The sequence below is a fragment of the Aedes albopictus genome, chromosome 1 (genome assembly GCF_035046485.1).
Source record: "Aedes albopictus strain Foshan chromosome 1, AalbF5, whole genome shotgun sequence".
In the NCBI taxonomy this organism is placed as follows: domain Eukaryota; kingdom Metazoa; phylum Arthropoda; class Insecta; order Diptera; family Culicidae; genus Aedes; species Aedes albopictus.
This window is the reverse complement of record NC_085136.1, coordinates 165,728,649-165,800,737: the sequence shown is the minus strand read 5'-3', so window position 1 is coordinate 165,800,737 and position 72,089 is coordinate 165,728,649. Positions and strand designations below refer to the sequence as shown.

At 40.9% G+C, this 72,089-nt stretch overlaps 2 protein-coding genes across 3 annotated transcripts; one reads left to right on the top strand and one right to left on the bottom strand.

Moving 5' to 3' along the window:
- Positions 1–16,377: 16,377 nt before the first annotated feature.
- Positions 16,378–44,154, bottom strand: LOC109431491 (phosphatidylinositide phosphatase SAC2). 2 transcript variants are annotated; one of them, XM_062845745.1, is made up of 10 exons: positions 43,652–44,154; positions 42,017–42,955; positions 41,218–41,410; positions 40,832–41,159; positions 40,697–40,767; positions 34,530–34,757; positions 33,851–34,090; positions 21,026–22,093; positions 20,821–20,962; positions 16,378–18,926 (listed from the first exon to the last, which is right to left on the bottom strand). In XM_062845745.1, exons 1-10 carry the CDS (start codon positions 43,746–43,748, stop codon positions 18,819–18,821), a joined length of 3,414 nt encoding a protein of 1,137 aa, XP_062701729.1. In that variant the 5' UTR covers positions 43,749–44,154; the 3' UTR covers positions 16,378–18,818. The 2 variants fall into 2 exon arrangements, with proteins under 2 accessions (XP_062701729.1, XP_062701728.1); XM_062845744.1 differs by lacking the exon at positions 34,530–34,757 and having other exon boundaries at positions 43,652–43,946; positions 44,007–44,154.
- An 8,374-nt stretch (positions 44,155–52,528) lies between these two features.
- LOC109431465 (bromodomain adjacent to zinc finger domain protein 1A) lies at positions 52,529–71,356 on the top strand. The gene is made up of 5 exons (XM_062845743.1): positions 52,529–53,167; positions 65,616–65,933; positions 66,023–67,439; positions 67,504–70,157; positions 70,762–71,356. The coding sequence occupies exons 1-5, from the start codon at positions 53,055–53,057 to the stop codon at positions 70,961–70,963; spliced, it is 4,704 nt and encodes a 1,567-aa protein (XP_062701727.1). The 5' UTR covers positions 52,529–53,054; the 3' UTR covers positions 70,964–71,356.
- Positions 71,357–72,089: the final 733 nt, after the last annotated feature.

The following is a 72,089-nucleotide window of genomic DNA, read 5'->3' as shown; positions in this document are numbered from 1 at the left end:
GAGCAGTGAGATGGATTGGCAAAAAATAGATAAGCCAAAAAGATGAGGCAAAAAAATAGATAAGCCGAAGAAAAGTGATGAAGAGTATTGAGATAGATTGGCTTATCTATTTTTTGCCAATCCATCTCACTGCTCTTCTTTATTTATTATCGGCTCATCTATTTTTTTTGCCTCATCTTTTTGGCTTATCTTTTTTTTTGCCAGTGGATCTCGTTACTCTTTTCTTGTTTTCCGTTCATCGTTCTTTACATTTCCCATACCCTTTTTTTTGCTTTTTTTTTACCAAGCAGCGACTCGCCTTCCGTTCATCTGTTTTTCGGTTCCACATTTCCAAGCATCTTTCCTCGCTCAAACTCAAACCTATTCACCGGAGCCTCCATCCTGCCAACAGTTCACCATTCCTTTCTTCTGAATCCTGCACTACAACTTTTTACAACTCCACATTAGCCAAACTTTCACTCTGAACACCGATACAAATTACTCCTTTTCTTATTTGCCTGCTCACAATTGCCACTAAATTGGACAATCTGTAGGAAATCGCCTACCGGCTGCACCATTGTCGTAACGAAGGATGATTTCAAAAACACATCCGATTCATATTAAGTCCAAATCCAACCAAGATCCGATCCATATCTAATCCAGGTCCAATCCAAATCGGATTCAAATCCAATCCCAAATCCTTCAAAATCCAGTAAAAATTCAATTCCATATCTAATCAAATTTAAATTCAATCCAGATGTCATCCAAAAAAAAATCCAAATCCAGATTCAATCAAATATTAACCCAATCCAAATCTAATCAAAATCCAATCTAAGTTTAGCCCAAATCCAAATCTAATCAAAATTCAATCCGAATCCAACCAAAATTCAATTCAAAAGCAATCCAAATCCAATCCGTATTCAATCTATATCTAATTCAAATCCAAATCTGATTCAACTCCAATCCGAAATCAATCCAAATCAAATCAAAATAAGCTCGATTTCCTGCCACAATGTGTCTGAGTTTCTTTGCTGGTGTCGTTATCGGCGGTCACCAGTGAGCCCAAGTACACGAATCATTCAACCGCCTCGATTTCATCACCGTCGATAAAAATTCTGGATGGCAGGCGCGGTGATTTCTCCCTGGTGCCCTTTTCCTTCAAGTGCTATGTCTTTGACATATTAATGACTAATCCGATTCGACTGGCTTCATTCTTTAGTCGGATGTACGTTTCCGTTATCGTATCAAATTTGCGTGCTGTAATGTCAATATCATCAGCAAAACCAAACAGCTGAACGGACTTGCCACTCGTGTTTATCCCCGCTCTCCTTAATACACCTTCTAGAATCTAGGGCAATGTTAAACAGCAAGCACGAAAGACCATCACCTTGCCGTAGCCCTCTGCGAGATTCGGAAGGGACTAGACAGTGACCCTGATACTCAAACTACGCACATCACGCGAGCCATCGTCGCCTTTGTCGTAACGAAGGATGATTTCAAAAACACATCCGATCGGTACAACTTTGGCTACTAGAATGTCTTTCATCTGTATTCCTTCCAACACGCGAACCTCTTTGACTATACCACTACATTCACAGTCCGTGCCTCGATCTTGACTCGTTCCATTGTCTCGTTTAAGCTCGAAGCGAGCTTTCGTTAAGTTTTGCGTGTTTCTCACGTTTCCACGCTGATTCGCTAGGGATGTCCAATTCAGCACGCTATTTTCAATACACACATAATTAAATCACAATGTTTAATTTACAATTCTAACTGCATCCACCACACAGAGATCGCAGAACTCCGCGCATACTGTTTAAGAGCTAGAAGGAGGATGCAAAGGGCTCGTACCGATGAGGATAGAATTGAACGAAGTGAGGCCTACAGAGCGGCTAAACTGGCACTGAATAAAGAGATTAAGACTCGTAAGCGGGCGTGCTTCGAAAATCTCTGCCAGGCAGCCAACACGACCCCATGGGGTGATACCTACAGAGTAGTCATGGCCAAAACGAAGGGCGCGTCAGCACCCCCAGAACGCTCCCCAGAGATGCTGCAGAAGATCGTGGAAACGCTGTTCCCGCGCCACGATACAAGACCATGGGCCCCCGTTCCCTATAGCCAAACCGGCCATATCGTACTTAAACTACAGAGTAAATGGCGTGCCGAACAACAGCTAGTTGAGTTGCCCCCCCTTCCCCATTAAGGAGTTTGAGTTCAACGGGTAGTCTAAGTACTAGCCAGGACCCGAGCCTCCAGGGGAGAGTGAACAACTTAAGGCGGTAGCTGGTGGAACGCTTACTATTAGAGTCCCCCCCTTCTCGAAGTCATCCCTAACGGGCGTACCGCGAAGGTAAGGAAGAGAGAGAATGAGTTTTTAGTGGGTCGATCCCCACATCACCCGAGGAAACACCTCTTGGGTATGCGTTGCAGATTTTCTCATTCTATAAAATAAAGCAAAGCATGAAAAATATTATTTGTTTATCAACGTGCTATTTATAAAACCTCAAAGCACTTCGAAAAAATGAACTGCAAACATTCTACTATAACAATGCCTGCATATTGTCACATAATCATAAATAATCGTTTTCGATAAAGCACTGAACACATTTGAAGCACCAAAAAAATGATAATAAAGGCAGATAACGTTCCCATTACATAAAATACCAGTTACATGGTTGTTAAGCGCACCAAATTGCACCAAATGCGCTCATTATTAACCTCCGATCGAACAAAATATGTTCACGCAGCATCAATGCAATCAGGGCCTCCTCGCTTTCACATAGGGGTCCTTCCGGGTTTGCCCTCTTTTGGAAAGGGTGTCGACGAAGTGATGTCTCTATTATTTGCGCGCACCAGAACCGACTGGCACTACCTATTTTTGTGAGTGCAGATACGCAGAATTTATAACGCAATTAAAGCGGTAAATAGCTGTTAAATTGGTAGGAATTATGTGCAGATGTGTCCCGCACTAACGGCCGGCTACGAAAGTGTGCTAGCTAGCTGACATGCAAGGGGGTTGCAATGGTTGCAATGAGCCATATAGTGAAACTAATTCAATTATAGTATGGTGTTTCTTTCTGATCCGCGGCGCATTGGGTCGACCGGTTGGCCATCTGAATTTGTTAGATTCGGAAATCAAACCGTACTGGACCACTGCAGTATGCATTAGTAATAGCACGCTATTTGCGATGTGCGGTCATTTTAAATTCAAGTAATTATGGCACAATTAGGGTGTCATATGAGCAGCCGCCAACTTGCGAACCATTAGACCACATTAGCTATAAATGGATGTGTGTGAGAGTAGAGATGAACCAGCCACGGGCTGAAAATCTCTTTAATAAAGATAATAAAAAAAAAAAAAAAATGTGTGTGAGTGGGGTATTTATTAGTTCAGTTGGTAAATGTCACGCAATGTTGGTGTTTGTTGCTGGATTCATTGCGACATTTTCAGCGTCTGGGCCAATAGTATGGGACAAACATCAAATTCTCGCTCCAGTCAACTTTTTCGATTCCATTTAGGTCCCATATGAACTGTGCAAAATTTCAGCGCAATCGGTGAAACTATAATTTAGCGCAAGCGGTTCAAAGTTTTCATAGGATTTACTATGGGAAAAGTTACACTTTTACAAAAAAAATCCCAGAGGTCGCCCTTTGTCCCATTAATTCAAATCGATTAATGCTCCTTGTAGAAAAATCATTTTTGAAACATTCCTTCGAAGACCGCAAAACGATTGGATGCTTGTGGAAAAAGTTATTGATTTATTACCGATTAGTGATCCAACGAACGGCTTTTTGTTTTGTTTTTTTTTTAGCAGCACAGCTGCTGCTTTGGATGCTGCTGTTTCTGGGGGTGGTGATGCCTCCCGCCACCCCATGCAACAACGGCAGCAGCAGTGCTGCTGATAAAACAAAGCAAAAAGCCGTTCGTTGGATCACTAATCTATATATATAAAAATGCTAAAAATGAGTTTAAAGTCCCTTTGAGGCAACAAAACTCACGAACGGGTGAACAGATCAGGGTGACTTATGCAGGGTTAGATTCGTATTCATGGTGGCTGTGTTTATAAGTAATAAAAATTACGAAAATAAACTGGAAAAGTAAGAAAATTTACAAATTACAGATTTTTCATGAGCTGCGAAGGGAATCAACACGATCTAAATGAAACCAATCTAGAGTGCGGTGCTATTTTGAGCTTAACAGTTGTCAAACCTTCACAAGACGGCAAGACAAGGTTTGCCGGGCCAGCTAGTCGATAATAAATCAATAACTTTTTCCACAAGCATCCAATCGTTTTGCGGTCTTCGAAGAAAAGTTTCATAAATGTTATTTCTACAGGAAGCGTTGATCGATTTGAATTAAGGAGACAAAGGGCGACCTCTGGGATTTTTTGTTTGAAAGAGTAACTTTTCCCATAGTAAATACTATACAAAATTTGAACCGCTTGCGCTAAATTATAGTTTCTCCGATTGCGCTGAAATTTTGTACAGTTCATATGGGACCTAAATGGGATCTAAAAAGTCGACTGGAGCGAGGATTTATTTTTTCCATACAAGCGTGTCCCATACTAATGTGCATGAGGATTGCCAGCGCGTACCTTACCGTGTCTCACGACATAGAAGGAAATAGAGTGCTTCGAAAATCCCCGCACAACAGGCAAACGCAGGACTGCCAGGATGGCCTCCATGGTCAAATGGCAGCGCAAGTGGGACAGTTCCACCAAAGGAAGGTGGACCCATAGGTTGATTCCGAGGGTAGATACGTAGATAGTTGGATTAACAGGCACCAAGGGAAAGTAACAATCCACCTGACCCAGGTCCTTTCAGGCCATGGCTGCTTGGCCATGGCGACAGTATCTACACCCTTCTAAGGGGTCATACACAAATTACGTCACGCTTTTTGGGGGGGATGGGGGTGGGATTAGGAGTGGTTGCAGAGCGTGACAACCCTTACAAAGAACATTGAGGTCCCATACAGAAATGTAACATAGGGGGAGGGGGGTTGAAAAAGTTCGATTTTTACGTGACATAGTTTGTGTATCACAGATGTTAGGCTAGGCGCACCCGACAGCGTAGTGTACGTTCAGCGAGCTTGTCTGGGTCATATTGACCCCAACATCCAACTAGGGTTAAATTATGCCTTAACAAATGTTTGTAATGTTATTTCTTCACTGAGAAACTTTATAGTAAACCTACGTATTTTTCAACACCATGCTCCGGCTTCCACAACCTATCAGCAATCAATCAAGCACAAGATTGATTCGTTTGGCTTATTTGAAAATAATTTATTTGCCTCCACAGTGCTTCCATTCGGTATCAGCTCTTAACTCCAAATGATAGCAGAAAATTTGTTTACTTTGGATCGCATTCACCAACAGTCGTTGGTCGTTAGCCTCGTCAGCACGCGGGATTGACTTTCCGCAGAGGATACCGAATGGTATCATCGTTTCATCATTTACAACACATGTGTCCGCATCAACTTTACCTCTCCTCACCACGTTTGCCAAGATATGGAGTGGCGACTGTCGATCGATCTGTGAAAATCTTACCAACATTCTTTGGGGTTTAATTTTGCGGAGTTTAGGGATAGCAAAAAGTTTTTCCTTCGCCCTTCCAACCAACGGTTTAATTCACATGGCTATATCGGCTTGTTTATTTATTCATTCAGATGTCTCTCCGCAGCACTTGGCGGAAGAATATCCGAACTAGACACAGCTGAATGGAGAAAGAAAACACTCAACAGATTGTGTCATCGCATAAATCGAGTGTGACATGCTTTACTTCTTGAGAGGTTGACCCCCAGCAAACTTTCCGAAATACTTGTATGCTGACTAGTTGTTATACCCACCTACCTAGAACTGCCCATCCAAGTGAGGTTTGAATGAACGCTATAAAGAAAGTGGGCAAACTTTTGATATGTCATCGGGGACAGTTTTGCTTACAATTTAAAAGAGTTGGAAGTTCCCGGTGGGTTTGCCGGCCAACGATGAACGTTGGTCACTGTTTCATGGAGTGGGTGAACTTTTCAAAATATTTCAACAAAATCGAAGGTTTTCAATACTATTGTTTTCACTTCTTCGCCAGATGTCGAAATGGATCACTAAAATGACTAAAACGGCCGCTATGAAATGAGAAAAAAAAACGCCACCGTAGGTAGCCTTGTGTGTTTGACATAACTCGACTGCTGTCACAATGTTAATGTCCATATATGGTGGCGCCTTTGTTTATATGCGGTGAACGAAAGAAAAGTTTGTTTCATTGATCCATTGCTTTCGGTCCCAATCTTTGAACATATCACAATACAATTAGGAACTTGTCCGATTGCACTGTACAACAGTAAATTAACTTAAACTTAAACCAAAATAGTGGATTAAAATTTATATCGTGTATTTCCCTCTAGGATCATGGAAGAACGCAGTAAGCGTTGCCAAGGGCGTTGCCGCGAGCAGACGGGTTTTCAGTTTCTCACATTTTTTTCGCGTTTGTCGACTTTTTATCGTAATACTAGGGTATCGGGATGATTCGTTGGCATAGTCCCCTCGTTCGGCTAATCTTAACGTAAACCAAAAATTCAAATAAACACGCATAACTGGAGATCGGAAAAGCTATGTGACAAACAACTGCAATTCTTCAATACACCAACAAAGCTAGCCATGAAAATGACAATTCTCAGGTCATTTTGACAGACCACACACATGCACGAAAAAGACGGATCATATATTCTACTTTATCGATCATGTTGCCGTCCTTTTCATGCTCATGTTAAATCTGTCAAAATGACCTCAGAATTGTCAGTCATTTTGAGGTTAGGTTCGTTGGTGTAATAAAGAATACCCCGGACAGACATGTGATACGAGTGTGATGCACGTACAACGGTACTCTTTTTTATAGAATGAGAAAATCTGCAACAGATACCCAAGAGGTGGTTCCTCGGGTGATGTGGGGATCGACAAACTAAAAACTCATTCTCTCTCTTCCTTACCTTCGCGGTACGCCCGTTAGGGATGACTTCGAGAAGGGGGAGACCGTACATGAGTACACTCTAATAGTAAGCGTTCCACCAGCTAAGTTGTACACTCTCCCCTGGAGGCTCGGGTCCTGGATAGTACTTAGACTACCCATTGAACTCAAGCTCCTGGATGGGGAAGGGGGGCTAACTCAACAAGCTGTTGTTCGGCTCGCTATTTACTCTGTAGTTCAAGTACGATTCGAGAAACCGTGGAAGTAACGGAGTCCCACTTGTCCGCCCCCATACACATCCTTTCAACAATGTTGTCAGGCGTGATATCTCTACCGCATACCTCCTGCATACTCGACCTTTGCTCCACGAAACGTGGACATTCGAAGAGCACATGCTCCGCGGTCTCGTCGCAGTCTGCACACTCCGGACATGCGGGGGAGCCTGCGTGTCCGAATCTGCAGATACCACCTAAAGCACCCATGGCCTGACAGAAATAGAGTCAAGTGAAAATTCATCTCGCTATGGAGCCTGCTCGTCCACATGGACACGCTCGGTATGAGCCCATCTACCCTTGCTGGAGAAATCCCATTCGCTCTGCCACTTCAGCATAGAAGAGGTTCTGGCGATACGCCTCGCGCCTCTCATGCCGCGTCACTCGAAGCATTCTTCATCCTCTGCCACCACTAAAGCTATGGGCATCATGCCCGCTAGCACACATACCGGGTCCTTTGAGACCGTGCGGTATGCGCTCACCACCCTAAGGCACATCAGCCTGTGGGTACTCTCAAGTCGCTTCACGTTTCGATTAACCACGAGCGCCTTCGACCATGCAGCGGCGCCATACCGTAGTATGGAGACCGCTACTGCCGCGAGCAACTTACGCTTACTCGAGACTATTGCCGAGCTATTTGACATTATCTTTGACAATGCCATTATCGTACAACGGTACTCACTGTCAAGCAAGGTTGTAACCATTCAATTGCAAAGATTTACATTCATTTGCTATTATCTCAGTTCGAAAGCATGCTATCGAAAAACAATGTATGGATGAATTTAACCTTGTAGTTTTATCTGAATAACATTGGGGTCGCACACGCATTCCAAAGTCGTGAGCGAGCCGTGAAGGCAACTTTCCACAGCGTGAATGAAATTTACATTCACCGCGTGGAGAGTTGCCTTCCCAAGTAACCAAGCTGTTTAAGCTATAAGTATTGCATATATAAAGCGCATATATTGGCATGCATTTCCCTACATTAACCATTAAAGTTGAATTAAAGTGGCAAGTGGCGCCACTATAGAGGTAATCACGTTCAAATATATGCGTGCCGTTTTAGTAGATGTCAAGAGTAGATGTAGTTGTGAAACTGCGAGGAAAATATTTGCACTCTTGCCCCGGACGCCAGTTTTATCATTATTTACCCGTTTTACCCAATTCGATTGGGTAATATTTGCATATGCAATCTGAATAGCCTTTCAATCGGCGTGCACTTTTGTGTGAGGAAAAATTTGCGCTAGTGTTCGTGTGTTGAAATAATGTCACTTATCTCTATTGTTGACTTACGATTATACTGATATAATCGTAATTCAACAGTAGTGGGGTCACTTCCCGCTTTATTTCAACTTTAATGATTTTTATAGAGTAATGCATGTCAATATATGTGCGTTATTTATACAATACGTACAGCTTCAACAGCTTGGTTACTTGGGTTCACAGCTCGCTCACGACTTTGGTATATGTTTGCGACCCCAATGTTATTCGGCAAACTTTCAGATAAAACTACAAGGTTAAATTCATCCATACATTGTTTTTCGATAGCATGATTCTGAACTGAGATAATAGCAAATGAATGTAAATCTTTGCAAATGAATGGTCGCAACCTTGCTGTCAAGAAAATTTTAACAAGACTGACTTGAACTGAGAGAATTTTCAGTATGACACTCATTTCAAGCGCAATTGTACAGTGAGTCTTGTATCACATGTGTGTCATAAGTATAAGTGTATATTCCTCCGGATAAAGCATCCGATGCACAACTTATCGACCGCCATATATCCTGCATGGAATCCGTGATGTCATCTTCCAAACATGATGCAGCGGCAGTATTTGGTGACTACAATCGTCCACGAATTCGCTGGATACGACACGTGGATCACAAATGTTCCGTGGACGTCGCGTGTTTATCTCTAGCACAGTCCAACGTAACATTGCTTGACGGAATGAGCTCAAACAATATGTGGTAACTAAATGACTTGAAAAATCAGTACGGCAACGTCTTGGATCTACTATTTGTCAGTGAAGAGTTGGTGAACGGTTCCACTACTGTATTGAAGAAGTTGACGATCCCCTCGTTTCAATCGATCCCAATCACAAACCTTTTCTGTTTTGCGTCGAAAACTGTGGTCCAACGATGGATGCATTCGAGGACGACTTCGATTTCAATGCATTAGACTTCAGAAAAGCAGATTTCAGTGGACTAAGTGAACACCTGACACTGATTAATTGGTCTATTGTGACTAGTTGCACTACTCTAGATAGAGCTATTGAGAAATTCACGGACATCCTCCAGAACGCATTTGCGATGTTAGTGCCACAACGTCGTTCCCCGAAAAAGCCAGCTTCCCAACTAACAATCGCCAGCCGCAAACAAGCATGCATGCTGAATTGTTGCTTTATAATAGTAATTATAGCTGAACTCAAACCATGCTGTACACATTACTGTACAAATGCTATTTCAGTTGAAAAAGTAGCCAATGTTCAACTTTTCGTATTGGTAATAACAATGATAATTTGAAACACTTTTCAAACGTTTAATAAGATTTTTATTCGACTTGCAGTAATTCCTATACAACATAGTTTAACAAGACTTTTTTCTGCTTCTTGTTAAATTCATGTACAAATTAGGACATGTATTTGTATAATGTGTTTTTCTCAAGTCAAATAAGCGCTTTCGTATCATCATACTTCGACTCAGAGTACGAGATAAAAAACACGTGTTTTTTACTGATCAACAGCTGAATTAATCTGTTGTTCAGTCGTTAACCATAACGTTGTGCTAATTCACCACTGCTGAATAGGAGTCGAAGTCTGATCATTATTAAACCACGGGAAGTTTATGTTTTGATTTGAGCACTGCATTTCATCATCTCTAGGATGGCGCAGATAGGAAGGCATGCGACTGGCAATCGACGAGTCTCGAGTTCGAATCTGGATTCAGGTAAATTTATATGTAGTTATTATTTCACAATATTTGTTCACAGCATTAATGCTGTCAAGTTCCAATCATAAACTCTCGTGGAAATTAAAATTTTTTACATCTATATATATAAAAATGCAGTGGCATACGTGGGACCGCGCCTAAGTTTTGTTCTGTTAGTTTTCACTCAAGGAAGGTTTATGAGCCAAAAAAACATGGAAAAATTGAGAGTTTTTGAAAATCGATCTTCCATACATTTTGTGACCGGGAACTTGGTCTTGGATAGAAACTTGAAACGTCAAAAAACGCAGTAGGCAAGACAAAGTTTGCCGGGTACAGCTAGTTTTTTATATTTTCAATCATTTTTGCTAAAGCTGAATAACAGTTTTACTATATAGTTGTAAAACGATTTAACAACAAACAGTTCAGTTGGTACACAACACTATGCTTTATAGTTTCTCCAAATCCCGAACAAAGGTTGTGCTTGAAAATTATCCAAATGTTATTCAGCATCGTGCTGAATTAATTCGTCGTAAAGGTGCTTGTAAAATGAGTGATTGTTAGTTGGGTTGATCGAACGCCGAACTGAGACTTTTGAAGCGGAGGTGCAACGCAGCCAATAGAGTATACCGTAAACACCGCACACCGATGAACAAGTTGTCATTCAAGTTCACCAGCCATCGTTACCGTAGTCTGAACTGTAGACTATATCGACAACACGCCTCCTCTACAGAACGTAATCTGAAGCAAAATCCCAAAAGCTTCTGGAACTTCGTGAGATCTAAACGCGAAAAGTCGGGTTTACCGTCGTCAATGTATCTAGACAACCAACGTGCTAATAGCCTGCCCGAAAAATGTGAACTGTTCGCCTCTTTCTTCAGTTCCGTGTTTGCCAATAATCGCGGAAATGCTGATACTGCATTGGAATTGACGCCAGCTGATTGCGTGGATGTTACCTTCGTTGTGTCACCTGATTCCTTGCGCAAAGCAGTAAAAAAGCTGAAGTCGTCTTATCAGCCTGGACCTGACGGAATCGCCGCATGTATCCTGAAGAAATGCAGTCAGCAATTGCTGGAGCCTCTCGCTTATCTGTTCAATTTTTCATTAAGAGCTTCAACTTTTCCTACGCGTTGGAAAGCATCGTTTATGTTTCCGGCGCATAAAAAGGACAGCAAAAACGATGTACGGTGTTATCGTGGTATTACATCGCTCTGCGCGTGTTCAAAGGTATTTGAGATAATTGTGTCGGAACACCTGTTTAGCCGGACGAAGCTGATGATCTGAAGCTGTTCATCCTAGTATGTAAATAGTATTGATGATTGTCGCAAACTCCAGACTGTGCTTGATAAGTTTGCAGCGTGGTGCAGTGCTAATAAGATGCAACTAAGCATCCCCAAATGTTTTGTCGTTAGTTTCCACCGCAAAATGAGTCATGTGCCGTTTGATTACACCATTGACGGGGAATTGTTAAACAGAACCGAATCAATTCGTGATCTTGGCGTGACACTAGATTCAGCTCTATCATTCAGGAATCACCATGAAGAAGTTATCGACAGAGCACGCCGTCAATTAAGGTTTGTGTGCAAACTGAGCAAAGAGTTTAGAGACCCGTATACGCTCAAATCGTTGTATGTTAGTATCGTTCGACCTATTCTCGAAACCTCTTCGATTGTATGGGATCCATATTACAACACTGTCGCCTCCCGGATAGAATCCGTTCAAAAGCGGTTCATCAGGTTCGCGTTACGGAACTTGCCGTGGAATGACCCTTTAAATCTGCCACCGTATGGGAGCCGCTGTAAATTGATAGGACTAGAAACTTTGAAGCAGAGAAGAAAACGGGCTGAGGCTATGTTCTTAGCTTAGCTTAGCTTAGCTTAGCTGACTGCATATATCTATGGTTGCTACTCCGTGATTGAAGAAAACGGGCTGAGGCTATGTTCGTAGCAAAACTTCTATCGGCGGAGATTGACGCGCCCAACTTGCTTCAGATGATCAACTTCAACGTTCCTGGATATGCTCTTCGCCGCCCCGAATTCCTCCGATTGCCTTTCAGACGCCGTGATTATGCATCCCAAGAGCCGGTACGATCAATGATAGAGTGCTTCAACGAAGTAGTACACTTGTTTGATTTTATTATTACGACTATGAGGTTTAAGGCTAACACGTGTTATATTCAATTAGTTTTATATTTTCATTCATTAAGACACCACTGTCGGATGAAATGCTCAATAATAAATAAATAAATAACATTTCGTTTCAATTTTAGCACTTTAGAGCATTAATATGTAATGAAAATGTCGCTTTGCTTAGCTTTTGTAGACGCCATGATTATCCGGCTTAGTGGGTAGGATGTTTCAGGTTATTTGGACAGACCGTTACGCGCATATATTTTGGACACTTCCATTTGATTTTGCTGTAAATGTCCAAAATATATATGCGTAACGGTCTGTCCAAAGTACCTGAATTCCCCTAGTCTATACACATGATCATAAATGGCATGATTCTGGGACATTTCGAATTAACTTTTCGATAACTGAACATTTGATGAAAAGGTCAAAGGCGCTGAGTATTGACACATTCTACCGTGACGTTACAACGTTTTGACGCCTTCTTGGTCAGATTTTTCACTATAACTCGTAAATTCGACCATAAACCCTCAAATATTATTGCATATTCGGATTTCTTGTAAAATTTCTAATAAAGTATGATCTGTTGAACAGTTAGTTTTCATTGGAAAAGTATGTTAAAAATGGGAATGAGTAGCGTGACATTACAACGTTGTAACGTCACGCTACTAATTCTCATTTGCTTTGTCAGCCAAAGCAAAATCAAGAAATTGACATTTGTAAGAAGCTACGGTCACTCTTACCGTAGTCGGTTGACCGAGGACCGACCCGTCGAGAGTCCGACTGCACACTAATTGTCAGACCAATAATTGATTGGGAGACGGTGCCCGAAGCTCTTGACAATTAAAAATAATTTCCTCTCCCGCTTTGACACACATGTGCACTACAGTGTATTTGGTAGATCTTCATCTAATCCCATCCGAAAGAGGTTTGTTTTGTGAAAATAAGATAACCATGTGCGACTATGGAATCGACTTCAGTTCTAGGCCTACTGGCGATGGAGATAGTCGAGTGACTCCGTAGCTTGAAGGAATGGAAGCGCCCGTCTAGCGCATTGGGAGTCGTGAGTTCGAGTCTCACCGGAGTACGTGGATTTCTTTTCATATTTCAAATCTCAATTTGTTCATCGAGCACATGTTCTGTTGTGCACATGGATGTCAAAGCATTTTCAACAGTGTAATTTCCCACATGGCTTGGTCAGCCAAAGCAAAATCAAGAAATTGACAATTGTTAAGTTAACTTAAGTTTTTACAACATATATTGCACATTTCTTGTTCTAATTATGCTAACCTTGCCAAGTGACTCGATTTTATCTTAGGGAGCATCCATTAAGTACGTCACGCGAAAAATGGGAATTATCAACCCCCCTCCCCCCTTCGTACGGGTTTTTCCTATACTTAATACATTGCTTGCCACACATTTTACAACCCCCCCCCCTCCCCCCTCCAAGCGTGACGTACTTCATGGATGCCCCCTTAAGTACAAAACATAAACACATGTTTTTTTGACAACTTGCTTCGATGGGAATAGAACCTACGAATCCCTGTTCGCTAGATGAGCGATTCTGGAGATCTGAGCCTATCAAAATTGTTTTTCTTTATATTTTGTATTTTCTTTTTATTTTTGTGAATTTTATTCTTATGCTATTAAATGTTTAGAGGTACGATAAAATGGCATAAATTTTTATCGATTGTCATTCTGAGTCATGTCTAAGATTCCCACATACTCTACCAAATTTTAGCGAGCCCAAATGCATCGTAAATGGTGGAACCCAATTGATGCTGGCTGCAAAGAAATCCTTATGAAGGATGAATAGGGATGGCATCTACGTACTTGCGAGGGATGAGAACTATTACATCACTGTCTGCAAGGTAAGGTATCAAGGCAGGTATTTAAAATTGCCGTTAATGTTTTGATTCTAATATTATCATTTATATAGTAATGTATATTTTTTTTCTTTTTTAATTGTTTACTGACACCAACACTAATAAAACATCACAAGAATAAAAAACGACAGTCCTAAACATTGAACAATACCGAAATACGTCAAATGGAATACATAAGAAAATAACTGAGCCTTAAAATCGATTTGGGTTTATTGACACCCTCACGAATTCTGAAAAGAGTGTCCCACCACTGAACCAGCAAAAAAAACACTTCACGACTACTGTATGCTAGCACTTGTCCCAAGATAGCAATCTTGTTTGAAAGGGATTTGACATAAAAAAAGAGGGAAGCGCAATCCCCAACCGGTCAAAATCTAAGAAGGCAAATAAGCTTATAATATCCGGAAAAGTGGATAAGGATTGCCTGGAGCTAAATTGAAGGGTAATTTATTTTCCGCTTCTTTACGGAGCAATTTACTCTTCGTACAGTAACTGTAGTTTTTTTTTTAAGGAAGATACCTTTTATCTACAAGCTAACTAACCACCTATAAAAACGGCTATGGCCCCGAGAGGACAGGGTCAAATATTTGACAAGGAATGAACTGAAGAGCTGCTTGAAACTAATGAAAAATCGATCGAGTTAACCCAGAAATGTGGGCAATGATTCCACTCGCTAGAATTCCACTGGGAATCCGCAAGGATTCCTCTGGGAATCCACTAGGATTCCACTGGGAATCCGCTAGGATTCCACTGGGAATCCGCTAGGATTCCACTGGGAATCCGCTAGGATTCCACTGGGAATCCGCTAGGATTCCACTGGGAATCCGCTAGGATTCCACTGGGAATCCGCTAGGATTCCACTGGGAATCCGCTAGGATTCCACTGGGAATCCGCTAGGATTCCACTGGGAATCCGCTAGGATTCCACTGGGAATCCGCTAGGATTCCACTGGGAATCCGCTAGCATTCCACTGGGAATCCGCTAGGATTCCACTGGGAATCCGCCAGGATTCCACTGGGAATCCGCCAGGATTCCACTGAGAATCCGCCAGGATTCCACTGGGAATCCGCCAGGATTCCACTGAGAATCCGCCAGGATTCCACTGGGAATCCGCCAGGATTCCACTGGGAATCCGCCAGGATTCCACTGGGAATCCGCCAGGATTCCACTGGGAATCCGCCAGGATTCCACTGGGAATCCGCCAGGATTCCACTGGGAATCCGCCAGGATTCCACTGGGAATCCGCCAGGATTCCACTGGGAATCCGCTAGGATTCAACTGGGAATCCGCTAGGATTTCACTCGCTAGGATTCCACTGGGAATCCGCTAGGAGTCGCTGCGAATCCGCTAGGATTCCACTGGGAATACGCTAGGATCCGCTGATATTCCGCTGGGATTCCGCTAGCAGTCCACTAGGAAACCGCTGGGAATCCGCTAGCAAACCGCTGATAATCCGCTAGGACTCAGCTGAGAATCCCCTAGGATACTGTTAGGATTCCACTGGGAATCCGCTAGGATTACGATGGCAATCCGCTGGGATTCTGCTAACAATACGCTAGGATTCCGCTGGGAATCCGCTGGCAATTTAATAGGAAATCACTGGGAATCTGCTAATTAACGACTGGGAATCCGCTAGGACTCAGCTGAGAATCCGCTAATAGTCCGCTGGGATACCACTATAGGATTCCGCTGGAAATCCGCTAGGAGTTCGCTGGGAATATGCTAGGAGTCCGCTAGGATACTGCTAGGAGTCCGCTGGGAATCTACTAGTAATCCGCTGGGAAACCACTATAGGATTCCACTGAAAATCCGCTAGGAGTTCGCTGGGAATTCGCCGGGATTCCGCTGGAAATCCGCTGGGATTCCGCTAGCAATTTGCTAGGATTCCGCTGGGAATCCGCTGGCAATCCGCTAGTAAACCGCTGGGAATCCGCTAGGACTCAGCTGAGAATCCGCTAGGAGTCCGCTGGGAAACCACTATAGGATTCCGCTGGAAATTTGGAAATCCGCTAGGAATCCGTTAGCCAGGAGTTAGCTGGGAATCTGCTAGGAGTCCGCTGGGAATTCGCTATAAAGATTACAGCAACAAATTGTGACGATTTCACTCGAAGTCTGTCTCTTTGCAGTTTCCCTGCGGCTTCCAAAAAGAAAACCCAGGAAAAGGTTCACTTTGATTTATTCAAAGAATCCCCACCATGGCTTTCGGATTGCTTCAGACTATATAAAAACACCATACTTTCCGCAGCTACTATTTGGATATTGCTTTTGGGTTTTGTTGCATGCTCAATTGGTTACATAATGGTATAAGTTTGTTTTTCCCTAAAGCGCGAACGATATAATTTACTAGATGTTTTGTTTTCGGGCATGGTGTGTGCTATCGAAAAGAGATATTTATGCCAACCAACGGATTATTCTTTCGCTATGTTCCCCACTTAAGGTAGCCTTACACAAAAATATCAACAACCTACATATCTATTATTACAAATAGCCTTTGCAGCATGGCAAAAGGAACAACTATCGCAACCGGTCGCTTTCTTACTCGTAGGCCTGTGATACTTGGATAAAGTTGGCGAAATGTATGTCCCTGGAACTCCCTACTGCTACTGTTTGTATGTTTGTGCCAAATTCTCTATGTAAAAGCGGATAACTCACAATATTTACTGTATATGATGGTTTTAAAATGTGATCCATAATCACATTTCTTCTGTTTCTAGTATTAAGTTTAATTATTGTTATACTTGTGTAGTTCTGTATAATAATGCGTTTGATAATTGACTTTGGTAAATACTTCCTTCCAGCAAAGCCTTGTCAAATGTGGTCTAACTTAATATACAGTTAATGATAATCAACTTGTCAATAGCTAAAAAGTAGCATTAATCTTAAAAGGCGAGATGCGAACAAGAATTGAGCGATATAAACTGTTATAACAAACAAACAAACAAAATTGATTAACTATGTAGTTTTTGCAGTTCAAGAACAAAGCACGTCACTCAGCAGTATCGAAACATTTCGCACAACTGATTTGCTTGTTGCTATTTAAGGACAAACGTCTTGAAATCCCACTTCAACAGTGCATCATTCAAACGCACAAATCTTAAGAAGCAAGCTTCACACAACAGTTAATTTCATTATTCTGTTCTTGCTCACTTGTAATAAGCTTAAAATAAAAAGATCAGGAGCGCTGGTTTTGTTTACGAAGAGATTTGTGCCCTCGAAATCGTGAGTAGGTGCCAAAGTCGGCCATTGTGGCGGCCATTTTGGGATTCTAACAAGTCGTCCTTAAAGCACTTCTGTTCTGATCGTGAATACGAATACGAATACGAATAACAAAAGAACCTCACAGGGAAAAAGGTAGGTAAGTTAATTTTTTGGCCTAAACGTCATTTGGCATAATCGAAATGCACCCTTCTTTATTTTGCCAAGTGTTCATTATGCCAAATTACCGTTATACCAAATGACACAGACCCTGTCAAAAGCCGATATATGTGGGACTTTCATATTGTAGTTTTATCCCAAAGTTTGTCGAATAAGATAAAGGTCGCACAAGTATACCAAAATCGTGAAAAAACTGTGAAGGCAACTCTCCACGGCGTGAGTGAAGTTTATACTCACCTAGAGTAGCCTCCACAGCTCTTTCACGACTTTGGTATGCATGTGTGAAATACTTTATTCGGCAAAATTTTAGACTTAGCATTCTTCTGAACTGAGATAGTGGCAAGTGAGTATTCCCAACACTGCAAATATGTTATGCAATGAAAAAGTTCGTGGCTGCTAGAATCATCTGAAGGAGAGCATTAATGAAATGTTCAGAATTTGTTGTTACCATTCCCAGTCGAGCGCAATCTCAAACGAGTTCCCTGATAAGCCTCACAAAACTTAAATTCGTACAAACTTAATCACGAACTAATAACATCACCAGAAATGGTAAAATTAAAAAGGGTCGAAATTTTGCGTGACATATTTTGTGCGTTACCCATATAGTCTAATAATTACTGCACAGAACTTCAAACATACTCTACACCAGAGCAAGTCTGAATAAAACACTCTGAAGTCAATTCAAAAACATATAGAATAACAGCAAGAAGCATAATTTGCCACAATGACACAAGCTATAATCGGACAAATCGTTGCCATGTTAAATGTTAAATATCAGAGTAAGCTTCTTAAAAGATATTAGAACGATTCACTGCTAAACTGAAGCACGCTACAATCCGAAATAGACTAATAGGAATGGTCCAATTTTTTTCGTAGTATAGGATAAACATTTAGCCTAACAGTACAAGTAGTATAGATCTTTGGTCTAAATATTCGTAAGTTGTTACAATGAAAGCCTGCATTGGATAAGTATCGTAACGTCTGCAAAATACTGTAGCGAATACTATCGAACTCATATGTAAATAAACTGTTTTTTTTTTTTGAGTTAATTGTCCGGAAATGAACCGGAGATTTCCGCCTAATACACATGGTGAATAACACGCTAAACTTACCCAAAGCACATTGATCGCGAGTTTTGAACGAAAATAGCGGCTAAAACAGTCTCCTATCCTCAAACATGCTGAGTAAGCTCCACGAAAGTGCAATCGATGCTAAATTGCTAAAAATCAATCGGTCTACGCGCAACCGAATAACTTCCTAAATAATGTTTATATGCACGGAAATTGCTAGATCCTGTGTGTTTTACAGCGCTATCAACTTGCTACGGCACTGGGCTTTATCCCATTTCTCCTCCAGTTTACGTATTTCGGCCGTTGGTGTTTCGAGATTTCGTGCTGGTAGCACTGGTGTCTGTAAAGGTAAAGTGAATAACAGTTGAAAGAGCTAATCAATGCTGGATCTGTTTGTAGTGTCTTGCATGAAGCTACGTAACCCGAAGTAAAGTGAAACTTTTTGTCAAAATTCATTGCCACGAAAGGAATCATGTGTGAGGTGATTGAAAGGTGGAAGAGGCACTACAAGGAACACTTAAATGACGTGGAAACTCTTCCTAGGACTCATCCCCCATGATTCGTTTGCTTTTTTCGCGATTCTTTCCAAAATTCTTCTCGAGCTCCACAGTTTTCCTACAGGAATTCCTCTCAAAATTTCTCCCAGAAGAACCCCCCAAGGAAATTCTTTTGAAATTTTACTCGATATTTCTTTGATTCATTCTTAATTATACCTTGTGTTCCTTCCAGCAAATCTCTGGGAATCCGCTAGACTACAAATCCGCTTGGATTCCACTGCAAATTTGCTAGGATTCCGCTGAGTATTCACTAGGATTCCGCTGAGAATTTATTCGGATTTATCTGAGAATCCGCTAGGATTCCACTGAGAATCGGAGAAGATTCCGATGGAAATCCGCTGAGATTCCGCTGGGAATCTACTAGGATTCCGTTAGAATTCCGCTTGTAATTCAGTAAGATTCCGCTGGAAATCCGCTAGAATTTCGGTGGAAATACGCCGGAAACACGCTAAGGTTTCTCAGAGAACCCACAGGCACACACAAACAGACGTCTTACCACAGACAAACAGACGTAACAATTCGAACATTGTTCAATTCAAATCATAGTCACGGAAACATATACGCCCAATGTTAAAAGGACTATGTTTGGCCGACCACCAACTAGGTGGCGGTAGTGAGCAAACGTCAAACTCGAACAAAAACTATGCGAGCGCCACGGTTGGGCAGTTGGCCAACTATCAAATTTTGGAAAAGACCGTTAAATCGGTGTACGATGGAAATTATCAGAGTGTTACGTCTGTTTGTCTGTGGTCTTACTCTACTCTCTTTCCATCGTTTCCCTTTTTAACGGATTATTCAAATATTCTGTAGTTCGCAAATCGCTCGCTCACAGCGCTCGCATCGTTTTTGCTCCTGTTTGACGTTTACTCACTACCGCCATCTACTCAGTTGGTTTGCGTACCACAGCGTAATTAGCATTGGGCGATTATGTTTACGTGACGATGATTTTTATCGCATTTTGTTCCAAGTGATACGTCTGTTTGTCTGTGCCACAGGATTAGGTTGTGAAATCGCTGAGAATTTGCAGGGAATCTGGTAGTATTTCGCTGAGAAACCGTTGGGATTCCGTCGGGAATCTGGAAATCTGCTAATCCACAAGGATTTCCCTGGGATTTGGCTAAGTATTCACTATAGGACTAATATTCAAGGAATCCGCTGAGAATTCACTTGAATTACCAACCTGTAGAAATCTCGAGAGGAACTCTAAATAAGAATTCAGAAGAAAACCTCAATGAAAAATCATTGAGGAAGCTTCTGGAGAAATCCTAAAAAAAATTATGAGAGAAACCTTGAGAGACAAAGGAAAAATCGTAGAAGAAACTTACAGAAATTTCAGGGAGAAAATTTGGTAGGAAAATTGGAAGAAATCAAAAGGGAAACATTTAAAAGAAGTCTTGAAAGTAACACCGGGAGGAATCCTCCAAGCAATTTCCAAAAACCCTGGAAACTTCTGTAAACATCCCAGGAAAAAAAAACTCCGAGTAAAATTCCGGAAAGAGCTCTGGAATCCTAGGGTAAGCTTCAGCCATGTCTTATTTATATAAAGTTTGCAAAGCCACAATTTAAAAATTATCATATTTAGGTGAGTTTTTATCAACATGATATTTTGCTTTTTGTTATCTATATCTTGAAAGTATGTAACATTTATTTTCGTAAAAAAGACTAGTTCATACATACCTTAACGGAAATCTTCCTCGGATCAAAGTTTGCACTCAAACTTTGCAGTCCCTTACCAATGTTCGATAACGGACTCGTCAACTTCTTCAGCTGTTTGAAAGCATTCTCACTTTGATTTCCCGCTAAATTTAACGTGAGATCCCTAAAAAGCACATAAAACGTCAATTCAGCACCATCTCTCTCATGCTACAACTCCAAAACATACTTTCCCGGTCTTCCTTCGAGGTTCACTTTTTCCACAGCTTCCGTACCGCCTCCATCAACTCGAATCTCCGGCGTGGGACTACGGCCTCGGATCGGCGAAGCACACTCGAGCATTCCGGCCGGCATATTTATATGATCGGTAACGGACGAAATCGACATGGTGGACACATCGGACGACATCTTTGCAAAATTGTCCTTGTCGGCCAGCATGCTAGCCGGATTTTCATCACCGCCGACAGACCCAGGACCACCCATAACGATTCCCACCGACGGTAGAAAAACGTTTTCGTTGTACAGCGGATTCTCCTGCACCAATTCTCCCTCGTCTGGTTCATAGATGCTCGTGTCGGCCTCATCTGACTCCGAGCTAGAACCTTCGGATTTCTTCAGACTGGAACTTCGTGATCCCACCGTGAATCTGCTACGCTCGGCTTCATCCGCTATCTGTCCTGCATGTATGTATGGCACCGGATTTGCCGCCTTCGCCTTCTTACCTGCAGACGAGCGACCTATTTTCGCGGGATTCAAGCTTTGACCAATTTTTGAAAACTGACCCGCAACGTTACTTAACGCCTTCGAGCCCATCTGAACCAGTTGTGATTCGGAGAGGTTCCTCGGAATGCCCGGAGGAACCGAGAGGAGTGTCCTGCTTTTTCTCCGCTGTAAGCTCCCCCCGCATTGGAGAGGAACATTACCTCGTCCCCGATTTTCCAGTGCAATCCGGAATAGGTCGACAATCGCCGTAAGAGATTCTGTAATTTCCTCCGTTTTCTTAATGACTACGGCTACGTTATTGAAGAATCGAATATTGGGAGAACGGAACATGTGGAAGTACCCGTCCACGCCATCGACAGCGTAGTTCAAGCGAATACACAGATGAGCCGGCGCCGGGCCTTGGAACATTTTATTGTGCTGGAAGAGGCCGAGTTCGATCAGGGTAATGCTGTCCAGCGACACGTTTTCGAAGCGAACTATCTTATCTAAATGGGAATCGTACTCTGCGACGATGTAGCAATCGTCCGTTAATATGAGAATAGTGTCGACTTCCGTTTCGTTGGGATCGCCAGTGCTGGATGGGAATAAGAACATGATACGATTTGTATACAATTCCTCCGTGCGTATCATTAATGATCAAAATATTTTAATATACCTACATGAACAAAGCTACATTGCGTTTAAATTAAAGCGACAGTGTACTATACCTATTGAATATTTGTGTTAGACCAGCGAAAAATTCATGCAAAAACATAACTAATTTTAGTGAAAATATCCCGTTCCATCTCGAAATCTTATAAATTCTGTAGTTATATCTACACTATGTTGTAACCTGCAGAAAAAAAAGCTATTCGAGGTTATTGAAACAAGGCGGACCCACGGGTCATGTATAAACTTAAGGACAAACGTCTTGAAATCCCACTTCAACAGTGCACCAGAACTTCAGACGCACAAATCTCAAAAATCAAGCTTCAAACAACAGTAGGGATATTACGGGCATAATGGACACCCTAAGCAAATGAGTATGTTAGGCCTGTATAACAGACAAAAACTTAACATATTATCAGTTGGCTTACAACTTTAACTTGTTTCCTATGTATTTCAATCATTTACAGCTGGTAGAATGTCATTATTGTGAAGAAATAATGAATTGAAAACCGTGTGTTTTTTGGGGCTGGCAGGAAAGGTACGGGGCGAAATGGACACCCATCGGGGCATAATGGACGCCCCTGCATATTTTCTGCTGTATCGAGAGAATATTGACTAGTTAAGTAATTTGCCAACAGAGATCAATACCACAGATATAATACTCCATCTAAGACGAGTTTACAAAACTTCAAAGTTAATTAAATAAATTTTAGGCTAAAATAATCGGATTGATTTTTTTCAAACTCTTTAAAATGCCTAACAATATGCAACGCGCGTACATCCATTCATAGTTGCCAGTGTTCATTTCGCCCCGAAGAGACTACAACATTTAAATTGCTATTTTCAGTGGGTTCTGATCAAAAATATAATACTTCATCCATTGCTAAATATACGTATACATGTAGATATTGTGTTCGGGGATTTCGGAGGTTGGGACTCACTTGCACACGCGGTATTGGTTTTAACGTTTTATTCTTACACGCTATACTTACAACTGTTCGCTCGAAGAGCAATAGATAAAAAGGCCTTCACAATGCCGTGGCTTGGTTTTATACTCTTTCAATAGGGTTGCCTGATTCAACACAGGGCGGAAAAGAGTGACCGCTCAGTTACTTATCTAGATCATAGATAACTGTGGTACTATATCTAGATACATAACAACTTTCCCCTTTTTGAATTATGACTACTTCTTTTCATAATCTTCAAATCTTTCTGGCACCTTTCGTGTTCTAACTGATCTTCTGAGGAAAATTGAATCATTTGATCCACTTCGATTTCGTCTAACATCGATTTGAACCTTCCTGGGAGGCGATTCACCTACTGATTCGCTACGCCTACGCTTAGTAGTTATTGATCCTGGTAATCGTACAGGTATCTTAGAAATATTAGTTTTTACAATTGAACTTGGATATCTTATCTGATGTACATGTACATTTTTGACACTTTCATTCTCCACCAACTTAATTTTGTACAAAAACTTACCGATTCTCTCTAAAATGATAGCTGGAATCCACCTAACTAACTCTTTAAAATGGTTTCGGTACATAACCTTTTCCCCTTTTTTAAATTGTTGGTTCTAGTCAGTGCTGAAAAATTCATTTCGTCATATCGAAATTCAATCACCTACGGCTCATTTTAGAAGCTGAACCTGAGAATATGGTATATGAAAAACTTGTGCGGGTAGACCAGTTCTGCAAGAAAGTCACGGAAAAACCGCTATTTTTCGAATATTAAAGGTAAATGTCACGGACTTCCTTCGAAAAGTGCAAATGATATTCACGGTGAATATCATTTGGCATTTTTCAAAGGTAGTCCGTGACATTTACCTTAAATATTCCAAAAATAGCGGTTTTTCCGTGACTTTCTTGCAGAACTGGTCTATCCGCACAAGTTTTTCATATACCATACTCTCAAGTTCAGCTTCTTAAATGAGCTGTAGGTGGTTGAAATTAGATATGATGAAATGAAATTTTCAGCACTGGTTGGAGTTACAATTGAGGGGCCCAGATGCAAAGGGGTGTAAGTGACCATTTTGTCGATTTTGAGCTGAACATATCAAAAAATTCTTCAGATTTCAAGCTTTCAGGAACTTTTTTAAGATTGTTGATACGATGTTTAGAAAAATTAAAATAAATCGAAGAAAATTGGGTTGATTTTGAAACCCTACATTTTGTATGGAATGAAAAGTTAATGAAAAACTTCAAGCCTCATTTACTCGAAAGTAGGTTTTTGGCACTTACACCCCTTTGCTTCTAACCCCCTCAATTTTCGTTTTTTACAATCTTCTTCTTTTCATCAAATACAATTTTTGAACTTTTAGTCTCATCAAAAGTTACTGTCTTACGACTAATCCCGTTTCCCAACGTCTCACGCGTAACTATAACGGCGCTTTTAGAAGAGTGTAAGCAGATTTTGGACAGAGTGTTAGAGAGATTGAGTAGATTTAACGTGAAGATTAATACCGAAAAGAGCAAATTCTTTGTGACGTCAGTAGATTACCTGGGTCATACCGTTAGCCAAGACGGAATTCGTCCTAATCAGTCCAAAGTAACTGCAATAGTGAATATGCCAGCTCCGAAGAATATCCAAGAATTACAGTCGTATCTGGGTCTGTTGAATTACTATTCCAAGTTCATTCCGAACATTTCTTCAGAGTTGAGAGTTCTGTACAGATTACTTTGTAAAGATGTAGCGTTCAATTGGGATGGAGATGGTGTTGTTGTGAGTTCTCCGACACTTTTAACTGCTGATACGCACCTCGTAGGTCGATCACGCAAAAGAAGTTACAATTTGCTAGTTTGACAAAAATGTCGTCGATTCTTGGTAACGGGTAATGTTCCGATCGCAAATGAGGGTTTATGGTCACCTTGTAGTCAATGCACAGTCTCAAGCTGCCATTGGACTTGGGTACAACAACTATGGGAGAAGCCCACCTACTGAACGCGACTTTCTTCAGGATATTCTCCTCACACAATCTGTTCAACTCAGCTTCAATAGCCGGTCGTTGCTGATAAGGGGGTGAATAAGCAACGTGAAAAATCGGAGTTACATTATCTTCCATGATAATCTCCGCTTCAAAATCGCGAATTGGAGTGTTATCGTTGCAAATCACATTGGGGTATTTCAATCGAATCGAATCTGAGAGAGTATTTTCAACACGGTTCATACTCACGATACTTTCCTTGAACTTACCCAACTAACAATTGCAAGTCACAAACAAGCAAGCTTGCTGAAGTGTTGCTTAATAATGGTAATGATAGCTGAACTAAAATTATGCTCTACACATTACTGTTTAAATGATTTTTCAATTGAGAAGATAGTCAATGTTCGACTTTCCTCATCGGTATCAACAATGATAAATTAAAACACTTTTCAAAAGTTTATCAGGAAATTTATTCGACAAGCATTGATTTCTTAACAAAATAGTTTAACAAAACATTTGTCTGCATCTTATTAAGCTGATGTATCGATAAGCATATGCTCCTGAACAATGTGCTTTTCACTTGTCATATAAACGCCTTCAGCCCGTCATAGTTTGACTCGGAACTTTGTTCGGATTATGGAATAAATCATGGCTAAAACTGTTTAGACAACCAAGTTATCAATGAACCAATATGATATTTTTTTATCTTCCGCAGCAGTTCGATTGTACGAGACGGTTGGATCGATGCATTTGACATTTCAGTGCTGTCGTGTTTACTGAATATTGTTCCCACAGTCACCTAGATAACCAAACAGCATTCAGAAATCGACACATTTCAAGTATCCCCAAACATCCTTATGCACTATTTATTGAACATAATATCAAGATTCCATGACAAAAGCATAAATAAAAAAAAAACTCAACGGATCTTCGACTGAGCATGAGTAGATTACCTGAACAGATGCTGTGAATGCACCATGTCCAAGACCATACCGCACCACATATTGTCATACATTTTTGAAGATCGATATTTATTAATAAAAAAAAAATATTCATATCGCAATTAGTTCGTCTGGAAACAATATCTTCAATAAGGACCAACACTTTTTGGTCGCATTCGATACAAGTTTTCTCACCGTGCGATAAACATACTGACAGCGAAATCAGAATGGAAAACACGTGTTTTGAGTTGAACAGCTGTTGAAGTATAAGGCGTTGTTCAGTTGATTACCACGTGCTATGCTAATTCACCACTGCTGAACACAAGTTCAGGAGTGATCATTATTGAGTCATGGGAAGATTATGTTTTGCTTTGGGTGCTGCATCTCACCATCTCTAGGATGGCGCAGATAGGAAGGTAATGCGGCTGGCAATCGACAGGTCTCGAGTTCTAATCCGGGTTTAGGTAATTTTATATGTAATTCTTATTTCATAATAGGTGTTCTCAACATGAGAGCAAATAATTACTCTCGTGAGAGTTCAACATTTTTGCATTTTATTTATTTTCAGTCATTTTTGCCAAAGCTTAATAACAACTTTCTTGTACATTTGTATAACGCTTTGAACAACAAAAAAATAAGTTGGTGCACAACATGATGCTTTATAACTTCTCCAAATTTGTGTGAACAAAACCCGAACATAGGTTGTACGTGAAAATAATTCGAATGCTATTCAACATTATGCTGAATTAATTCGACATAATGGTGCCTGTTAAATGAGTGATTGTTAGTTGGGTACTCCTCCATCCTGGCCAGAGGACGTCAATCCACGGGCGCCCCAGAAGAGGTCTGAAGCCCTTGTTGCTTTCGATCACCACCAGCGCGAGTCTCTCGCTCGGACCACGCTGACTTCTGGACACATCTGCACTAAATCCTCCGATCATCTTGATATTTTGTCCCGTCACAGTTGAAAAATCATCGTTTACACTGAACAACAATCGGTTCGAGAACCACTTTCGATACAAACTGTCACTGATCACTGTTGCACATGCCCCACTGTCTATTTCAAATTCTACCGGGCGGTTGTCCACAAATAACGTTTCCGTCGCTTCTTTGCTACGCACTAATAGAGCATCGTTCTTCACCGAATTCAGCTGCATCCGAAGGTTAGCGATTTCTGCCGCCAAATCTTCATCAGCACCAACCGTTCCTACGGTTTGGTTCTTCCTCGAATCCTGGCTACCACTACGATTCTGCCTTGCACTTCTCGAATAACACACATTTGCTCCATGACCTTGCTTACCACACGCGAAACACTTCCAGTTTCTTGCTGGACACTTCCCCGATTCATGATCTCTACCGCATTTTTCACATACTTTGCGCCGGCCATATTGATTCTTCTGACCGCCATTGCTGTTTCCAAACTTCGAACGACTTTTGCTACGACCCCGATTTTGCGCACCGAACACGTGTTTCCGCACTTTATTATCTTTCTCGGCTAATTCCCAGTTTAGCGCTTCATCCACTGCCTTGTCGAAGGTTAGATTTTTCTGCTTGAGCAGGTGAGTGCGAAGCCTGCTGTCATAGATTCCGAACACGAACCGATCTCGGAGCGCTTCCGTCAAAAAATCACCGAATTCACATTTTTCCGCGAGATCTTTCAATTCGACCACGTATTCCGACACTATTTGTTGACCCGCTTTTTGATCTGCTTGATGGAACCTGTACCGCTCTGATACTTTATTCACATCCGGCCGGAAATGTTTCTTCAGCGCTGCCACTAACTCCGCGTATGTTTTGGTACTTGGATTCACCGGTTGCAATAATTTCTTGAGGATGGCGTACGTGTCCATTCCAAGATGCGTCAAAAGGAACGCCACTTTTCTATTTTCCGGAATGTCGTGCAGAAGAAAATGCTGAAGCATTCTTTCTTCATAGACTTCAAAGTCATCACCCGCGACGTAGTTTTCAAACGAACCGAAATTCATCGTGACCTTCGCGTTACCGGACGATCCACCCATCACGTGTTTGGGCTGTTCTTCTTCGGCCATCATGGCGAGCTGCACTGAACAAACGATATGAAAAAAAAATCATTACGCGACACGTGCTCTTCAAAACTGGATACGCTTTTGTATCGACTCTCCCCGGCTGCTGATTCAATTGATCACGCGCACTGGACAAACGGTAGCACTTAACCTCATTCCGTTACTATATGAGCCACGCGGTCTTCACTGTTCAGTGTTCAGGTACACTTTTGATCGTCTCGTCACTGCTTTTTTCCACTTAACCTCGTCGCCAACTTTTATTGTGTTCGGGGATTTCGGAGGTTGGGACTCACTTACACACGCGGTATTGGTTTTAACGTTTCATTCTTACACGCTATACTTACAACTGTTCGCTCGAAGAGCAATAGATAAAAAAGGCCTTCACAATGCCGAGGCTTGGTTTTATACTCTTTCAATAGCGTTGTCTGATTCAACACAGGGCGGAAATGAGTGACCGCTCAGTTACTTATCTAGATCATAGATAACTGTGGTACTATATCTAGATACATAACAGTAAATAAGCTAACAATTTACTTGTTTGTATGGTGGACACACTCAATCACTCGTAATACCTTATTTGCTGCTGCTTTGAAAATATAAGAAATCCACCATATGAAAAACATACTTCAATTTTAATGATATGTTAATTATTTTGAAAGAATATAAATGGTACTTTTGAAAAATAGAACAATGACTTGTTCCTTTACACTCATGCATTGAAAGTTTTACATAAAAGTCAACGGTTTCGGCAAGAACAGAGGTGTCCATTTCACCCCGGGTGTCCGTTATGCCTTTAATCCCCCTACATTTTATTATTCTGCTCTTGCTCACTTTTACATAACAAGCTTAAAACAAGAAGAGATTTGTGTGTGTGTGTGTGTGTGTGTATACAATCCATCGCCCACTGACCGGCAGTGCTTTTATGGAAGAAAAACGTCTGCGTCTATTGTTGATATATGCTGATATATATAGACGCAAATATTTTTAGTCCTGGAGATGGAAGGTGATAGCTCTACTGCACATCTAACGACCCATTTCGAGGTATGCCTTGACTCGCACGTGCATCCTGAGGTCGTCTTCTGTAACAGTAAGCCCCGCATTAATGAATCCAGGTATCAAATGGATATCTGCAATTCATTAACACTTCCTGAATCAAAAATTTGCATTTTTGTTTCTGGCACGTATTTAATGTAGTAAATTGCATATATATGAATAAAGTGGTGCAAGGAAAGGTCTCACCGAATTTCGCATAATTTGCCAGTACACTCAATTTTTCAGCAACGATGGATCCAGCAATTCCAAGGCTTGATCAGCGGTATCGGGACTCATAGGCACATTCGGAATATACAAACGGTATTGATTTTACTACACAAGAAACGACGTGGAGAGAACAATCGAGCTGGCTTTACAGTAATACGTGCATAAAACTTAATTTTTCACACGCGGAACAGATCGGGCGGTGTAGACCCGGCCATAGTAGCGGAATTGTCGAATCAAATTCTCCGGATGGCATAGCACCACATAATTCGACCAAAACCCCAATGAACCCCAATGCACAAAACTGATTTAACTAAACTTCACAAACTCAAAAGCAGCGGAACATTTTTCACTCAAATCACTTCACCAAATGTTTTTCAAAATGTTTTCAGCAATGCAAAACCTCACCGGCCATTTGAACTTTTCTTCGGCCGAATTGAATTCAATTTCACGAAGAAGCGAAAAAAAAACGTGACACAAAGCAACGATGCAGCGACCCGCGCGCACGACCTGCTGCGATCAACTCTCGTGAATTCGGTCCTGAAGCTGCATGCCAAACTGAGCCGAAATTCAAATTTTCATCAATTTTGGTGCCCGGGAACCTATTTAAAAATCAATTTGAAATTTGTATGGGAGCGATTTGTCGAGTCACCCCTCGTCAACAAGAAGAGATTTGTGCTTTCAAAATCGTGAGAAGATGCCGAAGTCGGCCATTGTGGCGGCCATTTTTGGATTCTAACAAGTCTGTCCTTAAGGTGGCCGAAGGGAGTTCATATTACTTCGATGAATAAAAATCCAGAGGGGCGTAAGGTTTGAGCTTGAGCGGCCAGCCCGTAGTTCCCACTTCAATATCACTGGATCAGCTACTCTTACATAAGACATTAATGAAATATATATTAACTGCTTAGTTGTAAGCTGAGACGAGACTCGCGAAGAGGAAAAAAAGCAACGTCAAGTGCAGCCCAACTGAGCTGTCAGTTGTAGCCCGTTTGATTACGTTACCTAAAACGAGGAAAGTATTGCTATCCGAGATAAATTCTGAAGCCAAAATTCACTCCGAGCAGCATTTTCTTCTCCTGTACTGTCAAAAATAAATTGAAAACAAAATATTCCAATGATTACTTTGCTTGGCGATTGTTGGCGATGCAAAATTTCACCTCAACATGATTTTGTGCGTGAATGGGATTCAGTCACACTGCATGTGAGGTGATGTGGTCACGTACGTGTTTGAACCACCTGCCCAAAACATAATGTCAACACAGATAGGAAGAAGAAAAAATAACAAAGTGGAGAAAAAGAAGACCGTCTTCGCGAGTCTCGTCTCAGGTTGTAAGCGATTTTCTATTTCAAGGTGAGAATAGCACCGGCAGCCACAAACCGAGTATTGTGGCGTACTATTGTTGATTATGTCTTGTCTTAAGGACAGACTTGTTAGAATCCCAAAATGGCCGCCACAATGGCCGACATTGGCACCTACTCACGATTTCAAAAGCACAGATCTCTTCGCAAACAAAGCCAGCGCACCTGAGCTTCTTATTTTAAGCTTATTACAAGTGAGCAAGAACAGAATAATAAAATGCACTGTTGTTTGAAGCTTACTTCTTGAGATTTGTGCGTCTGAAGTTCTGATGCACTGCTGAAGCGGGATTTCAATACGTTTGTCCTTAAATGCAGTGTACGCAGAATATGCCACCGCATGCGAAAAATAGGCAACAAAGAAGGCACGGCTACAACGCTTTGTTTTTTCGTTAGCAAATAGTGACAAAATCGCTCCCGAGTTTGTTCACAACAAAAACGGTAGGAATAATTGTCTCTTTCTATTCACATCGTGATTTTAACATTGTCGCCTTTTATGGCCCCAAAAAACTGTTCAAAATTTGGACTCGATTGGATGTGTCCCCGCATTCCGCATTGCATTTGAAATTTGTATTGTTGATTTGCCGGCTACTTGTATTTCACCCGTCACTTAACTAGCCGTTCCAAAGTAGTCGTTTTCATATTAAATTCAATTTAATTGCCAAAACATATGGCATTCATGTTCAACAATAGTAGCTAGCGGCAACGAGGACTCGCGTATTCAATGAAAATGGTTAAGCTCATTTTTAAGTCCCTCTTTTTATAAAACGGCTACATAAGTAATCGGTAGAATACAAGTAGCCGGTAAATTCACAATATGGAGTTTTATATAGGAGTAATTCTTGCTGAGACCGGCCCACTATTTACACATTGTCTTCAAAAATGTTTAAGGTAAGTCTCTGAAAGTCTTCGCCAAAAAAGTAAGGAAAATGCATTTGGGCACTCAAATTGATGGACCCCCCGTTAAATAGAGCCACAACAATTTTTGCGGACCCCTCGATTTTGGTCAAATGTTGACACATTTAAACTGTTATAACTCGAAAGTTTCTCCAGAAACCACCTCAAAGCGAAATTTTATTGAAAAGAGGAAAGATAGAGGTACTTTTTACAGTTATAAAAAAGTTGGGTCGGCCATATTGATTTCGGCCGCCATATTGAATTTATATACAAAAACTGTATTTTCACCATGTTGACAACCACCGATTTTCAAAATTTTTGCGTTAATCGGTCCATCCTGGACCCAGTACTATGGAACGCGGCGTAAGATGGCATATTCAGGCTCAAACTTCCACCGGGTGTAAAGCTAAGCTGGTCGACTTTGCCGATGATATTACCCTCATGGTATACGGTAAATCAATAAAAAAAGGGCAAGCTCACTTTTTTGCATTTTAATTAGACAGTCGGATTCCCTCAGCCATGCCAGTTCAGAATTGACTTGATGACTGCAGCGGCCCCGGCGACCGCCGGCGGTGCGCGTTGCGGCAAGACGGTGTCCGTGTCCACGTCTTTAAGGATTCTCGGTTATCTCAGAGAGCTACTTCCAGTATAGGGTGCTAAGCTAATCTATGACACCGCGAGGGTACCTAAGGGCTCCATCCTGGGCCCGGTACTTTGGAACGCGGCGTATGGTGGCATATTCAGGCTCAAACTTCCACCGGGTATAAAGCTGGTCGGCTTTGTCGATGATACTACCCTCGTGGTATACGGCAAGTCAATAGAGGAAATGGAACTGACAGCAACGCACGCAATTGGCATAGTGTAGGACTGGATGAGGTCGGAACAGTTGGTACTCGCGCACCACAATACGGAAGTGGTGATGGTAAACAACTTCAAGTCTGAACAACAGGCAGTGGTCATCACAGGCGGGTGTATGATCAACTCTAAGCGCACACTGAAGCAATTGGGGATTGACGATAAGCTGAAATTCGGAAGTCACGTAGAATATGCCTGCAAAAGGGCAAGCATGGCGATAGGCATTGTCAAAGATAATGTCAAATAGCTCGGCAATAGTCTCGAGTAAGCGTAAGCTGTTCGCGGCAATAACGGTCGCCATATGACGGTATGGCACCACTGCATGGTTGAATGCGCTAGAGGTCAATCGAAACGTGAAGTGCCTGGAGTTTGATATGCCTTTTAGGGTGGTCAGCGCATACCACATAGCGCAAGACACAAAACTCAAGAGTATTCCCAACTAACATTTTCAGCGCTATAAGCTTCAGTCATTTGCTTTCTGTTGTGTAGCTGTAGTTGTGAAGCTGTAATAAAGAAACTGTTGGTTTACCAACACATCATATTTATTTCAAAATCTCGTAATGTCAATCAATTTAATGAAGGGCATTTAAACCAAAAACACAATCATTAAACATTAAACCACCATCGTTAGAAAGACGTCAACACATATAATAAAATAAAATACTAAACAGTGAAGCATTCGCAACGGTATCGTATATTTTTATTCGCAATTCAAAATAAGTATAAGCAATACTGATAGCATATATTCTAAAAAATAAACTGATAGCACCTCATATTAATAACTACTGCAAGATATTCGAAATAGTATCTAAAACTAGGAAATCTGTGTACAATGAATTAAAAGCAAAAATCTCAGAGGATACAATGGTCATTTGTAGGCATAACGGCAACTATTAAACTAAAGCACGGCAAACGGTGTAAACTGGAATTTTACAAACAGGGAGGGTCCTATTCACATCCAACTTAACAAAAGCAGGTAAATACAATCTACACACGGGAGAGTTACTTTTCCTCTACACTACTGGAAAATCAAGAGAAACAGAATAAAAATAAGAGGGATTCGAAACGTGCATTTATACCACTGTCCATGGTTAGCTTAGCGCCGTGAGAAGCAATGGTGAATGTTTCACATATAACTATTTACAATTAAATTGACTGTTAGCTGTAAGTACTGAATACACCTTAATATCAAAATATTACATTTGCCAAAGTTAGCGTTTTTATTCTACAGCAATTATCATCAAGAGCACCAAGTTCCAATTCTAAAATTTACGGAGCAAGAGAACTATGTGAACTAATCATTCCAAACGGTTCGATCGAAAACGTTAGTTATAACGTGGTGGCACGCCAGCTATACTACCATGGACAGACTATCAAGATCAACCATACTTAAAAAAAACTTAAACACTCACCTCGGATCGGCATCGATGAGACCCCAAGCACCCACTGGCAGTTGTGTTGTGCCCAACAGCAGCCGCCGGCAATCTTCCACGAGCAAACGGGCATGTTCGGCACCCTCCAAGGCGTCCGTTTCATCAACCACGCCCGCTTGACCGCCAAGGGCGTTGACCGATTCGGCCGATACACTGTTTCCGAGCATCATGTCTATGGTGGCCTGTCGGTACGTATCTTTGAAGCGCGCCAAGTAGTAACTGTAATGAACAGGGATTTTTTTAAAAAGATGCCCATACAACTGTTACTGTAATAGGGCCGTTCAAAAACCACGTGGTCTGGAACGGGTCTGTGTCATTTGGCATAAAGTCATTTGGCATAAGGCCGTTTGGCATAAGGTCACTTGGCATAAAGACACTTGGCATAACGGTCATTTGGCATAATGGACACTTGGCATAATAAAGAAGGGTGCATTTCGATTATGCCAAATGTCCATTATGCCAAATGACCGTTATGCCAAATGTCTTTATGCCAAGTGACCTTATGCCAAACGACCTTATGCCAAATGACTTTATGCCAAATGTCCCGCTCCCGTCTGGAACATTATATAATGTTCAAAAAGCGATCTCAAAACCAACAAATTATAATTACGTAGTTCACGAACGGACCCTGAACATCTGATCTGATAAGAGGAACAACCTGGCACCGTAGAGAACTTCTTCGAGCAGAATATGCTCCGCACCTATCACCCCGTGGTTGTAGTATTCCAGTGGGGCGCCACGTGACGGTACAATCGCGTTTGTTGCAACACCGAGCAATGCTTCGCAGACGTCATCTTCCACCAGCGGTTCGAAGGCGTCTAGATTGCCTTGCATCAAATCGATGCAACTTTGCCGAAACGAATCCGCAAAATGTTGGATGAAGTAGCTGTCGGCGCGAAAGGCAATGAAAAAGTGTCATGTGTTTTTGTTGTTGCGGTTAGCAATAAATGTAGAAAAGGAGCAAAAATATAGCAATACTTTAGTAAACAAATCTACGTTAAATTTTACAGGCGAGAACGAGGAATTGCGAAAAATTCGACACCAACATTTTAACCCTCATATGGATACCTGGGATCCATTGGACTCCAGGGATACTTTGAAGTTGTCGCTAACAAGTTTAAATTGACATATCGGTCCCATTTTTGCAGTACCTTCAAACTACACCGCGGTGAAATATTACCAATAGTTTCATAGCGTACTCTCTCTCTTCTTGGCGTAACGTCCTCACTGGGACAAAGCCTGCTTCTCAGCTTAGTGTTCTATGAGCACTTCCACAGTTATTAACTGAGAGCTTCCTCTGCCAATGACCATTTTGCATGTGTATATCGTGTGGCAGGCACGAAGATACTCTATGCCCAAGGAAGTCAAGGAAATTTCCTTTACGAAAAGATCCTGGACCGACCGGGAATCGAACCCGTCACCCTCAGCATGGTCATGCTGAATACCCGTGCGTTTACCGCCTCGGCTATATGGGCCCTTATCATAGCGTACTATGAAAGTTGATCCAGGCGATTTTGTACCCCTGGGGTCCATTGGAACCCACGGCACAAATGATTGCATCTTTTGATCATGACTTCCCAGAATAATGCTGTCTTCCACAAAATTGTTCTGCAGACCAAGGGCAATCTTATGATAAACTAATTGAATCAAAATTAGTCCAGTAGATGGCGCTAGTGTGTATTCAAATTACGGATTAAAATCTTAAATATCTTGATATTCTAAATGCATAGAATGTTCGTGTCAGTGGTTATACCTACATCAAAATCAATTTGATGATAAAAATTACCGTCTACCCCCGTTGGTTTGACAACATGTAATCTGAACACCTTTTAACCCTTCAGGACGCACGCTGTTGTAAAAAGTACAACACTACAAACGCTTTTGGAACGGGGTGAAACGGAACACAAAATCAAAACAAAACAACAAATAAGGTTGCCAGCTGTGTATTTTCCGACGCCCACAGAATTTCTAAAAGTTCAAATTAAAAATGAACCCCGTTGGTGTCGTTCAAACCAACGGGGGTAGACTGCTAATGGTTTTCTGCAAGCAGGTGCTAATAGATACATATTCGCTCAGCATCCTAGATACCCTGAGCGACAAACGTCCTCAAAAAAGTAAGCATCTTTTGAAGTGAATGTCTTGATGCAATATAATGACAAACAATATCAATACTTCCTATTTGATGGATAATTTACATCGAAATTGACTCACAAGGTGGCGAAAGTATAGCTTCAAAGATTACTTATGGATAAGACTTTCGAACCACAATTCAAAAATGTAATATACATTTGTTAGGTATACTCTCGGGTATACTTGATATCTCGATCGAGAGAAAATATTCAAAGTTGATAACTTCAGCAGATTTATTCATATGAATGTAATTTTCCAATTTCAATAACCTCTGATTTGAAATTATCTTACTAGACGGCGCTCCTGCACAATCAATTTATTTCACCGATATTTCAGCCCAACGAAAAGATATAATATTGGTTTTTTCTGTAAAAAGGTTCGTCTGACTAAGCTGACTAAGCTGATGTAGTTATTAGTGATTAGTGGTACTCCTCCCGGGTGGCAATGGGGTATGTTTTACTCTTAATTTTGGCCCAGTGAAAACATACAAAGCCAGCATCTTTGAAAAAATCGCACAAATTGTTGAGAATCGACCCCTTTTGAGCCGCAGGACATGTATGTCTACCCATCTTTAGAAGTGCGATTTACCCTATTGTTTAGAGCGTCTTGTCCGCTTGCTAAGTACGTTTCATGCTATTGATTGGGAGCATTTTGGATGCTCTCTAGCGCCACCTAGCGGTAATTTCCTGTACTAAATTGTTTATCACTAGATAGGCCTTGGCATACCTAACTAATATCTTTGCTGAAAATATCACGCTTTTGAAAAGTAAGGATCACGAGAAATACGAGAATATATGTTGGGGTCCAAGGGACCCCAGGGTCCCAAAACGGACATTTTTCTCTCTCTGTTCGGGACAGAGACTGAGACCAATATTTGATTTATTGTGGTTAAAACGAACATTCATTTAAGGTATCCATTTGAGGGTTAAGGTATTGAGCAAAACCAATAGGGTAAACTTCCTCCGGGATCTAAAAAAATGGGCTGTTTTTTAGATTGCTTTTTTGTTGATAACTCAAAAAGTCAAAAACCAGTGGAGATATCGCAATTCTAGACACATGTTTATATATTTTTTTGTCGAAAAAAATTTCATATTTTTTAGTCTCATACGATTTTTGACAACTTTACTGCCCCCACTCGCATAACTGTCCCATATGCATAGGAATCCCAGCAAAGATGGGACTGTTATGCGAGTGGGGGCAGTTTAGGTCCCTTAAGGGACCACTTAGCTTTGAGATACGGACTTCAAATTATGACACGATCATTTCTGATCTAGAACGATCATTTTCCAACAACGAACTTCGAACATTTCCTTTTTTATGCAAAATAAGGGACGGCCTATTCGCTATGCTCCTGAAGAGGGGTGCACTTCGACTCATGGTACGCCCGATACTCGGACGAATTGTTCGACATGGATGCCAAGAAGCTTGACGATTCCGCAAAAGTCCGACTCCTTATGAGGAAATTCAACCCAGCGGCACACGAGCGATACACGGGCTCATACTTCCGAAGCAAACAAACGAGTTCACGTTCAGTGAAACCGTCGAGAAGTTGAAGTCGCTTTTCGGATCATCGGCGGTATCAGTGTCTGCAAACCGTCAAGGACTACACGGAGGACATCGTATCGTAGCGTACTCGTGTAAGGTGAACCGTGCCCGTGTGGACTTTAAACTTGCCGACTTGTCCGAGGAGCAATTCAAAAGACTCATCTTTGTCTGCGGCCTCAAGTCAGCGAAGGATTCCGATATTCGAATGCCGCTGATCACCAAGCTGACGAATCGTTCGTTATCACCCTAACGCAGATTGTGGAGGACTGCAGAAGCTTCGTGAACCTCAAGAACGACAACGTACTGGTGGAAAAACAATCTCCGTCAAGTGTGAAGTGCAAAACAAGAAAACTTCCAAGCCGAAGCACCAACCAGTGGTGCGGATCAGCCTCGTTCTCCATGCTGGTCGTGTGGAGGCATGCACTTTCACAAGGACTGCCAGTTTCACGAACATACGTGTCGTGAAAGGACATTGCGCATAGCAGCCGGCAAGGGTAAGAAGCCTGCGTGGAACCGAAAGTCATCGAAAGTCGTCTCCGTGAACTCCTATTACGAAAAAATAATGGAGCGCTACAAATGCATATTGAAATAGAACATATTGTGGTAGAACCTTACAAATGCGTAATAAACAAGGACATCACAAGTGGACATATACAACATAGAACAGATATTTTGCCTTTGTTACCCTATTGGATAACAATTTCTAATGATAAGATGACGAGGTTTCATAAATGTTCTTAATCCATCTGTCAATCCTGTAATCGTATTTTCTCTGGCAGGTTGCCTTTTATTCACAGCATGAGTTGCTTTCATAGCTTGAGTTTGGTCTAGGAATTTCTAATCCTAAGGGGGCATTCCGATTTGTTTACATCTCCAGTACTAAATCGCTGCCCAAAATGGCCTGAATGTTGGTAATCGAAATAAGATTGCGGGCCTTTATTCTGCCAGAGCCCTATAAATGTGCATTAATACTAGGGGAATATTTACAAATTAATATACAACATTTGACACAAAAATAAAACGTGTAATTCTCGGTTAGCCTTGGAAGAAAGTATGCGGAGGTGCGTATTAACAACGTTCCCGTCCGCATCCAAATTAATTCAGCGTCGGACATCAGCATTGTGGACGCAATGTGGAAGCAAATAGGAAAACCGGAAGCATCTCCACCGTTGTGCTAAGCAGTGACAGCTTCTGGAGAACCACTCAACACCGCGTCCGAATTCTGGTGTGACATGATTATCAACTGTCCCAAAATGAGGTTTGTGTCGTGTTATTCTTCTTCTTCTTCTTCTTTATGGCTCGACGTCCCCACTGGGACTTGGCCTGCCTCGCTTCAACTTAGTGTTCATTGAGCACTTCCCCAGTTATTAATTGAAGGGCTTTCTTTGCCTGGCATTACATGAATTTGTATATTGTGAGGCAAGTACAAGGATACACTATGTCCAGGGAGTCGAGAAAATTTTCCCGACTGGAACGGGAATCGAACCATCCGTCTCCGGATTGGCGATCCATAGCCTTAACCACTAGGCTAACTGGAGACCCCGTGTCATGGTACCGGAAATCAATCTATCAATGCTAGGATCCGATTGGGTGGACTAGTTTGGCCTTTGGGATGTGCCAATCAACTTTTTCTGCAACCAAGTCAGCAGTCTGACGTCATCCGACGTAGCGCCACTCCAGGCGAAATTGGGTTCTTTAGGGGTATCTAGATTATTGCATAATCGGAATCTCCGTCCAAAAATTAGTCGAAATCCAAAATTTCATCATTTTAGGTGCCCGGGAACTATTTTTTAAATTCATTTTAAGTTTGTATGGGGATTTTTTTTGTTCGGGGCGAACTGTCACTTTATCGATTGAACTGTCATTCTATCCACGGAAATTAAAACTGTTTCGTTTATTTAACCATCAAAACAAAGGAATCGGAACGCAATAAAATCACGTTATACTCAGAAAAATGAGCTCTTTCGATTAGGCTAAAGAAAAAGGGAATATTTAATTCACTAAACAACCCAATTCCCGGAAGTTCTCACCAACAAAATGGGTCTTTGCTGCAAAACGAAGGTCAATCTTCAGCTGCGAGTGCAATTCTAATTATGAATTGCAATTCAGCAGTTATGAAACTGGAAACGGATATGTTGTTTCTACCTTTTTCAACAATTATTGCTAGAAAGAGAAGCCGATGTTTAAAGAAAGGAAACATATACGATTTGAGTACCACCAGTTTCAACGCCAAAAACTATTTGTGCCTATATTCTAAAGAAGGAAAAATCCATGCTGAGGGCTACGGGTTCAATTCCCGGTCGGTCCAGGAACTTTTCTAAAAGGAAATTTCTTTGACTTGCTTTGTTATATCTTCGTACCTGCCAAATGATACACATGCAACATGGTCATTGACATCGAAAGCTCTCAGTTAATAACTGTGTAAGAGCCGGTTTCTTCACCTCGGCTTAACCGGTAAGCCAGGCTTATCCATACAGCTAAACCTGGCTTAACGCTTAAGCCAGGGTGAAGAAATCGTCCCTAAGTGCTCATAGAACACTAAGCTGAGTAGACACAGTTTTGTCCCAGTGGGGACGTAACGACAAAAATAAGATCCAATGACCATTCGGCCTAGTGATCATTTGGCCTAATGGCCTGACACCAGTATGGAAGGTGCCGTCAAAGAAGAAATTCAGGGTCTCCACAGTCTGGGGGTCTTGAAGCCAGTAGATTTTTCGGACTGGGCTGCATCTATAATGGTCGTCCGGAAGCCCAACGGAAGAGTACGGATCTGCGCCGATTTCTCAATGGGTTTGAACGAAGTCTTTGAGTCCAATCAATACCCGCTGCCGTTACCTGAAGATGTCGGGATGTCGGTAATTCAGCCATATCGACCTTTCCGATGCCTATCTTCAGATAGAGATGAACGAAAGCAGCCAAAATCATAATTTTTATTATGTTTTTTTAAGTAAGTTGAAAATGATGATCATTCACAACGTTAACTCAAAAGTGATGAAAAGTCAAATGGGACTGATATGCGAGTGGGAACAGTATATTCTGATAAAAGCGCGAATCAAGAGTCAGAATTTGGTCCACACTGTTCTATCACAGATTGATTCATGATAAGTTAATCCTCTTATCAACTACTAACAACAGTTTTGAATTACTTACCGATTTGCAGAGTTCATTCCATCTTTCATTATGCCACTAATTTTACGTTCCCCAGTGCGCGTGTAATCACCCTAAATCAGACACGATGAGATTAATATTATTCAATATAAAGCGTAAGCACCACAACTATCATACCTTCAAAGCGTTGGTTCCGGCGTACTGTCTACTAATAACGTCGCCATTGTTTGCCCACAGGATCATAAATGGCACTTTCAGCTGTTCCGGAAGCTGAGAGTAGGGTGGCGCCAGGCCAAGCTTAACCAACTGAGACTCTAGCACGGCTTTCCCGAGGGCCGTTTGCACTACGTTGGTCCGATCCAGACAATCCATGCAGTTGACCCGAAAGACGCTTTTCTGGTTGCAAATCGAACCGTTACTGTCCCTCCAATGAAAACCCATCGAACCAGCCTCGGGAGCCAACGCTTCGATCAACGAGGAAACGTTCTCAAAGCGCATTCCACGACTGTAAGTCGGATTAAATTGTAACATTCAAAGGCCAAAACAATAATTCGAATGCTTACCAATATTCGTGGAAATCGAACGTTACGTATGTGAGCTTATCCGAGTTGTACCGCACCACGTGGTTGGCATATGCATCTCCAACCACTTTTTCCTTGCCGCTTTGCTCCACCAAGTTGATAATACAAACGGACTGATAAGTTTGCAACTCCTTATCGAAATGCTTTTCGAATGCCAAATGGGTTTCGTTTTCATCTGAAATGCAAACAATCACACTATAACCATCAACAAGAAGCTTAATTTTTAACAGAATTCGTGGATTTCTCTTCTTGTGGAAATTATTTAGTTTCAAGAGATGTTTATAGGACAGATCGGTGAAGTACTAGATTTGTAGTAATGAGCTGAATTTTAGTATGGTGAGAAGGTTAATTCTCCGTTTCTGCAAAGAAATAGTGCAAAAAGCGTGGGTATTATGATTCCTTGCCTAATTTGATGCTGTTTGAGCAAAACTTTGGGCAACAGTGTTGTTGTTTCCTCAATGTCTTGCAATATAAACAACATAGTTATCCAAAGTTTTGCTCAAACAGCATCAAATTAGGCAAGGAATCATAATACCCACGCTTTTTGCACCATTTCATTGCAGAAATGGACAATTGACCTTCTCACCATACTAAAATTCAGCTCATTACTACAAATCTAGTACTACACCGAACGTGCCCCATTGAGCCAGAACAATGGAGTTGTTAACTCATCTGTCCTCATCTATCCATGGGTGGCCTATCCTGTATGAGTTCTGTTACTAAATGAATGCAGCTTCTCAAGAAGACATCACGTCTTTCAGCTAAATCAAGTGTCACTTACCTCGATCCAGTCTTGGTGGAGGCCTGTACTTGTATCCCGGTTGGCTCCAGTAGATCGGAACGGAGCCCCGAACTTGCGTAAATGATATTTGGTGTTGCCGCAGGGAGAGCACCTGCTCGGTTTCCACATAATTAGCACAATAACCATCCTCGTCGACGCCTCGACGCTTATACCGAGTACCCGCTCGGTATCGTGATCTTCGAGACACCAGCGCCAGGGTGAAGCACTCGTTTCCGATGACGCACTGTTCGACCTGAACGAATCCCTGAATGATCGGTAGCACCCAGTTGTCGTCGTTCAGCTTGATGATATCCTTCAGCATGTTCAGATTCCAGTAGAACCGATCATCCGGAGGTTCGCCTCTTCGTTGCAGATTATTGGTAATATCACAGTCTAAGCTATAGTAGAAGCTATCACTTTCGTCAAAAATCCGATGCAACTCGTCCATAACGCGCTTCTCGATTCGAACCGGATCCTTGACGACCATTCCGACAGTGGACTTTACCTGGCTTGATGCGATGGCAGCGGCCTTTTCTGTCGTATTCTTTATGGTGCTTCCCGCACTCTTGACCGCTCCCCAAGTTTTATTGACCAAGGCGGAACTTTCAAACAATCGATTCCGTGACGAAGCCCCAGCAACATTCTGGCCGGATCCCGCCTGTGCCGATTGTCCACCGGAAATACTGCTGATTGTTTTTACGGTAGTAGTCGTGCTGTGCTTGGAACACGGAAGCAGAATGCTGTCCGGCTCTTCTGGTCCCAAAATGCAAATACTTTTAATTTTGTACACCAAATGCGGGGCATACAGAACTCCCACGGGGACAGCCTCTTTGATGATGATTAAATGCGGCTCGAGAACGCCTTGCAGCGCAATGGTTCCAACGATGCCATGCGTAATACCAATACACTCGATGTCGTCCACCGAGGACAGATCCCAACCTAGAATGAGATTTAAGAAAAATCAATGAATTATCACAGGGGAAAAATTGTTGAAGTAGTTATTTATGCAACGAGATGCAGAAGAATTCAACAGCACGAGTCGTACAAAGAGGATGAGTGTGAAGAAAGAAAAAAAAACTAGATGCGCCAAATGATGGCGAAGATCTCCGAGTTGTGTTGGGACTTGTTATTCGATCAACAACTACTCCGAAGACTGTGCGAAGGCTTTTGCTAGAAAATCTTTTAGAAGCCATTTATCGCTATCGAAATTTATTATCGTCTTTGAAAGAAGGTATATCTAGATTGAGTTTAAATAAGGGCGAAAGTAACATGAGAGAGTTCTCTTCATCGACTTTCTCTTCTGCAAATTAAAGTGACAAGATGCAAATTCAATCGAACTTTTTTACACTTAGACGCTAGATTGCATCGCAACCTAGCGATTTATGACCAAAAAGTGCAACCATACTTGCATCTTGTCACTTTAATTTGAAGAAGAGAGAGTCGATGAAGAGAACTCTCTGTTACTTTCGCCCTTATTTAAACTCAATCTAGATATATAGGACTACATTCATCCGCTTAATAATTCACGAAGGTCGACTCCTTAAAATGTAGCCCCCCTATGTACGTGATTGGTGCTCCGCATGCATTGGCATCGATTTGTAAACAAAGAAAAAAAAAACCCTCATCAACACTCACCACATTTGATTTGAAATTCTGATGTTGCTCGATTCCACCAGAGGCTTTTTTCCTTGCGAACAAAGATGTAGTAATTCTCCGTTTGGAATATCTCCATTGTCCTTGGCTATTTATTTATTGCGATTCGATTAGAGTAATAATTCTGCAAAGTGATCCACTAACTCGCTCCGTCCGGATGCGAACGATGATTTCCCGGAAGAAATCAATACAGTGTTACTTGTTTATGTGAGTCATTCTTGTTCTTCCTCCAGATGTACGCCCAATTTTTCGCGTTTTGATTTTCGCTCCGTTTCGTCTGAAATCACCGGAATAACACTGGTAATCCACCAAAAACAGTTAGATAATCACTTATTACACTGGAATAACTGGAATTTGGAGCAAATGCAGCAGGATTGAATAGTTTAAATTAATTTTTCTACTGCACTAATGAGAAATTCCATTTCTTCATCTGCAACTTGCGAAACTGATTGCGCTGATGACTGTTGTTGAAGAAAATCAACGAAAATGACAGTTTGCAAAGGAGCACTGTAAAAAATATACTGTCATTTTTTCATCAATGTTTTAGCCAAGGTTTTTATATAAAAGCTCTGCTTATTACAGAGGGATGACGAAAGGCCAGAATTATCAACCCAGCATTCGATTCAACATGGCGTCCAATGTTTTTGTTTTGATTGCTTATTGCTTTTTTTGCACCGTATTCGACCCCCTGCAGAAATTTTTTGTCACACCACAATATGTTCCCACCAGTTTCAGCATACATTGGTTCGTTTCGCTGCTAGAAATTTTAAGCGTCTGTTACACTTTTTTGGTGGTGCATGGAATAATCGGTTTGTTTACTTGCTACTTTCTTTGGTGTTTGACGTCCCTAATAGAAAAATATGATACAACCAAGGATACAACGTGCTTCACACAGAAAAAAAGCATGGTAAAATCAAAAATATTTCAGGTAAACTCAAATAAATTGTCAATTTGTTCTGGCAACAAAAATAAAACATGCATCTTCTGACAGGTTATGTTAGAAACAAATGTAAATTTTATTGTTTTTTTGTGGCAGGTCGGCCCTACAGAAATATTTGTTTTCCAATTAAATTACAAAGTCATTTCCTGCTCTAGCAAAACCCACTTCCCGCGTGGCACTTTCAATGCCAGCATCATGTAGATAACATACGCTCCCGAAATAATGGGATTTCGTGGAAACTTTTGGTGAAACTTGCCTTTTTGCAAGAGGAAATCTTGTTTGGTGCTGCAGCTGGAACTTGAGAGTTTTGTTTATGTTCTCGACGGCGGAACGGGGGTCTCTTCAATGGGTATTGTAAAAATCAATATTTAATTGGGTTTTTAAATTAAGAAAAATGAATCGATTTTTTTTTTATACGAAAGAGCACTTTTTTCTGAGCCGCTATGATTTCTTGTAGATTTTTAGAACTCTATTTTGGTACCTAAAATCAATTTCGAAGAGATTTTTTGAAATCACCTTTTGACAGCTTGGTTACTGTTTGACAGCTTCACCCAGTACAAAATGCGACGAGGGGTGATTCGACAAATCGCTCCCATACAAACTTCAAATTGATTTTTAAATAGGTTCCCGGGCACCAAAATCAATGAAAATTTGGATTTCGGCTCAGTTTCGCATGCAGATTCAGAATATGGAATTATCTCAACACCGCCAAAGAAGCCAATTGAGATAGTTTTAAAAATTAATATTTTAGTTTAAAAAATTTTATTAGTTTACCGAATAAACATGAATATTTTTGTTTGAAACGAACGAAATTTGTCTCCGTGTTAACAACCCTTTCGGGCTATCATCTTGATCATACATGGAATGATACAATAATTCACCTAATCGCCAGTGTATAATACATTTTTATTAGGGGTGTGAACAAATATTTTAGACGATTGAACATTTGCATGGTAATCTATTAAGCAATGCAAGATGCAATAATTCAGTAATAAATTTTGAAAACGACGTATAATCATTGGTGTAGCATTGATTATACGTCGTTTTCAAAATTTGTTACTGAATTCATGGAATAAATACGCTGGAAACATCAACACTGCTTCCCTACTAACAAAAGTAGCTGTAAATATAACAGCTTATGGAGCAAACGCTTTTGAAAGAAAGCTCCCTTAAACCACAGACAATGTAAGGTTAGGCTTTCTGCCCTTACCTGCTATAGCCCGGCAGGGCGGCCTAAAGCAGGGTACCTCCACTAAATTCTGGATTTCGGATGGAATTTAATGATAAAATAAATAATTGTGCAATTTTAATTACTTATATTCTAATCTGACCTTTTACCCCGTTTTCCCCTTTTGCACTTCGGGTTCGGTCGACTTCGTTGGGGCCCTTGCTGCAGTGGTGGTGGTCGGCACGATGGTCGTCGGCTTCTGCTCCACACGGTTTGTGCGGAGCTTCCTCCTTCTTCTTTCTTCTTCTCTTGCACTTTTCTTCTGGGCACTTTTAGACCGCAAAGCGGTCGTCCTTTGCGTTTAGCTAGGGGGAAGAGCGGGCTCCTTTGTCGGATCCCCCCTAGCGACGGTGGCGATAAAACGCCGGGCAAGTTACTCGCCGTAACTAGCCCTGGTAGTAACCGCAGTTAATACCCAGGAAAACACGCCCCTTTGTGAATTCCTGCTTCGTCCTTCTTGACTATTAACTGTAGGGGCGAGAAACTCAATTGACTGAGCCCCCACAGTAAGGACGGAAGGTGTTTGGACCTTTGACGATACCGCAATGGCGGTGGTCCACACCTTGAGCACTTTCACAAGCACTTCACAGTTCCCGAACCGCGGGCCGGCACTTTTCCCTTTGGGAACTATTGAAATGCGCACTCCCGACGTGGCTGGGAACAACCATCCAGCAGAAAATAAAACGACACGGGGATTTAATTGCACTTTTTTCCGGACCAATTGATGCGGGAATCAAAATTGTGTCCGTCGCGCTTCGCGGTTCGTAACTTTCTCTTTTTGGCTCGGCTCGACCAAAACAAAATAGCCACCACACACCGCAAACAATTGTTCTGCTGCTGTTGCTGCTGCTGCTTTTTGTGTCCCATGTGGCGGGGAGCTTGGGGGTCAAATGCCTCACCGATACAATATATGCGATTTGATTTCCCTACATTCTAATTAAACAAATATCAAATAAAAATTTATAAAAACAAACAAATTAAAATATCGCAAAACACAGTGGTGTTCACAAATGTAGCACAAAATTGTAACCGCGGGTTACAACAAACAGACGTAACACTCTGATATTTCACATCGTACACCGATTTAACGGTCTTTTTTAAAATTTGATAGTTGGCCAACTGCCCAACCGTGGCGCTCGCATCGTTTTTGTTCGAGTTTGACGTTTGCTCACTACCGCCACCTAGTTGGTGGTCGGCCAAACATAGGCCTTTTAGCATTAAGCGAATATGTTTTCGTGACTATGATTTGAATCGAAAAATGTTCGAAGTGTTACGTCTGGTCTGTGCTTAAACTCTTATGCAGCAAAAATGTTAGTTGGGTTCGCAGCTACATATAATATCGTGCAAAGTGATAAAGAAAGAGAAACAATAATCAAAAACAACGATTTCGTTTGCAATGTGTAATTTCCAAAATAAGCACTAGCAACACACGAGCCACACATTCGAAAATCAGGAGCAAGTTAGGGTAAAGCGACCAGAAAGTGGGTACCAAAAAGCGCGGTACCAAAAACGATGATGGGTAGAGCGGCGATGTGCCGAGTTTGACAGCTGTGTCACCGTGTTATACCCCGGACAGACATGTGATACGAGTGTGATTCCTGTACAACGGTACGCAGTGTCAAGAAAATTTTAGCAAGACTGACTTGAACTGAGAGAATTTTCACTATGGCACTCATTTCAAGCGCAATTGGGTTGTTTAGTGAATAAAATATTGCCATTTTCTTTAGCCTAATCGAAAGAGCTCATTTTTCTGAATATAAGGTGATTTTATTGCGTTCCAATTCCTTTGCTTTGATCGTTAAATAAACAAAACAGTTTTAATTTCCGTGGATAGAATGACAGTTCAATCGATAAAGTGACAGTTCGCCCCGAACAAAAAAAAATTCTCTAACAAACTTTAAATGCATTTTAAAAATAGTTCCCGGGCACCAAAAATGATGAAATTTTGGATTTCGACTAATTGTTAGACGGAGATTCCGATTATGCAATAATCTGAACACCCCTAAAGAACCCAATTGTACAGTGATTCTTGTATTGCGCGCAAACCCCAAAATTTTATTCCCACCTTTGGGTTTCCGCGCCGAAGACCCAGCGCCAGATTCGGCGACAAAGAAAACTGACAGCAGTCGCCGGACAGTTGGCAATCCTGATATTTGACGGCGGCCGCTCGGTAGTCATGGGAGTGGATTGTTGTCACGCAAATAGATCTTTTCGCTGAAAATGCATGTGTATTGAGTTATTGTTGACAGATTTTCTGCAGTGTTAGTGTGAAATTCAGCGATTTTCTGTATCGCGTAAGCCTTCGCTGGAAGAAAACGTCATGTTGTTCAGCGAAGCAAGGAAAATTTTCAGTGAAAAAAGCAATATCACATGTGTGTCATAAGTATTACGGTGTTGATAAATTTCATATTCTACGAATTCGCACCTCAAACTGGGCTGGAACCCAAATTTTCATGAATTTTAGCCCTGAAATTTATTTAAAATCAATTTGAAGTTTTGTATGGGAGCAATTTGATGATTTCGTCGGATTTTGAGCTGGGTGGAACTGTCAAAAGGTGATAGAAAAATCTCTTTGAAATTGATTTTAAGTATCAAAATAATGTTCTAAAATTCTGAAAAAAAAAATCATAGTGGTTCAAAATGTTGATTTCTTGAAATCCACTTAGGGTTCATTCACAAATGTCATAACGCCAAAATTGGCCTTTTTTGACACCCACCCACCCCTTCGTAACATTGTTTATAAGGGAAGAAAATTTTTTTGTTCGAGCTGTAACCACAGAGAACAGACATTTAAGCTCGAACAAAAATACGTCGAAATCGTGTGTAATACCCCAGACAGACATGTGATACGAGTGTGATTCCTGTACAACGGTACGCAGTGTCAAGAAAATTTTAGCAAGACTGACTTGAACTGAGAGAATTTTCAGTATGGCACTCATTTCAAGCGCAATTGTACAGTGATTTTTGTATCACATGTGTGTCATAAGTATAAAGCATTTAAGTGTACCTCAACGCCACCAACGGAGACTGCCCCACATACATATAAAGTCGATTTGACCCCACGATGGCAGTGTTCATCATAAAAATACACTAGCCCACAAAGCGACACGAGCGCCAAACGGCCAAAAACGGCGAGCACTGGAAACAAATTTGACAACACAACAATGTAAGCGATGGGACGCTAGCGCCGCGCAACGGGAGCATAACCACATACTCTGATATGACCGTTACAAAGTTTTACACAAGGCAGAAAGCAAAGATAGACGTCTGTTCTCTGTGCTGTAACACCATGAAGTAACCTTGGAAGTAACCCACCCACCCCCTCCAGCGTTATGACATTTGTGAACAAGCCCTTATCCATGAACGGCAATGGCAATGGCGGGCACAATTAACCGGTTTGGATTTTGAGATCTCAGTAAATACACTGAAAGACGGCTTGCGGTAATGATCAACATAGATGCGACATACACGCTAACCTGAAACTACCCATCGATCGGGTCGATTTTACCCGGATTTTTATGGTATTAGCAGCTGTCAAAATCCGGGTAATCGATCTCACATCAGAAGAGTAAAGTTTACCCTGATTGTGGGTAAACGGGTCTTCACGGGAATCTCGATACCCAAATCATCTTGTTGTGTGTAGACGTCAAAATTTGGGTAAATCGGACTTGGAGAAATTTTTCGCATGTCCGTGGAAGCGTTTAATCCGAAAAAAGGCATGAAGGAACTTTGGTTGGTGAAAACTACTGACTGGTAAGTAATTCATGTTGTTTGTGAAATCATGTTCTACTAATCTTTTGAATTTTCAGGCATTCTGAGCTGCTTACCATTCCGGAACAAAATTGGCCAGGTTAAAAGTAGTAACCCGATCTCGATCCCGATGCAGGTGGAACGAATATTCAACGATCACCATCTGTCGAGCCATCTGTAATGCACAGGTATGTTTTTTCTCGAGCAAATCGATTAATTTAATCGCTATTAGATTTCTCCGCATATATTTAGGATCTGCACACTTAAATTAAATCGCCGACCTCAGCAAACGGATTGCCGAGAATCCAACAGCCGAGAATCCGGTAATAATTTTCACTGAATCTCGGTAAAAGTTTTACCGAGATGTTGTTAAAACTTTGCCGAGATCTCGGTAATCCAACTTTTTACCGAGATTTCGGCAAAGTTCACCGAGACTCGGTAATGGTTTACCGAAATCTCGGTAAAAACTTTACCGAGAATCAGTAAATATTTTACCGAGATATCAGCTGTTGGATTCTCGGTAAACCGTTTACCGAGATCAATTTCTGAATTTAAGTGTGTGCCTCGATTCGAGAACCTGCTTGGTGCGAAAATCTTAGCAAAGATTTGAACAGTGCATGAGAGGGAAGGTTGCAACACTCATGGATCATCAAAGGAGCCGTTTTGCGATAAATTTATTTATAATTGTATAAAACTTGAGACATCAATAAATCGGTTATATCTGGAGCTCGATTTGAATAGGTCGTATGTGCTTTTGTCGATTAAAAATTCGATCATTTGGATTCGCTTATTATAGCGAAAACCGGTTAAATTGAGCAAAGTTGATACATACAGCAGAATCCTCACAAAACAGGCTTACTGTTCCATTATTAAAAGTTTGCAAAATATCTTCCATATTGCTACAATGACTAAAATAAACTGATCGAATTTTATATCGACAAAAGCACATACGACCTATTCAAATCGAGCTCCAGATATAGTTTATTTTGAGATTTTCTTTCCCGGCCAAACTATAAGAAAGATTCGTATTGTGCATGCAAGTATGAATGCTTACTCATTTATGTAAAAATGGGTAGAAAATACCCGAATGAGAAACGTCTAAATCAGGGTAACCTTCACCCAGATTCTGCAACCAATATCGGTAACCCAGATCTGAGTAAAGGCACCTTTACCCACTTTAGAGTAACTGCAGTTTTGCTCGATCTGGGTCGCTTTGACATCGATCTGGGTAGCTGAGGGTTAGCGTGTGTATCAACTTTGCTCAATTTAACCGGTTTTCGCTATAATAAGCGAATCCAAATGATCGAATTTTTAATCGACAAAAGCACATACGACCTATTCAAATCGAGCTCCAGATATAACCGATTTATTGATGTCTCAAGTTTTATACAATTATAAATAAATTTATCGCAAAACGGCTCCTTTGATGATCCATGAGTGTTGCAACCTTCCCTCTCATGCACTGTTCAAATCTTTGCTAAGATTTTCGCACCAAGCAGGTTCTCGAATCGAGGCACACACTTAAATTCAGAAATTGATCTCGGTAAACGGTTTACCGAGAATCCAACAGCTGATATCTCGGTAAAATATTTACTGATTCTCGGTAAAGTTTTTACCGAGATTTCGGTAAACCATTACCGAGTCTCGGTGAACTTTGCCGAAATCTCGGTAAAAAGTTGGATTACCGAGATCTCGGCAAAGTTTTAACAACATCTCGGTAAAACTTTTACCGAGATTCAGTGAAAATTATTACCGGATTCTCGGCTGTTGGATTCTCGGCAATCCGTTTGCTGAGGTCGGCGATTTAATTTAAGTGTGCAGATCCTAAATATATGCGGAGAAATCTAATAGCGATTAAATTAATCGATTTGCTCGAGAAAAAACATACCTGTGCATTACAGATGGCTCGACAGATGGTGATCGTTGAATATTCGTTCCACCTGCATCGGGATCGAGATCGGGTTACTACTTTTAACCTGGCCAATTTTGTTCCGGAATGGTAAGCAGCTCAGAATGCCTGAAAATTCAAAAGATTAGTAGAACATGATTTCACAAACAACATGAATTACTTACCAGTCAGTAGTTTTCACCAACCAAAGTTCCTTCATGCCTTTTTTCGGATTAAACGCTTCCACGGACATGCGAAAAATTTCTCCAAGTCCGATTTACCCAAATTTTGACGTCTACACACAACAAGATGATTTGGGTATCGAGATTCCCGTGAAGACCCGTTTACCCACAATCAGGGTAAACTTTACTCTTCTGATGTGAGATCGATTACCCGGATTTTGACAGCTGCTAATACCATAAAAATCCGGGTAAAATCGACCCGATCGATGGGTAGTTTCAGGTTAGCGTGCATACAGCAGAATCCTCACAAAACAGGCTTACTGTTCCATTATTAAAAGTTTGCAAAATATCTTCCATATTGCTACAATGACTAAAATAAACTGATCGAATTTTATATCGACAAAAGCACATACGACCTATTCAAATCGAGCTCCAGATATAGTTTATTTTGAGATTTTCTTTCCCGGCCAAACTATAAGAAAGATTCGTATTGTGCATGCAAGTATGAATGCTTACTCATTTATGTAAAAATGGGTAGAAAATACCCGAATGAGAAACGTCTAAATCAGGGTAACCTTCACCCAGATTCTGCAACCAATATCGGTAACCCAGATCTGAGTAAAGGCACCTTTACCCACTTTAGAGTAACTGCAGTTTTGCTCGATCTGGGTCGCTTTGACATCGATCTGGGTAGCTGAGGGTTAGCGTGTAGAATCTTTCCCCTAATAATTGACATATTCTCCCTTTTATCTATCAATCTTGGGAAATGAGTGCTCTCGTGTTTTCGGACCTCACTCACACTACAGCCAGAATCAACGTGCGTGAGATACTACGCCGTCAAGCACCAGCTGTCAAACGAGAATCGAGATGCTTTCTTCTTGGCATTTTCTGGGCTGTCGCGACAGTGCGTTCTCCGGAGCGTCGATAGAAAACCAGTAAAATCGCGGTGAAATCTAGTAATTTTCGGTCCAAGTGATGTGAAATGTAGTAATTCATTGAATATTACCTGAAGTGAATGTGTTATCGATTAGTTTTTGTTGCATTTTGATACTGAATTGAAGTTCGTAAAATTTCCCGCCCCCGAACGGAAGAGACAGTTGGCGAGCGCGTAAACAAAAGTTTACCGAACTCGAACTCGCGCGATAAATCGCCGTCAGCCGCGTGAGTACCGCGGGTCACTCAGCAGACTGCTTGTGGCAGTGTTGGTGTGTTGCGTGTGCTAGGCACTCAACATCGCTTTTGACAAGCAGTTGAGAGGGAAAAAGAGCAAAAAAGTGTTCAAATTAAGCCAGCCATTGGACGAGCGAGCACGGACGGAAGACGGAGGAACATCAAAGCAAGCCACCTCCAAAGAAGCAGCTTGAAAAAGTGTCTGGGAAGTCGCAACCAGGAGGAAAATGCCTCTCCTACGGCAGAAGCTGTTCCAGAAAGTGTCCGGTCAGGAGAAACTTCGCGACAGTGATGAAGTGTTCTTCTGTGAGACGACAAACGAAATCTTCAGCAACTACGAGTAAGTTTTTTTGAACGCTGCTGTTTGACTCCAGTGATCTCGGAGGATAGTGAAAAACGAAATTCCGCAAGTTGCTTCTTGTTCGCGTCGGAAAATTTGGGGTGGAATACTTAATTATTTTCGCTCCGGCTCGATGGTTCCGGACTTTCTGCGTATTTATTCTGCTATCTTTCCGACCAGCATCTATGGATGCATCAATTGAACGGAAAAAAATTAGTGTTCTGCGGTGTTCCGTTGAGATTTTGGCTCCGGAAAAAGCGACGAGAATCAGCTGGCCTCTTTTCCGTCATGACTTGTGTGAAATTTCGCTTTGACTCACTCATGCCATGGCTTCCTTTGGTGCAGCGTTTCTCAATGTGTGGTTCTGTGTCGCGTACTGTTAGAACGCTGTGAAACGACTAATTCCGAAAAATGCTTTATATCGAACTGGAACAATGAGATAAAATTGGGTTTCGGTCGCTCGGTTTGTGCGAAAAAAATACAAATTGTGTGTTCTCTTTCTAGTTGTGTTAAGTTCATAAACAATAAATCATTGAAAGTGCTGCACATTCATAACTGTTTTTGTAACATCTTAGAATCGCCCCAATCATGATCTTTTTTAAGTTGTTCTATCGTTTTTTTTTTTCTTTTTATATTATGTTTGTTTCCTTGACCTAACAAGTACAGAACTGCGTTTTACTAAATGAATACAAATACAAATCGACACTGATTTTTCATTTGGGCCTAACTGACATTTTCGAGTTCTCTTCATCGATCCTCTCTTTGTGTTATCACACAATGTGTATTAAGTTTTCCAAAGATTTTTTGGTTGAAATGCGAAGAAGACGACTACATGTTGCTATAGAAACAAAAAGAATAATGATTTTGTTTGTTTTGATCAAGTTATTAGCGAAAGAGAGAGTCGACGAAGAGAAATCGATCAAGTCAGTTAGGCCCTTATGAAAAATCATTGTCGAAATGTCGTGTTTCAGCATTTTCCACCACATAAAATTTAATAACATTTAATGTTCTTGCTTTCCCAATGTGACGAAATAGTGAAAAAAATAAGCATTGAGTATTTCTTATTATATTTGGTCGTTGTAATTTATTTGTCAACCATGAGTTTCCATTTTCACATGTAATGCAGCTAATGTCACCCAGGGTGCTCTAGCCAATAAGGGGCCGTACACAAATTACGTCACGCTATTAGGGGGAGGGAGGGTTTGCAGAACGTGACGACTCATACAAAAAGTGTGACAGGGGGAAGGGGGGTTGAAAAAGGTCGATTTTTGCGTGACATAATTTGTGTATCACCCCTAATTGTGGACTCCCTTTAATTATTCTCCACCAAGGGACCATGGATTATGTTCCTAGACAGCAGTTCCATGTGGTGAATCTAGACGGGAAAGCGATACATAATTCGATTATTTAAGCAAATTTGTGAATGTAAACAAGTCTGGAGGATCACTTGACTATTGGAGTCCACTATTGTCACCGATTCAACATGGTAAGAGAATACTATCTACTCAATAGTGGACCCCAACAATCCAATAGTGAACCCCCGGGTTGGTTGGAGATACGTCATGCCAGATACGTCGCTTTTGTATGGTGCCAGTTTGGTGTATCTGTTACTTTTGATTTTGGCTAGATACGTCGTTTGGTTTTCTCATATACCGCATTTAGTTCACCACTGGGCTGCGAACTGCGACTTCTATAGTGCGAAAACGTGAATAAAAGTGCGCGATTGCATCAAATCAGGTTGATGTCTTCGGCGCACTAATTCTTCAATCTATGGTGAACAAGTGCTCTGAAGACACCGAGTTGATTTGATGCAATCGCGCACTTTTATTAGCGTTTTCGCACTCGTGAAAACACTAGTTTTCACTAGCGATAGTCCAGTGGTGAACTAAATGCGCTATATCAAAACGGTGTATTTATCAGTAAAGTTGTAAACATCAAAATAGTTAGATACGTCGTTTCGAAAAATATGCTTAGTTAAACAAATTAAGCAATCAATTATCAAACAGTGATGTGGATTCTTCAATTTGCTTTATGAACCCGGTTTGTTTACATGCTCGAGTTACGTCGGATTGAAAAGTTATGCTTGAATTGTTCTCGATGCAGTTCTTCCCAGCGACCGGAATGCAAAGTGATCCAGGACCCAGATTTACGAGGAAAGATGCATTTAGTGCCTTGAAATGATTTTTTAGACAAATATGGTCTTCTAAAATGTTGTTCTTCCTACCCTAATATTATGGCCCTCTTTCCAAAATTTCCTGTGCATGGAAATTAGGGTGGTCCATATTTTCAAAGAAATTGGAAACCAAACTTTTCTATTTGCAAAAATATCTATATATGTACATTTTTCGTCAAATTTGTAGATCTATCAATTTTAAGCGTTTTTGCTGAAGACATTTTTTATGTAGCTTTGAAAATGATCGATGTAGAGATATTTTTCTGAATTAGCTTAGGGTGGTTCAAGAAAACTGGTTTTCTGGCTGTATCCTTTTCAGTTTCAGCTTTCCATCAAAGTCGCCCAATAATTCAGGCCAAACATGTCTAAAGGTCCTATCTGCAGAAGAGAGGCTCTCTTTGGTTTCCCTCTCTTTCGTTAATATCTCAGCTGTTTATTTGAATTACGATTGTCTTCTTGTATTGAACGATGGTCAAAACAGTCGTCTTTTGATTTGTACTGCAAAAATAGTTGAATAGTATACCATTACATTGCAATAATTGAAATTGCAAAAGATTTAAAAAATAAAAATAATGTGTTCAACCACGACCAATAAAAACATCAAAAAATGGATAAATATGTACTCTTGTACCATTTTTTGTGGTTTAAAACAATAATCTGGATAGGACTTTTTTAGGAGTCTATTGATCGTTGTTCGATCGTGATTGTTAGTTGAGTAATAAACGGTGTACTGAGGGAACTCGTTCCTGTTTTCGTCTCGCTTAACCGAAGAAAACGCTGTCCAGTTTGTTATACCGTGGCAGCACCTAAATCTTATCATTTTTTTCGGTTCCTAATTTCGTTCACACCATGCAAAACAAACCAAATTTCCAATCAATCAATGACATTTATGTGGTCAGTTAAAACTCACATTCATTTTTCATTAAGAGCATCGCCACAGGAGTCCTCATCGCTATTCCTATTATACCCCTCCTTTTCGGGTGCTATTTTAGGATAGCACCCCACCTTCCCACCAGTGGGGGATGCTCTTTGGGTTTAGGGACTTCAAAAACATATTGATTTTCCAACGTGCGTTGCTAAAAGTGGTCCTTACTTTTTATCGGACGTTGTACAAATTAAAACAAATGAAATATGTCCAAACTTTTGATGAATCCTGCATAAAATGACAAAGGCATAAAGAGTCACAGACAAGCACACGTAACACTTCTAACATTTCGTCACAGACAAGCAGACGTCTCCGGTCTCTCTCTAGTCATCTCTTATCGTTTTATTTTTAAAAAATATTAAAACTAAATATTAACAAAACAACTTGAACCACAACGAAGTCACGCACAAAGTTTGAACATCTAGCTTTGTAGCAAGTGTTGGCAGCTGTTGTAAACAAAACAAACAGCGTTGCCGAATCGTCATATGTAACTTCCGCTCATCTCTATGTAGAGGATTTCTAATGACGATGATTTTAATAGCAATTTTTTTCAAGTGAAACGTTTGCTATTCAAAATCATAGTCGTGAAAACATATACATATTCACCCAATCTAAAAGGACTGGGTTTGGCCAATAGAGTGGCCAACACACTTAGTTATTTTTACAGTATCCGGTAATTTTTTACCGAACTTTCAACAGCTGAACGTTCGGTAATCAGTTCGGTAATCAAATCAATTACTGAACGTTCGGTAATAGCTTTTTTCTCGAGTTGTCAAAAACTACCGATTTTCTCCGGTAATTTCGGTAATGCTTTTACCGGAGTGTTCAGTAGTTTGAGCAAATGGTTTACCGGAGCTTTTCGGTAGGGTTTTATTTTCTTTTAGAATGAAAAAAAATCAGAATGAAGAAATTTCAGATTGGGTTTTATAATACTTGCTAAAATTTTGGGAAAATTTCATGCTTTCTCTTTGCTTAGGTTTATTTGCTTAGCTCATGATGAATAATTAGGGATACAAATGACGCAGTCCTCCAGAAACAGCTCTCGGAAGAGAAAAGGTTGCATCAAAGGGTGTTACGCGATGAAGTTGTCTTCGGCCTGTGAAGATTTTTTCCTTGAGGCTTCCTGGTTCGCTCTGTAGAATAACCACAATTAGACGAACAAAATCTAAGTGACAGAACAGAACTTTAGCGATAAGAAAATGTCTTTCAGCTTCTCAGTCTTACCAATTTTCACCTCCTTCGAGAACACGAAAAAATTGCAGCAGCCGGTCACAAAACACTAGTATTGCAAATGGCAGTCAGTTTGACAGCTCCTCTTGAGATTGCAATAAATTACCGTACTTCGGTAAACGACTCTAGCGGTTTACAAAATTGTACGGTAATATTTTACCGTACTCTGTAACAATTTATTTTTACCGTACATATCGTATTATTTTTTACCGAATATCATCAAAAGATATGTTAAGTACCGAAAGCTTTGGTAATATTTTACAGTACTGCTGTAAAATAAAGCTTGTTTACCGAAAAATCAGTAATTTTTAATGTTTACCGGAGAACTTCGTTAAAAAAATTACCGAACTCTGAAATCTAATCTAAGTGTGAATCATAAACTAGGTGACAATAGTGAGCGAATGTAAAATTTGAACAAAAACGCTGCGAACGCCACAGATGGGCAATTGGCCAACTATGTATTACCGTGCCATGCCCTAATACCGTGTGCCTCCTAATACCGTGTATTTGACAAAAAACTCAAATATTTTACTAAGTGTGTTCCCAAGTAACAATTCAAAATCATTAATAAGCATGTCAGTTAGGGTGGCTCAAGCTTGTATGGCAAAACCACATGTCAAAAAGTTCGATGGGCCCCCTTCTCATTTCGTTCTATTTGACGCCACGATGTTCTGGTCAAATTTTCAGCTAAATCCGTTAACATTAGGGTGGTGCTAAACTCAATTGAAGTTTGTATGGGAATTTATATGGGAAAACATCGTTTTTTCAATATTCTCGTGAGGGGTTCTAATTTTCCTTGAAACACATAATCGATCATATAGAAATATAGCCTGGGATATGCCGAAAAACTTTGTCGAAGACAGTAACGTAATCAGACACTTACGAAAAAAGCTATAGCCTAAACAGTACGGCCCCATTCAATGAGATTTTATTGCTATTGTTATTCCTTTACATGTTAAATGTTAAGCACCACCAGATGGTCTGCATGTAATATCTTTTCTTACAAGTTTCGGATGACTTTGCGGTCTTCGACAAAGTTTTTCGGCACATGTAAGACTATAGTTGTATATAATCGGTAATGTGTTTTAAGTAAAAATAGTGCCCCACATGAGAAAAATGCTAAAAACGATGTTTTCCCATATAAACTTCCATACAAACTTCAAATGAGTTTAGCACCGCCCTAATGTTAACGGATTTAGCTGAAAATTTGACCAGAGCATTGTGGCGTCATATAGAACGAAATGAGAAGGGGGCCCATCGAACTTTTTGACATGTGGTATTTTGAGCCACGCTAATGTCAGTTGATTAAATGTGCTACAAAGGCGCCGACAGTTGTACAAGAGTTTATGTTGAACAAAATGGCGAATAAATGTTTCATGCAGTGGAAACTGCACGTTAGTTAAACATATTTCTGCTTATTGAATAATCAATGGTATAAAAGTTTAAAAACAGTTGCTTAAGTATTGCCATCATCTGTCCAATAGTGCTCTAATAATGATAGAATACAAGCTGCTTCCAACGTATTAGATGCCGTTATTCCACATCAGATCTTCAGTAGCCTATTTAAAGTTTAACAACTTTTGCTTGATCATTTTATTCAACTACACTGATATAGCTTAACAACAAGATATATGAAGCAATCAGTGAAGTACTAGATTGAAAGTAGTGAGCTGGATTTTTGTATGGTGAGATGATCAATTCTCCATTTCTGCAATGAAATGGCGCAAACAGCGTGGGTTATATGATTTATTGACTAATTTGATGCTGTTTGAGCAAAAGTTTGGCTACTGTGTTGTTGAAGTTGCAAGAAATAAATAATAGAACAATGCAGTTACCCAAACTTTTGCTCAAACAGCATTAAATTAGTCAAGAAATCATATAACCCACGCTGTTTGCGCCATTTCATTGCAGACATGGAGAATTGATCATCTCACCATACAAAAATCCAGCTCACTACTTTCAATCTAGTACTTCACTGATTGCTTCCTATTACCATGTTTCTTTAATACAAATGTTACACTTTTATTCAAGCAATGTTGATTAGCAGTGGTATTGTGTCACTTAATAATCTTTGTTCGCCATGCCCCTTTTTGTAAACACGATTGCTGATTAGGAGCCTAAAAAGAGCAACCGCGGCTACAAGCTTGAAGACCAAAAAAACTTCATGCAGCAGCTCTAAATATCACACTCTTCACACTTTTAAAAACATTCTGACTCACCTTTTACACTACGCTCCAACGACAGCAGCATCGGCAACAAAAACACCAGAAAATGCAACTGCAGTGGATCCTGGGCGGCTCCTCTCTTTGGTATTGACGAGGTAGATTACCCACCAAGGTGGCACCGGTCAAACCGGGCTCAGCTTCCTAATGTTCATATTTCCAGCTGATTGGAGATCTAAGGTCTTTTTTTACACGGGTAGTTTTTCTGCTTTAACTCGGTCAATTTTGAGCCAATTCACATGAAAATTTGTACACAGGTAGACACGGTTAGTACTACCTGTGTACGGAAAATCAGATAGGTAGGTTCAAAATTGACCGAGTTAAAGCAGAAAAACTACCCGTGTAAAAAAAGACCTTAGTGTATACACAATCGTTGCACATTTTCCTCTCGACACAAAACAGGACCGGTGAAAATAAAACAAATAAGTTCACTTGTTTGGGCGTTTAAATGAAAAAAAGTTCGAAGAGTCACCAATCTTACAACACAACACCGTGAATTACTGACACGTTGTAAACAAACAAACTAATTAGCATGCATGCCTTATGATTAAACGTTGCGGTTACAATTATTCAAACATTGATCAACTTCAATATTTATGAAGGCAATTAGTTGAATAAAATATGTAAGCAATGTTTAAGCAGCATATGTACGGTAATGTATTCGACTTAGGAATTGAATATTTATATACTGCTTTAAATCTGCCGATTCATGTAATTCGGATTGAAGCAGAGCGGATGCAGACGAGTGTGAACCCAAAGATCCAGAGTTCGAGTCTTTCCATTGATGTGATTTGTCCCATAAAATGTAATAAAATAAAGATGTTGGGGGTACATAATCAGAGAGAGCTATTCCAGACACAAATGCAGAAATGTTGAAAGTTAAATCATTTTCTCATTTTATTGTTACATGATGTAACATGATGTTGAAGAAACGTTTAAGAATCGTTTTTGTAGCAATTATAAAATCATATCTAAAAATAGAAATAAATTTAGTTAGTTTTATCACGGCTTCAGCATGTTTTGATTCTAATATGGTGGAATAAATATCGAAGAAAGCTTGTTATTATGCGCTTTGCTGCTAGTGCACAATAACGGTTTCTAAAACCATTCTTAAATTATTAAACAAATAGCGTCATACAACATTGTTTAATAAACGTTGAAGTAAAGTTTATGATGTTTGTGTAAATTGCTGATGATTCTAACGTTGAACAAGAGTTTCACAACCGATGTACGATCATTGGATAAACTTTCATTTCATCGTGCTTATAGAACGGTTGACGTTGAATAAATTCTCATTTTTGGGCGAACAAGACTTGAAGAACAGTTTCATTTTAAAACTAGCTGTCCCGGCAAACTTTTTCTTGCCAAGCTGTAGTGGTTTGACAACTGTTGGGTTCATTGCAGCATGGCACTCTATATCGGTTTTACTGCGATCGTGTTGATTTTCTTCCCAGTTCATAAAAAATCAAGTATTTATCAATTTTCTTACTTTTTTAGATGATTTTCACAACTTTTTCTACTTATAAACACAGCCGCCATGAATACGAATCGAACCATGCAAGGGTCATTCTGATCGGTTCATCCGTTCTTGAGTTTTGTTGCCTCAAAGAAACTTCAAACTCATTTTTATATATATAGATTACATGTTCACTGCCTATGATCGCATAACAGTCCCATATTTGCTTGGTTTCCTATTCATATGGGACAGTTATGCGATCATAGGCAGTTCAAATATAATACGACTTCCAGTTTAATAACGTTGCTTTGAGAAACATTTCCTGAAGCAAAAATTGTTTCTTGGGTTATTTGTTTAACTGATTAACTAGTTCAATCATTAGCATATTAAACCTTCTGAAGTTATAAATTTGGCACATATTTACAAAAACAAGCAATTAAAAATATTTACAGAATGTGAGTGCAAAGTACCAATACACGGTATTAGGGCATGGTTCCTTTTGTGTTCCAAATACCGTGTTTCGGCTAAAACTTGCAAACTGAAAATATTTTTGATACTTTTTACTTTATGAATCAATTACACAAACATCTAGGTAACGTTTGACGCACAGGTTCTTTCAAGTATGAACTACGTATGATTGGTATAGTAATGATTCAAAGGACCACCAATATATGCGGGTCACATACACGATATTAGGAACAATGCTATGTTTTACAATTTTGATTTTAACAATGGATTAAATATTTTGAATTCCATTAATCATATTTATTATACATAATACACACAATAAACAATAATATAGCGTTTGAAAAATCAAGAAACATGTATTATTTACTTTTACAGGGCTCTTTGACGTGAAGAGCATCCTTAAGGTCACGGTATTAGGGCATGGCTCGGTAATTTTTTAAATAAACGTGAATCGGTGTACGTGGGAATTATTAGTGCTGCGTCTGTTTGTTTGTGATAGGGTTCTGGAAAACATCTAGTCACGTAAGACAAAGTACATCAATATTCACCTCTTGCTTTATTTATCCACTGCTGTTCATTTTCCATACCTCTGCTCAGCTGACTTCACCGCATAATGTATATAATAGTAGTTTACGCAACAAGGTGCAGAATGACGATTTTTACAGCACGAGTCGTACATTTATCCAACGAGGCTTGCCGAGTTGGATAATTACGACGAGTGCTGGAAAAATCTAGCTCTGCACCGAGTTGCGTACAATGTTTTTTGCAATTTCATAAATTACCGCTTGACGATAGTTTTTAACAAAATTCTTCGTAAAACCAAGGTTGCGACCATTCATTTGCAAAGATTTACATTCATTTGCTATTATCTCAGTTCAGAAGCATGCTATCGAAAAACAATGTATGGATGAATTTAACCTTGTAGTTGTATCTGAAAGTTTGCCGAATAACATTGGGGTCGCAAACGTATACCAAAGTCGTGAGCGAGCTGTGAAGGCAACTCTCCACGCGATGAATGTAAATTTCATTCACGCTGTGGAAAGTTGCCTTCACACCTCGCTCACGATTTTGGTATACGTTTGCGACCCCAATGTTATTCGGCAAACTTTCAGATAAAACTACAAGGTTAAATTCATCCATACATTGTTTTTAGATAGCATGCTTCTGAACCGAGACAATAGCAAATGAATGTAAATCTTTGCAAATGAATGGTTGCAACCTTGCGTAAAACTGCACACTGATGTTCATAGCCATGTTTAAGAAAGTCTGATCATAACAGGTTATACTGTGCATTTGTCACATTTTTTTCAGACCTGCATCCAGAAATCACCAAGAAGTTGATCAAAACTGAAAACAATGCTGTAATGGTTCATTCTCTCTCTCTTCTTGGCGTAACGTCCTCACTGGGACAAAGCCTGCTTCTCAGCTTAGTGTTCAATGAGCACTTCCACAGTTTTTAACTGAGAGCTTCCTCTGCCAATGACCATTTTGCATGTGTATATCGTGTGGCAGGCACGAAGATACTCTATGCCCAAGGAAGTCAAGGAATTTTCCTTAACGAAAAGATCCTGGACCGACCGGGAATCGAACCCATCACCCTCAGCATGGTCATGCTGAATACCCGTGCGTTTACCGCCTCGGCTATATGGGCCCTATGGTAATGGTTCATTACGCAACGCAAATCAGTGCTGTAATGAACCACTACAGCACTGCTAATTTGGTGTGGGAAAGTAGGCCTTTTCCTGTCGGATTTGCGTGAGGTAAAACAGCCTATTACGATGAGAAATTGCAAAATAGTAGTTTACGCAACAAGGTGCAGAATGACGATTTTTACAGCACGAGTCGTACATTTATCCAACGAGGCTTGCCGAGTTGGATAATTACAACGAGTGCTGGAAAAATCGAGTTCTGCACCGAGTTGCGTACAATGTTTTTTGAAATTTCATAAATTACCCTTGAGGATAGTTTTTCACTAAACTTTTTCATCAAACTGCACACTGATGTTCATAGCCAATGTTTAAGAAAATCTGATCATAGCAGGTTATACTGTGCAGTTGTCACAATTTTTTAAAACTGCGTTCAGAAAGCATCAAGAAATTGACCAAAACCGAAAACAGTGCTGTAATGGTTCATTACGCAACGCCAATAAATGCTGTAATGAACCATTACAGCACTGTTAATTTGGTGTGGGAAAGTAGGCCTTTTCCTGTCAGATTTACGTGAGGTAAAACAGCCTATTACGATGAGAAATTGTAAAAAGAAAGTTACGTCACACAAACCATCGGAATAGCAACTCAGTGCAAGATGGGAGTGGAAACCCATTGCTAAACCCATGTCGCGTCCTTATTTTTCATTCTCGTTTAGATAGGTACCACCGGTGTGAACATGGGTCTCTATTCAGGGCTCGGAAATAGGGATAGGGACCCAGATAGGGAAGCCCGTGGCGATGCTCTAAGCAGCATAATGTCGAGGCAATCAGAGCGTAAGTCAATATTCAATGCTGCATCAACATGTCAAAAGGGTCTAACTCGCTTTGTAAACAATCATGGTCTCGATCTGCCCACGCATATCGATACCGTTATCAGAAAGATCTATCTTCACGCTTTCTGCTAAGGGTGTCAACATGCGTGGGTCCTATCTCAGTCCTACAGCGACAGAAACAATGTTTGTTTACAAAACGAGTTAGACCCTATTGACATCCCTGGGCTTGGCTTATATCTTCCAGGAAGCTTTGATTTTGGGCATGTGGCCCATGTGCTTTGCAGTAATGCTTGGAATAGCTGAATGTATAAGCAATGGCAAACAGTTCTGTAAAAATCAAATCTTCAAGTCATCTGATACAGTTATACTGATCATGCTGCTGCCTAGTATATCGAACATTTGTCGAAGTCATTTATGTGTCGGGAAAATATAATTCCAAGTTGGTGAGAATATTACAAACTGAGGGAGGGTAATAGGCCCAGTCAGACCCCTGAATGGGCAATGTGGGTTAGTGCGTGGGAATGCCATTGAAGGTTTGTAATATTCTCCGAAGCTTTCGAAATCCAACAGGGCGCGTCCCCGGGTTACGGATAGGGGGAAAAGGGAGAATTTCCGCATTAGTACTGTAATCAGCCAATGAGATATTATCTTCTATGGTGTTGTAGTGCAAATGAATAATCTCATTCTATTGGAAATCGAACCTTGTAATGTATTGTTTATTAACTTCAGTTTTCTATGCTTGACAAGGCAAACATGAGATGAGAGTATTGCTTCACATCAGTCACATCAGCAAAGCTTTTACATATGCAAATGCTATCCATGGGGTCATGTCTAACATTTAATATGTATGGCAATGACTGATTCTTACCTAGTAGGGGTACTACAAGACCACGCGGACAATTCGATTAAAGGCTTGATTGGGGATAATATATTATCCGGAACTAAAGGGACATTTTTTGCGGGGATGACTGGTGAGTTGGAGAGGGTAGGAGTGTCCGTTTGTTATAATTGACGAAACAAACAATCGGGCGCTTTTGATTTCTGTGACCTGCTTGGCATTTTGTGGACTATTGCTTTTTTTTTGGTTTTGGAAGGTATGCGATTCACTATTGAGCCTTAAAATTATTTTGCATCTGAATAGCATTGATATCGTCAAGTCTGTACCAACATCCTAATCCCACATCAAAATACCCTTTTCCTATCCCATGGCGTTTATTTTATTTTTTTTTATTTCCTATCCCATGGCGTTTATGTGGTCAGCAAAGACCATTCAGCCATTATCCCTCCTTATCATCGGCTTTGGACTGACTTGCGCTCTCATTGCCCCACCAAATGCTGCAAAATGAAAATGAAAAAAAACGAGTTAGACCCTATTGACATGTTAATGCAGCATTGAATACTTACTTGCGCTCTTATTGCCTCGCCATTATGCTACTTAATGCAAAATGAAATAACCATTTCAATTTCTCTCTTTTATTGCAAACGCAACTCAGAGACTATTTCCACCATGTCGTGCTCATCTCATCGATTGTGTGGACCTGTGAGATCACGGGCAAACCGAATCTCACCTATGCGGAAGCGCTGGAGTCGGAAAAGCAGGCCCGCAAGCTAGTCCGGTCGTTCCCCGCTGCGGTCAAGGGACCGTTCCTGCTAGTGGCGTCACACACCAAGCGGAGCTCCTTCAACGAGATGCTCGACGATGTGGTCGGCTTCATCAAGGATCATTACTTCAAGGGAGAAATGGTTGACGCCATCGATCCGAACGAGAATGTCTACCGTGAGGCCAAGATCGTCGAAGTGATAGCACCGAGGTTAGTGTATTAGCAAATGATTTACATAATGTTTGTCTTGCTTATCCCTGGGTTTAAATATAAATTGAGATGTTCTTTTTAAATTACAGTAACAAAACCAGCCCAGTGAAGGCGGATAAGATCAAGTATCGTGTTCGTTCCGATGATGGTGGTGAGCCTAGAGAATGGACCACAGTTGCCGAAAACATCAAACGTGATCGTAGTTCAGCCACTCGTGACAAATGCAAAGTGTTCTTGAAGCAAAATGTTGAGCAGGTGAATGGAGTGCTCAGGATAAAAGACGCTCCCTTTAAAAAGCTCGTAACCGATGAGAAAATTACAGACGCCATGATTTTCTTCGGTAAACCACCGGATTTTGGTACATCGAAAAGTTTGCAAAGAGCCGAAGAAAAGAAACGCATTGAGCAGGAAAAGAAAAAGATGTCCAAGGATGGTCCAAAGAAACCTGGTCCCAAACCTGGTTTCAAGAAAGGGGATGGCAAACAACAGAGCATGACAAAATATTTGAACAAATCAACGGAAGACAAAGCAAAAACCACAGAAGATGAGAAGAAGTCCGAGAAAAATCTCAAAGAGGAAATGGAACGTAAGCGTCAGGAGAAAGCAGAAAAAGAGGCTTTAGAGAAGAAGCTTTTGGAAGAGCGGAAGGCGATTCTCACCGAGCAGGTCGCTATTGCCATGAAGAAGTTCAATACTATTCAGGAAGATTTAGAACTGAACGATCAAAAAGTCATTCCAGAACCTAAACCACTGAGCACAATCATCGATTCGAAGCATTTTAGCGATTTTATGTACATTTTGGAATTTATGACCTCTTTTGCTGAGTTATTGTCGATTAAGGACAAGTTCTCCAATGGTCTGTCCATGGATCTGATGGAAAGAGCTCTGTTGTTGAAGGAAGTAAACGGTCCATTGAGCGACATATTTCAAGTCCTGCTGAGCACTATCTTTTCACACCAAGTAGAGGAAGAAAACGAAGTGTACATTCGATACGATACGGCGTCCGACTTCGGAATGCGTAAAAATGGAATCCCGTTCTACAAGAAAGCAACTGAAGCTGGCATATGGTGCGAGACTCATTACTGCGCCAAATTGAACGAACTACCCATGGATTCCACCACCGTTTCAGAAATTCTTCGACTGCATTTTCTTTCGTCCGGTGCGCTGATTGAAGATAAAGGAGCCAAGTGGCGGTACTCTATGCGGGGAGGCTATCACAGCTCCGACGATCCCGGAACCCAAATTGTGCTGGACAGTCCGCACATTTTGAAGGCCCTCAACTCGCACACGGTGTTTCAGCTTCCAGTTGGCGACGTTTTGAAGATTTTAAAATGCCTTATCGACCAGCTGTTGACGTACAGCAGCGTGCGAGAACTGATAGAAGAACGGCTGGAAAAGGCTAAGATTGCCAAGCAGCAGTACTTGACGGCAAATGTGGCCAAGCGGAAGCGTGAGGGTCGCAACGCCTCCGAGAAATGGGACATGAAGAATGAAATTAAGAAGAAGGTAAGTATTATGATTGATTTCCTCTTCTTCACAATCTAATTTCCTTATTTTTTGTTTCTCACAGGTTGTCGCCCATGAGGGTACCGCCGAGGAGAAAGCTGCTCTGCGCAAGGAGCTGGAAGAAAAAATGGCTCAAGATGTTGTGAAAATGGACGCCGACACCGAACGCGACGTCAAAAACATTCAGAAAGATATCGAAAAGTACAAAATTGACTTCTTCGATTACCAAATTTATCTGGGATCAGATCGTGCTCATCGTAGCTATTGGCTGTTTGAATCTTTGCCAGGATTGTTTGTGGAGTACGACCGAACATTTTCCGGCAAATGTTTGGAAGAACCAACGGCACATATTCCCGGATTGGCGTCCTGCCCTGCGGATATGAGAAAGAAGTTCATTACCCAAACAATTATGAATAACAAGCTGAGCGAAGAAGACAAGGAAAATCATGCCAATAAGAAAGGATTAGTTATTGAAAAATTGATGCTGAATGGAAGCGTCAAACTGAAGGCATTGCTCGATCAAAACAAAACTGCCATCAATGGAGCTCCAGAGGAAAGTCCATCCGAGGTCAAAAGCGACGTCCTCAAAACACCTTCCAATGCAGAACTGCTCATGTGTACGGCCAATCCCAAATCTTGTCCGGTGCACGGTGACTCTTATTCCGGGCCAGTATGGGGTTTCTATCACACTGAGGAGGAAATTAATGCTCTAATCGAAAGTCTCAACCCGAGAGGTGTCCGAGAAAAGATTCTCCGCGAGAATCTGGAAAACGAGAAAGAGCTAATTTTGTCCCATGTTAAGGATTGCCCGGTAGATCAAATTACCGCGAAGATAGAGGACCGGGAAACCATACTTGCTGCTATTAATGCGAAGTACATGAAGAAATACGAGTCTCCGAACTTCAACCACGAACCAGGAACAGATCCCAGCGTTATTTTCGAGGCTACTTTGCGAGAAAACATACTCGAGCTGGAAGCTAAAATTTCCATCGGTTACCTGGGCAGCATGAAAGTGACAAACCGAGAAGAGTGGCGTAGTGCGATCGAGCAGTTTGAGTTTCAACAACTGTCTCAAGAACCGTTGCGGTGGGGTCGAAATCGACTGGCGGCTATGAAGGAGAAGGAAGCGCAGGAAGAGCAGGACGAAGGCATGGAAAATGATGAATCGGACGACGACAATGAAAAACAACTGTCTCATGATAAAGATCCGGGTTACGATTTGCCAGATTCAATCATAATTGATTCCGATGACTCAACTGACGACGCCAAGCTCTCGCAAGAAGCCGCAGTTTTGAAGGAGAAGGTCCATTCCTTAGCTACGGCCCTGCTCCAAATCGAACAGTGCATCGATCCGAAGTTCTTGTGCTTTCCGTTCGGTGTGAAGAAGAAAATCAAAGACAAGGCTGCCATCGCTAAATCGATAATCAAGGGACAGAAAAACCTGGCCCGTTGGGAGGAGTCCTTGATGCGAGCTACAAACTATTCCCAAATATTCCTGCACTACAACGTCCTGTACGATACCATCCAGTGGAACAGATCAGCAGAGCGAATTGCTTGCATGATCTGCCGCCGAAAGGGCATTCCAGAGCAGACGCTACTATGTGATGAATGTAACCGTGCGTGTCACATGTACTGTCTGAAACCCAAGTTGAAACATGTCCCGGAAGGAGATTGGTTCTGTCCAAAATGCCGCCCGGAAGATTACAAGCGCAAGAGGCAACCCAGGAAGCTAAAGGTTTTCGTGGAAGAGGAGCCTGCCGAGGAAGAAGAGCCAGAGGAAGTTGAGGAGCAAGAGCTGGACGAAACCGTAGAGGAAGATGAAGCGGAGGAAACGCTCGTCGAAGATGATTTGCTTGACTGTGCAAAGTGCAAGGAAAAAGGCGCAACGGCAGTTTGCTCCACGTGTAGCTTCGCATACCATCCGGATTGCACCAAGTCCCTCACGAGTAGTCCGAAGAAGAGTTGGAATTGTGATAAATGCAAGAAAAAATCAAAGAATTCAAGCAGCTCTAAGAAGAAGTCAAAAAGTAGCAAAAAGTCCAAGTCCAAGAAAAAAGTGGCCGTTCGACTAGCTGCCGGGCCAGTTGAAGATGACAGTTTTGAGAATTATGACAATGAAGATGATATTGCTGACCAGGAAGAGGAAACAGAAGACGTTGTCGAAGAGGCAGAGGAAATTGAAGAAGAGCCTCCAAAAGCCAAACCGTCGAAAAAACGTAACTCGAAACGAAAAGCATCGGAAGATGAAATTTCGAGTGACGAAGAAACGTTAGCTGTAAAAGCCAAACGAAATCGTCGGTCATCTAGCAAACGGTCGCTCACGAATGGATTCCACGACGAGGATGAAAATGATGATGATGAGGTGTCGTCACCTCCGAGCAAATCACGACGATCGGCAGCAGCCAGTGAAGAACAGAACACGTCGAGTTCTCGCAAGGGCAGACGAACCGGTGATGATCTACCGCTGAATAGCGTAGCGTTGTACACCTTGATCGATGACATTCTCAAACATGCGGACTCGTGGCCATTCGACAGACCCGTCTCCGTGAAAGAGGTCCCCGACTATTACACTATTATCAAAAACCCGATGGACTTTGCCAAGATCAAATCAAAACTAAACATGGGCGAGTACACGATAAATGAACAGATGATGAACGATATACAGCTGGTGTTCCGTAACTGCGACTTGTACAACACCGACGAGACGGAGATTTACAAGTAAGTTAGTTACTACCGTGCGGTACCCATATTCTGAACGGTTAAGGGAATCTCACAACAAACACTAAAATAAATGGAACTTCTTGTTGCTAGAGATAATGCTTCACATTACCATCAAGTGTGTTTGTTGTCTAGTTAAATGTATAAAATAAATTAAATCTCAAATAACTTCCAGTCTCTGATCTAGACATATTTTTGTTTGTGGACGACGTGTTCCTAATTATGGACACCATAAGAAGCCGTGGTCCTAATTCTGAACACATAGTGTTACTTACTATGTACAAACACATTCTCTACGTTCACAGTTCAGTCAAAAACGATATGTTTTGTAACGATTGGATAATAGAGGGGCTTAATAAAATTAACACCTCAACTCTCGATTCAATATATGCTTCATAAAAGGAAAATCTATTTTGCGTTAGCCGACTGTTCAGAATATGGAGCTGTCTATAATATGGTGCTCCCACGGTACATAACACTATATGTACATTTGAAAAATTGAAAATTCATCTCTGGAAAAAGTACACAAAGAAATAAGAGTGTTATCCGGAGAAGTGCTGTAGGTATATCTACTCTACATCTAATTTTAATTTCACCATTTCAGAACCGGCCAAAACCTAGAGCGCTTTGTATTACAACGCACCAAGGAGTTGTCCCTTCCGTTCAAACCGAGCGACATGCTGAAGCACGACTCGACGCTGAAAAATGGCACCTCCACTCCCACCACTCCAGTAATCAACGGTGAGTCCTCGCCGAAATCGTCACACAAAGACAGCAGTAGTGGGAAAAGAAGGTCGAAAAAATAGGTAATAAACTGCTGCGTTTCTCAACCCTAAGCGTACATACAATAGTTCTAAGACAAAGGAACATCGGCTAAGTATTGATATGTGTTAAGAGTAGGCTTGATTTTACCCATCATTTCTTGTGACTACATATTACTACTGGATGATGAGAAGTTTTTTTTTAATACTAGCTCGTATGACTTAGATAAAGATCATTGACACAAATTTCTCATTGTTGGATGACAAATATTCCAAAAAGTTGGCTACACTTGCATAGCTTCGAAGTAAACTCGATCACATCAATAGTACACATAACTTGGACGTTACAGATCCATGCTCTATTCTCATCTGTCTAAACATTAGGTTCCCATATTTTTTTTATTTATAATAAAATGACGTACATTAAGATAGAGAAAACAGTTGGAATTTGAATATGGTGGAAAATTTGAGAAATTCCTAGAACAAAATTTGGTTAATGTGATCCTCGTTCGCACGTTCGCTTTATATGCGGAAGGCAGGGCCCTGGCAGCGCCATAGCAACAACATGCATTGAATCGTAGCCAGCATAGCTGGATTTCCAACGATGGGTACAAGTTGTCAATCACATTAGCCACGGGCCCAATACGCCAAAAGTGTCAAAATTTCTTGTTTGTTTACTGCCATCGTCGAATTCTTCGAATTCAACGACGCATCGTGTAGAAAATTTCCTGTTTTCCTTCAGTTTTAAGTCGTCTTTATGATAAATAATTACTGCATACAATAAAATTAGCGCTGCAGTTGCATTAATAAAAAAGTGTATGACAAAATTAGCAAGAATTCGAGAGAAAAGGAACCGTTACTGGACGAGTCTGATGATTTTCTGAATATTGACTGTTACCATCATTATCATTGGTACGGTTGGACCTCTATTTTCATTATCAGCATGGTTGGGAATATCAAGAGGAATACTTATTTTAAAACAAGCGTAATGGGGGTATTGTAACTACTTTTGCTCGCCGGAAAAATCAACAGTTATCCACTGATATCCGTCGCCAATCGCTGCCAACCGAGCAGCTGTTAAATGTGGCTGTGAGATGAACTCTTGACGAGTTCTTGGCAAGATCCTTAGCAGAATTTGTATCAACTTCTTGAGGACTTTCTGGTGTGTATT

Coding starts and splice junctions, on each gene's coding strand:
- LOC109431491 (XM_062845745.1), bottom strand. CDS start 43,748: ATGGAGATATTCCAAACGGAGAATTACTACATCTTTGTTCGCAAGGAA. Junction 41,160..41,217: donor TTCGATTTCCACGAATATTG/GTAAGCATTCGA, acceptor TCCGACTTACAG/TCGTGGAATGCGCTTTGAGA. Junction 34,758..40,696: donor GGAATGAACTCTGCAAATCG/GTAAGTAATTCA, acceptor TCGCGCCGACAG/CTACTTCATCCAACATTTTG.
- LOC109431465 (XM_062845743.1), top strand. CDS start 53,055: ATGCCTCTCCTACGGCAGAAGCTGTTCCAGAAAGTGTCCGGTCAGGAG. Junction 53,168..65,615: donor GAAATCTTCAGCAACTACGA/GTAAGTTTTTTT, acceptor AACGCAACTCAG/AGACTATTTCCACCATGTCG. Junction 67,440..67,503: donor AGAATGAAATTAAGAAGAAG/GTAAGTATTATG, acceptor TGTTTCTCACAG/GTTGTCGCCCATGAGGGTAC.